We start from the raw sequence: 72,089 nt of genomic DNA, 5'->3' as shown, positions 1-72,089 counted from the left end.
TAGCAGCTTGACTTTGTAGGTGATTATAAGCATGTAAGTTATAATTAGTACATGAGTTTAATCTGTCTTATTTGCTTAACTTTTAAAGTATTTATTGAAGTATTTACTGAAGTATTATTAGTTCAAACTAATTGAAAAGCTTAAGATCTGTTGTGTACAGTGTTATTTATTTTGTTGAGTTTTTAAATTTAGGTTATATTTTCCAAGCCATAAAAAATATATGAAAAACCAGACTATTCCTATATACTACTACTACTACTAATAATAATAATAATCAACAACAGGTTTATTAATCATAAAAACTTTAGAAAAAATTTTAAACTGCAATTATTTTAGAATCAATAACATTTTAAACACTATTAGTCTAAGTATATAACTTAAAAAAAATATTTGCCCTACAACTACTACTTACTCCTGGGAGTGAGAGTGCAAAGGAGTATGGGCAGGAAGGAGTGGTCATTGTCACTATCATTGTTGGTACTCTATTAAGTTGATACTGGGAAATATTTTAATACCTGGAGCTTTCATGAGTGGAAGTCAGTCTCCTGCTATCACTTCACACTGGATGTGATAAAGCAAAAACCAAACAAACCAAAAAACAAACTACTCTATTTACCAAACAGTATGGTGCATTTTGAAATATTATAGGAAATTGTACCAAGAAAAAAAAAGAACCATACACATGAAACACAAGAATAAGTAAAAAAAAAAAAAAAAAAAATCTATGGTATACAGTAAAGAAAATCTAAGACTGAGTTACAAATAATAAAGGAGCTTTTTACAATTTTAATTAAAGACTTTTTTTGATAAAAGATTTTTATTTAAGTTTTCCCACATGATAGGGCCTTGCTTTGCTTGTTGATCAAATATACTAGTTCACTCAATAGCGTTGAAATAACTACCTATATTAAGGCAGGATCTGGGATGTTAAAATGTAAGGTACTCAAAGAAGTGAGAAATAAAATGAAACAAATTTAAACAAACAAACAAAAAGGTTGACTCTGATACATTATTTGTCTTACCACAAATATTTCTAATTCTTGTTTCTAGCTCTTGAAACTGGATTTTAGAAATTTGGCTTGACATTTATACATATTTTTTTTGTTTTTTTGTCTTAAAAAATGTTAGACATTGCATATGCCTCAGCAGGGCCCTACTGGATGAGTTAGATCTCTCAAAGCTAAGTAACAAGGGGACATTTATTAGCAACGTTTCATGCAGAAGCAGAGCATAAGCTGTCATAACTAAGTAGCATCAAGCCTCAATGCATCAACAGACTATGTAAGATGTAAAATTGCTCTCATTCAACAAAGGAATATCAGTGCATTGATTTTACTTCCATTTTCTTTTTATAGAAGTTTCTGACAAAAAAAGTTTGAAGGAACATTGGGGAAATGAATTTGAACCTCAGATGGGTGAAGAGTTTATAAGAAATGCCCCCCAGCAACTTTAAATTAGTTCCATTCTCTAGAATCAGGCAAGGACTGTTCAGGGCACTGAGACATTTCACCTGAGAGATCACAAGCAGGGGCTCTGCATGAGCTGTGGCAAACAGGAGAGGGTCTGGTAGTTGGCTGCTCTGATCCTCTGAAGGGGAAAGCAGGTGCATTATGTAAACTGCATGTCTGTGACCTTGACATCAATTCCCCAAATGTTTCTAAATCCAATTATTAAGCAGATGATTTGTAAGCACCTAGGAGAGGAAGGCCTACTCATTAAGACCTAGTATGGGCAACCGAAGTGCAATTCGTGTCAACTAACCTCATTTCTTTTTTGGGGCAGGCTTACTAGAACAGCAGATCAGAGAAAACAGATATAGCATAGCAATAAAATGCAAATACATGAGGGCGAAGGCTGTGACAGATCTGATGGCCTGGGGGCTCACGGTTCCTTTTGAGAGTTTAACAGGGATCTGGCTCAGGACCTTTGAGTTAACTCCTGGATAGAATTGTCTGATGACAGCCCTGAGCTTCAGAGGCTCCCCTTTCTAATAAAATCACCTCCTCGGCCACTAGAGTGCTGCTATTGTTACATAGAGGCATAAGTGGTCTTCTAACTTCCATATAAATATGCGGGCCGTGGGGATTTGCTACTGGAATGTTGATTACAGTGTAAACCCTCCAGCAAGGCTTAGTCTAATCTATGGGATAATGAGTGCTCTGGAATTTTGTGCACACTGTGACTTGACTACTTGTTAGTTTTCTTTCAAAAAATCCTAATATATACTCACCCCAAGGCCAGGGCTGTGTGACCATAACCCCTTTGTACAGACCAGCATTTCTGAGAGTTTAGATAAAATCCATATGTTAAGTGTCTATTACATGTGTAGCCAGTCTTAGCTATTTTATGTTTTTATTTCTTCTAGTGACTGTTCCTTTCTCCGACTGGATGCCTGGATCTTTCATAACACTTTGTTCTTCTGGTTCTGTAATTACCTTGTCACTTTGGTTTATTAGGAGGGTATAATTTCAGTATTTAATTCTCAGGCTTGTATTTCTTTTTTTTTTTTTTAAGATTTTATTTATTTATTTGAGAGAGAGAATGAGATAGAGAGAGCATGAGAGGGGGGAGGGTCAGAGGGAGAAGCAGACTCCCTGCCGAACAGGGAGCCCGATGCGGGACTCGATCCTGGGACTCCAGATCATGACCTGAGCCGAAGGCAGTCGCTTAACCAACTGAGCCACCCAGGCGCCCTCAGGCTTGTATTTCAAAATTGGTCTTACATTCAGTTAAAAACCAATCTTACCTCTTTACAAGAGCTAGTTATTGAAGTGTTTATGGCTGTTCGGAGTAGAGGAAAGTGCATGTGGTCAGACTCCAAGGTCCTGGCTTCTCATCTGTTTTCTAGGCATGATTATCTTTGAATTTGAGGGTAGAGATACCAGATGAGAGATGCCTCCTTATGCATGGTAAAAAGAAGTCCGGGGTCTTCCTCAGGTTCATTCAGTATCTGTGTAATGTTGGTGGCTCTGATTATACTGTAGTCTCTGAGTTGGTGTGCTTGTGTTCCTTGGATAAATGTTGAATTTTTGTCATTGCTCTTTCTAGCCCAAGAACTCCTCTTCACAAAGAGTTATCTCATGTGTCCCTTTGTCTTTCTCTGTTATGTATATACCTCATCCTTTCTCTAAGGTGGGCATAATAATCGCCTGGCTTTGTAGCTGCCTGTGTAGACACATCGCTTCTGCCCACCACCACTCGCTGGGCTAGGAGAGAGACACAAAAATGGCAAGCCCTCTTTGCATATCACCTGAGGCAGGGAAAAATAGGAATGAAGTAGGTTTTTGTTTTTATTTTTTTTTAAGAAGATTAGTATGATGAGCTCTGGGTGTTATATTCAATTAATGAATCATTGAACATTATATCAAAAACTAATGATTTTTATCTTGGCTAATTGAATAAATTAAGCATAATTTACCTTGGCTAATTGAATAAATTAAGAAAAAATAAAACCAATAAAAAATAAAGAGGATTAGTGTGTACCACTTAAGACATGCCACCTGCCTTCAGAGATCTCTAGAAGGCTGTTTCAGACTGTTTATTTGTGCCCCCAAATTCAGAGACCTTTTGTTAAGCATGCCACCACTCTTCTTTACTAACACAACCCACTATTCTCTGAGGCTCTCAAAATGTTCTCCTATGAACTCACTACACTTCATTCTTATAGTGGCATTAGGGTAGATCTATAAGTTCTGTGTATCAGTACCATCCATCAGGAAAATGAGATACCACTTTATCCCTCTAAAGGAAGGATTTTCTTGGAATCCCTCACTCAGTTGATTTGAAGGGGAAAGTACCTTTATTGCCTCCCCCTTGAAGAAGGGAGAGAATTCTCACAATGTTGCACATTTTACCCACAAGGCTGACAACCATCCCACTTCTCAACCCTCTTTACTGCCTGGAGAAGGGTGGAATATGGGCAGATTGGTGAGTTCTGGCATCTACAGGACATTGACTAGCTCCAAATGGTAGCAGTGAATCTCTCTGAAGTTCAGGTACCTGACTTTAGACACAATTCCCAGAAAATAAATAAAATTTTTATCAATGTCCTATTATATAAAAAGATAAATACTATTGTCAAAAATATCACTCTGGCTTCAGGATGAAAAATTGTGTGTAAGGGAGCAAGACTAGATTCTACCTTGCAATAATATTTTTATTAATTGCTTGAGTGAAGGCATAGATAACATTAATACTAATAGATATTAGAAATAATATACCAAATGAACAGATAAGTTTCTGCCAGCCTGGATCAATAAATGGATCAAACTCAACTATATGGAAAATTATTAACTCAAGTTATAGGTAGCTCTTGTATTTTTTTTCCTAAAAGTGATAAATAAACCAGTTTGATGAGATGATATCTTAGTAACATTCATGAAAAAGATGGGATTTTAGACTTCTAGTGATTTCCTCAGCAGAGTTTCTAGGCAGCTCATTTACCAGACTTGGTTCCTTCAAGAAGAACATTGGCTTCCACTCCTACTTCTTGGCATATCGTCGATCACAAAGTTAGTTGTTGAAAATTTGTCAAAGTAACAGTTTATTGAATAGGAAATGGAATCAATGGTGTGCTATAGCTCCCAAGGGTCTAATTTATCTTAAGCTGCACAAATAAAAAAAGGAAGGAGTATCCAGAACATTTAACTAAGTAGTTAGTTATTTGATATTTCATAGTGAAACATTTTTGTTTTGCTCTAGGCACACATTCTAATGGGGTGTTCACAGGTGGACTAAGGTCAAGAAAGATGGGATAATGATGACACTCAGAAGTCTATGCAAAATGGATAGAACAAATGGTGGAGGCAGAGATTAAATAATTGCTTGACAGGATTATTGTGGGAAAGATTCAGTCATGATTGAGTAGTTATGATAGATGACCTTATGGACCCTTCTTTCCTGACTTGGACATTTTATAGGTGGTAAGCCAATAGGACTTTACACACAAAAGGATAATAATCCCTAACATTTATTGTGCAATTATGTGTCAGACACTATCCTAAGTGGTTATAGCATTAACTCATTTAACTATTAGAACAACCCCGTGAGGTCAGTGTTACTAATTCCATCTCCATTTCATAGATGTGGTAGCTGAGGCTTAGAATGTTTAGGTAAATTGTCCCAAATCACATAGCTAGGAATTGGCAAAGCCAGGATTCAAACCAAGTGGCCCAACACCAGATCATTATTGTTATTTATTTAGAAGGAAGCCATAATGTAGAAACCTCTCTCCCCATTTCTCTTTCTCTCTCTCTTTCTCATCAACTCGTTGTGCTTTTCCTCACCTCTCACCAATACAAATAGCATGTAGAGCTTTCCCCAAAATGCTCAAGGCACATTTGGTTAACTCTTACTTCCCATTGTTAGTTCCTCTGGCACCCAGCATTGCAGATTAAATTTACCAAGTTACTGAGAATTTGTGCTGTTCAGTAACACATCAGTATTTTAGAAAGGATTTGGAGAATACCCATTCTGTATTTAAAATGAAACTATGGGCAGAAGAGACAGAGGGGGAAAAAATGAATCCAACACTTGAAGAAAAGAATGAAAGTTCTTAGGGGTCAAAGCCATTCTTACTAAGGTAACATAATAATAAAGAACTATTTTATATAAATCCATTTCCTTTCTAAAACAGTTGGGGGGGGAGGAGTGTTAACATTAGGAATTCTTTAAAATTAATGTGATCCAAAGGAAGGATGTTGTTATTTGTTTTTTTTTGTTTTTTTTTAAGATTTTATTTATTTATCTGATAGAGAGAGAGAGCACTGGCAAGCAGAGGGAGAGGGAGAAGCAGGCTCCCTGCAGAGCAGGGGGAGTCCGATGTGGGATTCAATCCCAGGACCCCGGGATAATGACCTGAGCTGAGGGCAGTTGCTTAAACAGCTGAGCCACCCAGGCGCCCAAGGATGTTGTTATTTGAAGCCAGTTGCCAAATATTGTTTTTATTAGGGCTTCAAGCAGAAGGCTGTGATTTTTGAAAATATCACATACCATTTATTAGTATCAATACAGGTATTCTGGACATTCTATGGATATTATTACATAACTGCTCAGATGAATGATAGGCCATTGGAATCAGGAAAAGCAGGTCATTGTATAAGAAATAATTGTGATTGGTCTTATACTGAAAATCTTTTAATGGAGTTTATAAATAAATTTCCTGAAATGCCTTTACTAAGGTAAATAATATGATGAATCAAGTTAGCTTGGGTTTGTTTTTTTAGGTAGGGTGGTTTCTGATTTGCATTTATGAAAACAAAAAGCTGACTATCTGAAGAATCACGTATAGATGTATTTTCTGAGGGTAATTATATATGGAAGAGTCAAAACTAATTAAAACCGTGGTATAAACTTATGGTTCACACAGCAGCAAGTAGAGGGTACAGAGGTGCTTACACTAGGCACAGCCCGTTGGGCATATTGGAAGTTGACAAGCACCATCTTTCAATTTCGATGAGACCTGAACCTTTCTTCCAACATCAGAGGTTGGCAGGCATGGTTAAAAATATTTGGTTAAATGAAGTATGAAAAACAACACTTTGTATAAATGTGAAAATTTTAGGCATCAAAGTTTAATATATGAAAGTATAGGTTATATGAAAGTCAAGTGTTTGAAAGTCAGGAACATTTCCCTTAAGGTATCAACTGTAATTTTAAATAACAGTAAGAGGTTTTGCTTTCAAAATGTATTACTTTTGGGTTTAATGTGTTAAAATGTCTTCTAGTCATATTTATTCCTAAATGGTACCATTCAGACACTTTATTTAAACACATTTTTCCAGTTTTCTAATATTTCTTGAGTCTATCATTTTAAGTCATTTCCATTAGTCTTTGGTTCTTAATCATCCTTTGCTTTACTTTCTCCCATGGGTTGATCATTCTCCAGACAGAACAATGCAATAAATAGATTTAAGAACAAGTTGAGATGGTTAAAAGTAATCACTATTCTTAACTTTATGTAATCAATCATGGTAACCCTGGACTTCTCCACTTTTTCCTACTTGCATGAATAGAAGCACTTCAATATAAACACTACCCTCTATTTCTCAGCATGTAGTTAAATATGTGCTTCTGTAGACATGTTAAAGGTCATATCTTCCATAGTATTAAAGAAAACCATCTTTCACAGGTGTTTTGTCTCCACATCTGACTAAAGAGACCCTCCAGTATGTTACTGTGTGTTTGCTACCTTTGGGAACTTTTATTATTTAGCTGTCATCATTAAAAATTCAAAGCACTAGATCAGACAGTGTGTATGTTTTTTGACCATTTATGGCTGGAAAAATGGGACTCTTTGCCCTTAGGAGTAATCAATTTCAGTTTCTTCAACAGCTGTACATTTGGATCAAAGGCTTATTATTATTATTATTATTATTATTTTTTACTATAGCTTTTATTCAGGGAAATGGGGTTAGTAAGAAAAATAAAAGGAAGCAACTTTGCAAGACATATGGAAACACATAGAGAAACACAGGAACTAATGGATGAATTTTACACTTTGATTAATGCCTTACTACAAATTTACTGCAGGCATAGAATGAACAAAGCTGAGTTCAGGTATTGCCTCATTTGCCTGGTTAATTAATACACTTAGGAGTTCTGATATATTAAAAATTGCCCTATCCTTAGTGACAAAGGATTTCCATTATGGAAATCTTACAGACTGGGTGTGATATGGGAGAGCAAACTGCTTCTAAGGCTCATATACTAATTACTGATCTGTGGACTCATCCTCATGCCCTATACAGTTGACCCTTGAACAACTTAGGTATGAACTGCATGGGTTCACTTATATGTATATATTTTTTTACAGTGTTGTAAAGGTATTTTCTCTCCTTTATGATTTTCTTAATAACATTTTCTTTTCTCTAGCTTACTTTATTGTAAGAATACAGTATATAATATATAAAATGTGTGTTAATTGACAGTTTATGTTATCAGTAAGGCTTTGGTCAACAGTAAGTTATTAGTAAAGTTTTTGGGGAATCAAAAGTTATACATCGATTTTTAACTATATGGGGGGATTGGAGCCCCTAACCCTTGCATTGTTCAAGGGTCAACTGTAATCAGTTCAGAAGGTGCAAACGTTCAGAAAGAATAAGAAGAGTCAAAGACCAGATGCTAAATATTATTCTTCCACTAAAATTGTTTACTAGCCCTCTGCCTTAACTTGTAAGAACCAGAACCTGCATAGAAATGTTACATACACACAATTAAATAAAAATATGCACATTTATGTATTCTTCTCATTGCTTCCCAAATTAGAAAAAAAAATGTCATGGATCAAGATTTCCTGAAAACCCCAAGTTTTGAATGAACAAGCAGAATTGCTTTAGTTTCTCATGAAAAATTTATGCTATTCTTGTATGATGGTTCTAGAGGCACTGAATGGTGATGGTTTCATGAAAACAACAAACTTTGTTTTGCTTATAGCTGACATTTCAAGTCATAGGCTAAAAAAATATTTCTTTAACTACAGATAAAGAGGTCAGCAGTGACAGTGTTTGGTTAAAAAAAAAATCTCAGAAAGTTATAATCAATTCTTAACTATTCAAATTGCTGTAGGAGACCTATGACATAAATTATTATAAACTTGAGATAATTCGTTCTGCATATCAAGCAATGGTTCATTGAATTCCATAACATTTCCATTTAAATGCTGGATAATGTAGAAATCAACCTATGGATAATGTACTGCAATACTAAATACTGCATAAAATACTGCAAATGCAATATTAACTATAGCAGCTACCATGTCATAACATAAAAAATGGATAATGTGCACTCAGTATAATTAACACCAAATTATCCAATTAAAAATGAAGTATTATTTATAGAAAAAGATAAATTTTCATGTGAGGAAATATTTTTATCAATAGACTTCACAAAGAACCATAAAAAAGCTTCAGTCTTCATTTATTCTCTCTTAACTTTGAATATTCCAATATAAGTTCTTCCTACAAATTTCATTTGTGATTGGAAGCCTCCCACTGAACTTGGGGCAGGGAAAATTAAAATATAATTTGTTTACTTATGTTAATATTTGTCTAGAGAAATTGGTATAAACTGAAAAATTGTGACTTCATTCAATCTTAATTTACTGGTGACACAAAATAGAAATGAATGGAGAAAGAAAACACATGGAGATTTGGGAGAAACAGTGAATTCAAAATTAAAAGACAGAAGATGTTCATGATTGTTATGCCCCAGCAAATACTTGCTGGTCCTACCATTTTTCCTGAAGCATTTCCTCCATCTCCCTACTGTATATACTCCTTATCCTGTGAGATTCCCTGAGCCATCATTATCATTCCTCTACAATTATCCTTGACTCCCTTGCCTGTTTCTCTTTCATTCATTCTATCTTAGCAAAACTCTAACCTTGGTAAAACTATAATGCCTTCCCCAAAACCTTGTCTGAGCCACTGGTCTCACTTTAGCAATCTGATCCTCAATCTCAAATGAGCATTGAACACAGCCTTTTAATCTTTTTTTTTTTTTTTAAAGATTTTATTTATTTATATGAGAGAGAGACAGACAGCGAGAGAGGGAACACAAGCAGGGGGAGTGGGAGAGGGAGAAGCAGGCTTCCCGCGGAGCAGGGAGCCCGATGCGGGCCTCATCCCAGGACTCTGGGATCACGACCTGAGCCGAAGGCAGACGCTTAACGACTGAGCCACCCAGGCGCCCAGCCTTTTAATCTTATTACTGTTCAGAGTGCAACTGTTTTCCTGCTTTCCTGGGTGAGATTCTTTAACTCTTCTTTCCCCCTTTATCCTTTGGTCCATTATGGAAGTGAGGTGAAGGCTGTGATGCAACCCCATATCCTCACCTTCAGGACTGAGACAATTATTCCCTCCACTGCTGGGACTGTTTATTGCCTGCTGATCATGTTCAGCTGAATCTCTCCCCACCCATTTCCCTGAGGGGAGGAAACTCTTACCCAAGGAAGGTTATGTCCCTTCTTAAAGGTAATCCAATTTCAGTGACTGTCAACGTGAAGATGCAAAGACTCAGCCCTTAACCTCAATTTAGGACAAATCTGAATGGTCATCTTAGCTCCAGGGCTCCACATAGAACCAGAGGAAGCCCCTGTTGCAAATGAATCATAGTTGCCTCATCTCTCCCTTTTGTAATCCTTCTTACAGTCCCTCACAGGTGCTGCTCCTATGCACACTTCCCAACACACTTCAGGAAAACTGATGTCTGCCTCAGAGTCTGTTTCCCAGGGAAGCCAACTTGACAGGGTTCGTACCAGCAAGGAATGGTCAATAGGAGCCAACTCTATAATAGAATTTTGGAACTGGTAACTGGGGCCATCTGGTCATAAGGACCCCATCATTGGTGGTAGGCAGAATTTGGATAGCTTCTGCAATCTTTAAAATTTTCATTATTGGTAAACTAGGATGGAATACTGGTGGAAGGAAATACACTGCTATGTGCCATATCTCAAGTATTTAGGAAGTTATTGAGAAGTAGGAATTATGAAGACATGTAATTGGATGGCTTTTGCTGAGAATCACTAGATGTATTTGAGAAATAAAATACAATGAAAGCCAGAGTTGATTAAGCACTAATTTAAAGCAAATATGAAAGAGGTGACCTTTTTGCTAATATTTACAAAGACATATCTTCTAAAACTGAAGGGTAGAAAAGCTGGGAATGAGGTCCCAAGACTTAATTTTAAGAGTAGGAAAGCTCCAGAAATGATTTTTAAATCTTCAGTGTATTGGATCAAGGAGACACTAGATCATAGGAGCAAGACATAAGTTGGATAAGTAAATTGTTTTTTCAGGTTTTAAAACTTTTTATTTGCATATTAAAAAATTGTGCAGTCCGATAACTAAAATTATTTGAACAAAAAAATGGCACTCTGATTTAAACTGTATTTTACAGCTTGCAGGACACCTTGGGCCAGCTTGGTTTTTACTCTAGATTTCACCCAGCTTCGTCCTTCACCAACATGCAAGTTATTTTCCTTCCCTGCCAGCCAAGGGGGCAGGTGGAAGAGGGAAGTGTGGCCTTCGCTGTTAGTAGTTCTCGATTCTTTGATGTGAAAAAGGACAGCACAGTCATTTAAACCTGATCCAACCTTTTTGCATCTTACAAAGTAAAAAAGCTAAAAGAAGTAAAATAAGAAGGGAATGCTTGTGTAATGTACAGTGCTTAAGGGCAGGGCACACCTCATTATGATTCGCCTGATTTCTTCTCCTCTTCAATCGTTTCTTTTGAAGGCAGTGGATTTTTCTCTTGTATTTCTCTCTTCTTTGATTTCAACTTATCAAATTTCTCCATCTCAGCCCTATTGGGTTTAGACCTGGATGCAGAGAGAGTGGAGCAAGGCATGCACCCAAGAGAGTGAAGTCTGGTCTGCACAGTGGCTGCTACAAAGCAGATCTTTTTCTTTCCTTCTTTTTTTTTTTTTTTAATTGAGATGTAATTGACATAAAACATTGTGGAAGTTTGAGGTATAAAATGTGTTAATTTGATACATATGCCGTAGGTATCCATCCATGTTATTGCAAATGGCAGGATTTGTTTCTCATGGCTGAATAATTTTATTATATATATGATATATATATAATTATATCATATATATATTATATATCATATCTTTTTTTCCCATTCATCCATTAATGGATATTTAGGTTGTTTCCATATCTTGGCTATTGTAAATAATGTTGCAGTGAACATAGAAATGCAGATATCTCTTTGATATCCTGCTTTCATTTCCTTTGGATATATACCCAAAGTTGGGATTGATGGATCATATGGTAGTTGTATTTTTAATTTTTTGAAGAACCTCCACACTGTATTCCATAATGGCTGTACCAATTTACATCCCACCAATGTTGTATAAATGTTCCCTTTTTCCCACATCCTTGCCAAGACATATTTCTTATCTCCTTGGATAAACATTCTAATGGATGTGAGATGATATCTCATTGTGGTTTTGATTTGTATTTCTTGATGATTAGTGATGTTAAACATCTTTTAATGTAACTGTTGGCCATTTATATATCTTCTTTGGAAAAATGTCTATTTAGTTTTTTTTGCCCATTTTTTAACCAGATTTTTTGTTGTTGTTGAGTTGTATAAGTTCTTTATACATTTTGGATATTAACCCCTTATTTGATATATGGTTTGCAAATGTTTTCTCCCATTCTGAAGGTTGCCTTTTCATTTTGTTAACTGTTCCTTTGCTGTGTAGAAGCTTTTTAGTTTAATTTGGTCCTACTTGTTGATTTTCACTTTGTTGCTTGTGCTCTGGTGTCCTATCCAAAAAAATTATTGTCAAGACCAATGTCAAGGAGATTCTCCCATAGGTTTTCTTTTAGCAGTTTTATGTTTTCAGGTCTTGTGTTTGTCTTTAATCTATTTTGAATTAACTTTAATGAATGGTGTATGATAGAGGTCCAATTTTATTTTTCCTTGGTTATCAAGGTTAGCCAACAGCATTTGTTAAAGAAACCATCTTTTCCCGATTGTGTGTTCTTGGCTCCCTTGTCAAGTATTAGTTGATATGCAGGGGTTTATATATGACTATGTATTCTGTTTAATTGTTCTTTGTGTCTATTTTTATGCCAGTATTGTACTGTTTTAATTACTATAGCTTTGTAATATAGTTTGAAATCAGGAAGTGTGATGCCTCCAGATTTGTTCTTTCTCAGAATTACTTTGGCTATTTGGGATCTTTATGGTCTTATACAAATTTTAGTATTGTCTTTTCTATTTATATAAAAAATAACATTGGGATTTTGATGGGAATTACATTGAATCTATAGATGTTTTTGGGTAATGTGGACATTTTAACGATTTTAATTTTTATATTTTAATTTTTCCAGTTCATGAACACAGCATATCTTTCCATTTGTTGGTCCTCTTTGATTTATTTTATCAAAGTCTATTTGTTTTCATTGTACAAATCTTTCAGCTTCTGGATTAAATTGATTTCTAAGTATTTTGTTTGTTTCTGATGCTCTTGTGAATGGGAAGTTTTCTTCTTTTTCAGATATTTTATTGTTAGTGTATAGAAATGCCACTAATTTCTGTATGTTGATTTTTTTCCCTGCTGCTTTACTGAACTAATGACAATTTTCTTTCTTTCCAATTTGAATGCCTCTTATTTCTATTGCTTTAGGTAAGACTTCTAGCATTATGTTGAATAAGACTAGTGAAAATAGGTACCCTTGCATTCTTCCTTATCTTAGAGGAAAAGTTTTCAATCATTCACTGTTGAGAATGATGTTAGCTGTGTGTTTTCATATACAGCCTTTAATATCTTGAGGTATATTCTTTGTGTATCCAATTTCTTGGGGGTTTTTATTATGGAAATATGTTGTATTTTGTCAAATGCTTTTTCTGCACTTATTAAGATGATTGTATGTATAAGGAACTTTTTTACTCAAACACTTTCCTATGACAAAGGGTTTAGCATCATGGCCCAGACTCTAAGAGACATTGTTTCTTAAAGGTTTGGAGAATATGATCATCTTCACTAAGTAAAGTAGACATATAAAACTGCTGTAGCAAGATAGTAGATTTGGGCCCAAACATATCACTAATACGTTAAATATTTTTAATTATTGGAAAAGATTATCAGACAGGATATCAAAGGATGACCCAACTATATGCTGTATAGAAGAAACACATTTAAATATCAATAAACTTGTAGGTTGAAAGTAAAAGAACAGAAAAGTTAAACCATATATATACCAATTCTAAGAAACTAGAAAGGTTATATTAATACCAGTCAAAATAGCATTAAAATTATCAAATATTAACAAAAATAAAGTGAGGCATTTTCTAGAGATAAAGAAGTCAGTCTGCAAAAAGGCATAAGAATTATAAACGAATACATGATAACAAAGCTTCAAAACAAATGAAGCAAAAATTGATAGAACTAAAATAAGAAATTGATAAATCCACAATTATTTTTGAAGATTTTAACAATCTTTTTCATCTATTGATTGAATCAGTAAATAGAAAGCCAGTAAAAAGAACAGAAGACTTGAGTATCACTATGGAACAATTTGATGTAATTAATTATATAAGCGAGAAAACCGAACAACAGAATACACATATTTTCAAAGTACACATAAACAACCACGAAATAGTCTCTAAGAAGGCTTAATATTTAGGTGAATGCTATGATACATATCTTTGCTAAGTCTACCTTACTATTTTGATACAAGATATCTTATTACCTGGCAGGCTTCCACTCTTGTTGAATAGAACTTAAAACTTAACAGAAGTAGCAACCCAGCAAAAAATACTTTGGCAAGAAATAAATCACTGGGTGGTCCCTATTCACTAGTATTGAGTTTAGTATAATCTAAAAAACAAAACAAAACAGTATCCCTCACAATAGCAATATTTAGAAATAGGGCAAAATATGTATAAAACTTGTACATAGAAAACTATAAAACACTGTTGAGAGAAATGAAAGAAGGCCTACATAATGGAGACTAATACTGTGTTCATGGATTGGTGGACTCAATATTGTCAATATAGCAAGTGTTGCCTATTGCCTAGGTTGAATGCAATCTAATCAAAATGCAAGTAGTCTTTTTTTTTTTCTTTGTAGAAATTGACAATCACCATTTGATTTTGGGATCTATTACAAAGCTATAGTAATCAATACAGTGTAGTATTGGTGTAAAGATACACAAAAAGTTCAATAGAACAGAATGGAGAGTTCAGAAATAGCCACACATATATTTAATCAATTGATTTTTTTGTAACATTCAAAAGCAATTATGTAGAAAAGAATAATCATTTCAAAAAAGTTGCTAGAAGAATTGGATACAAATTTTCAAAAGAAAAAAAATACTTTTACCCATTTGTTACACTAATCCAAAAAGTAACTCAAAATGTATATCAGGCCTAAATATATAAAACACAAAATTAAAAAAAAAAGTAAAAATTGGGAGAAAATCTCTGGGTTAGGCAAATAATTCTTAGACATAGTACCAAAGCACAATCCATAAAAGAGAGTTGATAAACTAGGATACATCAAAATTAAGAATTTCTGCTTTTTGAAAAAGAATGTGAGACATAAACTGGAAAAAAAAATTACAAGTCACTTAAGGGATAAAGAACTTATATTCAGAATATATAAAGAACTCTTAATACTTGATTACAGTAATTCAACAACCCAGTTAAAGTGAGCCAAGATCTTAACAGACATCAAAGAACAATACAAATAGCCAAAAATCAAGTGAAAAGTTGTTCACTATCACCCTAATCATTAGATAGATGTAAACTTAAACTACAATGAGATACCACTATACAGGTAGTAGAAAAACTATAAAAATTCTGAACATACAATGCATTGGCAAGGATGTGGAAGAATTGGAAATTTTATTCATTACTAGTGGAAATATAAAATGGTACAGCCCTTTAAAAAAAAAGACACCAAAATGGCCAAGAGGTACATGAAAAGATGTTAAACATCATTAATCATCAGGGAAATGCAAGTCAAAACCAAGTGAGATATCACCTCGCACCAGTCAGGATGGCTATTAAAAAAACAGTGTTGATGAGTGTGTAGAGACTTCAGAACCCTGTTGGAATGTGAAATGGTACAGCTGCTGTGGAAAGAGTATGGAGTTTATTCAAAAAATTAAAACCTAGAACTACCATATGATCTAACAATGGTATATATCCAAAATAATTAAAATCAACATCTTGACGAGATAACTGCACTCCCATACTCATTGCAGCATTATTCACAATAGCCAACATATGAAAACAACTCAGATGTCCACTGATGGATGAATGAAAAAAGAAAATGTTTCATACACACAGAATATCACTCAGCCTTAAAAAAGAAGGAAATACTACTATTTGCAACAATATTTTCCAGGATGGACATAGAAGACATTGTCCTAAATAAATCAGTCACAGCAGGACAAATTTGCATGATTATTCTTATATGAGGCATCTAAAATAGTCAAAGGTATAGAAGTAGACAAAAAATTGTGATTACCAGGGAATAAAAGAAGGGAGGTTGGGAAGTTGTTTAATGGGTATGAAGTTAGTTTCACAAGATGGGTAAGTGCCAGAGATCTGCTGTACAACATAGTGTCTATAGTTGATAATAATATATTGTGTACTTAAAATTCTGTTAAGAGGGTAAAGCTCATGTTGTGTTCTTACCACAAATACCCCTCCCCCAAAAAAAGGGAGACAAGGAAACTTTTGGAGATATATATTTATTACTTGTATTGTGGTAATAAACAATGGTAACGTGTGTACACATATATTTAAACTCACCAAATAGTATACATTCTGTGCAGTTTTTGTGTACCAATTATACCTGAATAAAGCTAGAAAAATATAAAACAAAATAGCATAATCACCTTGAAAAGTAATTTGGAAGTTTCTTACAAAAAAAAAAAAATTAAACCGTCCACTTACCATATGATCTAGCCAATCTACTAGACATACCCAAAAGAGATGAAAGCATATTTTTCATACAAATATTCATAGAGGCTTTAATTATAATAGCTAAAAGTGGTGACAACCTAGTCTGCCAACTAATATCCATCAAAAGATGCATCAGTAAATAAATTTTGTTATGACCATACAATGGAATATTATTCAGCAATGAGGTGTAATGAACTGTTGATGCATGTAACAAGGTGGATAGCCCTCAGAATAATTAGGCTAGATGAAAGAAACTACACCAAAAAAAAAAAAAAAAAGGTATGGATGTGATTCCATTTATATAATATCCTGGAAATCAAAACTATTTTATATTAACAGTAAGTCAATGAAGAGGATGATGCAGAAAGGGAAATCAGGGAGAAATAACAAAGGCTCAAGGAAACTTTTGGTGTGATGTATTGTGGTGATGGTTTCCTAGGTATATGCATATGTTATAACTTATAAAAGTGTACACTCTTTGTTCATTTTATTGGATTTCAGTTATACCTCTGTATGAGGTTTTTGTCACCACATAACACATTACCACAAACTTAACAGCTTAAAATAACACACATTTATTATCTTGGTTTTTGTGGATCAGGATTTCCAGTATAGCGGCAAAGAAGGTGTTAGCCAGCCTGTATCCTCATCTTGAGGCTTGACCAGATCAGAATCAACTTCCAAGTTCATTTAAATTGGTAAAACTCACATCCCTGCAATATGACTGAGGATCCCTGCTTTTTGCAGGTTGCCATACTCCAATCCTAGAGAAGGATACTTGCAGTTCCTCAAAGCTGCCCAAATTTCTTTACCACGTTGACTTCAGCGTGGCTGCTTGCTTCATCAAACATGCAGTGAGTGTCTCTAGCTCCTGTCTGCTAAAATGGAGTCTCACATAACATGATATAATCACAGGAAGGACAGACATACTGTCACTTTTGCAATTGTCTATTGGTTAGGAACAAATGACAGGTCCTGCCCTCACTCAAGGGGACAGGATGTACAAAAGTGTGAATGCCAACAGGAAAGAATTATTGGTGGTCACCTTAGCATTTTTCCACCACAACCTTAATATGGCTGTTAAAAAAAAAAAAAGCCTGCTGGGTCCCACCTGAAACATGGAGAAAAATTTGTTATTTCAGACTTTATTTTGGCCTATCAATTTTCCTTCATGGAAAAAGAAAACATTAAATAATTTTTTTTTCAAAAGAATAAAAACCAGACCTTGACTTAAGGTCTGAAAAATTAACTACCCAAGGAAAATTATGGGTGGCTCTTCTCTATCTTCATGCCACTCCATTTCACATTTTATAAGAGGCTCCAAAAGTCATGACATTCCCATACCCTCTGGTTCAGCAATTATCAGGGATGCTAATAATGTCATAAACCCCATAGAATTCTTCATGTAACAGTTTCATGTGACTCATGAATGTTAGTGGTTCAAAGCCAAGCTGCTAGAGATAAAGGTGACATGCACTATTTAGAGGAAAAAACAATTGTACTTACAGCAATACAGTACTTTCTTGGGACTTTAATGTACCAAAATAATCCAGGAAACAAATGTAAAAATGAGGAAATTTCAGGTTTCCTCATTTCCTGAATTTGCTAACGTGCCCAGTATCTGGTACTACAGATTCTTTGAATTAGAGATATTATCTGTATTCTGGGTTTAATTTGGGAATTCTGGGCTCCTGGCTTATAAATGAACTATAAACTCATAATTTTTATCTTCATAGTCTATTTTGTAGTATCTAAATATGTGATCTCCACAGTCCAAATGTCATTATGCAGCTGCTAGTCCCAGTAAATGATCCAAAATTTGTCATTAGACTAAGAGGATAAAAGTAAGATCTGAATAGAGGTTGACTCAACTGACAAACAACTTGATATATGACAACATCACAAATATTAGTATGGATCTGGGCTGACTTATAGATTAGGTCCCCAGAGGGGAATGATCTAAGCTCCCACTTGGGCTGAAAAAAGACTTCAAGTTGCCTGAGAACTAAGACCATTCTTATCAAAAGTATTTTGCTATTTAGTCTAGGTAATTCTCAGCTAGGAAAATAAAGATATTAAAACAGCAACTTAGGAAATTTCTTAAGCCAATTTATTTGGAATAATGTCACTTATCTGACAATATCATTTTATAAGGTGAAACAACTTGTTAACTCATCAATTTTCATTTGAAGACTTTTCCCCTGTCTTAGGTTTTTACTTTGAGTGATAGAGGGTTTTGAATGGCAGAATGACATCTTACTTTGAGTGATAGAGGGTTTTGAATGGCAGAATGACATGAACTAATTTTAAAAATGGTAACACTGGCTGGGGTGCCTGGGTGGCTCAGTTGGTTAAGCATCTGACTCTTGGTTTCAGCTCAGGTCATGATCTCAGGGCCATGGGATCAAGTTTGTACCAGGCTCTGTGCTGGGTAGGGAGCCTGTTTAAATTCTCTGTCTCCCTGCCAGAGACCTCTCTCCCTCAACACCCCCCTCCAAAAAAAAGAGGGAAAGAAAGATCCCTGGTCCCTTCTACTATGTGAGGACACAGTGAAAAAATTCCAAGTATGAACTGGGAAGAGAGCTCTCATCTGACCCTGATCATGTGTATCTAACCTCCAGAATTGTGAAAAATTCACAATTATCTAATCTTTCAGCAATGTCTTCAGTTGGCTGAATCTAGCTAGAATCAGTTGGAATAAAGCCCTGAGAGTCATGGTGGGAGATGTCATGTCCCTCTGATGTAGAATAGAGCAAATGAAAGTCTATTAGATGGCAAACTCCCTATTGTTTCTGTACACCTGCTCTAATCCCTAACTCCCTTCATCATTTGACCTAAGGTGTACAGCACAAAGAACTGCACTCCTCTTGCTTTCAAATGGAAATATATTTGGCTAAACTAAGATGAGGCTCTTGGATTGTAGAGAGGAGGGAGGAAAATTTTACCTTGGCACAGAAGGCTTTAAAAGAGGCTTATGGGTGTGTTTAATGCATGCCCTGATTTTTAAAACTATCTGTGGCTCATCCACTTGTCCCCAGGTTAATCCTATGAACCGAGCAAGGTTAATCTTATCAGGCCCCTTCCACTTCGGGCCTGTGCTCTTATGTTCACCCTCCAGCCTCATGTTCTCTAGAGGAAAGGGAAGAAGAATATTCTTTTCCCTTTATAGACATATCTTAAACCCACCTTCAGGAATAAGAAGATACAAAATGGTGGGAAAGTCTCCCTGTGAGTATGAATGAATATACTTCAGCTTCCACGAGAAGGGAGAAATGCCTTAGTATCATCTCTTTCTCATGGAATAAAGCGTCAAAAGTGCTAGGCTGAGTAGAAGCAGCCAGTATTATTCTAGGACTTTCATCACTGAGGAAAGGGGCCCAGTAACCCCCAGAGATGCACAAAAAGAACTAACACAACCTTGAGTCAAGGGCATTTTGACAGTACCTACTTTTAAGAGCTTGGGGCCCAAAGCCAAGCTATGTGAGTCTGAATTTATGTTCTAGTACTTTTCTGCAAGTTACTTAAAGTACCCCAAGCTTCAGGTTTCTTATCTTTTTTTTTCCCCCCATCTCTTTAGCTTTATTTCTAATTGAAAGTTTTCAAAAAGCCACAAAAATGTTATCTTTGAGAGCATTTTGCTTCAACAAGAAATCCTCTGAATACTTTTCTCCAACCAAACAATACTCACCCATTAGAGTAGGATGACTATTGAGTACAGTGGCTGGTGAGAGAATTCAGCATTTAATTCCTAGCATGAAAGAATGGTAAATGCAAGCAAGCCTGCTGTGTTTGAAATCATCTCCACTGACTTGCTGGCCCCTCACTTCCAGTCCAGCAGTCACCAACTTTGCCACTATCATCACCACCATCATTTTCTTCTTACTGCACTCTCCTTCCTATGAAACCTGCAAGAGCAGAAGCCCTGGAGCCATCAACTGGTGAAAACACCCTGGGACACCTTGCTGGATCAGTTGGTAGAGCATGCGACTCTTGATCTTAGAGTCAAGCCCCACCTTGGGCATAAAGCTTACAGATCAATACACGCTAATTGATTATAAAAGGATGTAACTCAGGCAGGAACAGTTAGGTAGAAGAGTTACATAGGGTAAGGTATGGAGAAAAGGCATGCAGCTTCCCTGCCCTCTCCAGACCACCGCTCTTCCTGCATCTCCACCTGTTCACCAACATGGCAACTCTGCTTCCTTATCTTAAAATTAGAATGATAGGGAAGAGAGCATAGGTTGATTTGAAGATCAAATCAGATTACTAAATAAGATAATAAACATATCGCATTCTCCTGCTCTTACTATTATCACTATTACTTTTATGCCAGTATGTAAGAATGTGTGTGTGTGTGTGTGTGTGTGTGTATGCTGACCAAGATACCCTTAACATTGTCCTTGACTAAACTTTATATAGGCTTCTTCCTTACTTTAGGCCCTGATCTCCTTTTTCTTAGAGCATTTAACTTAAAAAACTTTTAAGTTCTTTCTCTGTCCCTTTGAGATGTAAATTTTCTGAAGTCTCTAGCCGGTTTTACAATCGAGGATTGTCTTTTTCAATGACCTAAGAGCCCTCCCTTGGAAATTAAACCATCAAGGCAGATAGTGCTCCCAGGGTCTGTGGTTGCTAAGAGCCTAACTTTTGTGGGCTCCTTGCTTCAAGTGGAAAACTGCCTCCTGTCATGAAGATAAGAGTTAGTTTATTATTTCTTTGGATAAGGACATTTAGAGAACACAGAGGACTTAAGATTCTTCCTACTCCCTTTTAAAAACTCGCCTGCCCTTTGTTTTGGCAAAATTAAGCTCAGATAGTCTGGCTGTTCGCGCTTATTGCAGTCGCCTTGATGGAAGTCTCCCTTGCCTGTTTAACTTTGTCTGGTGACTGGTTTGACAGTGCTATGAGTTGAACACGAAATTTTTTACAGGTATTTTTCTAAATCTTATAGTCTAGAAGGCTTAGCACGTCAGATAACAAAATTCTATTTGCATATAGACAGTTTTGTGCTAATGCATAGCTACAGATATTGAAGAGTAATACAATCATCTTTTTTCCTATTTCACATCAGAACACAGTCTAAAACTTGCACCTTGGTGTATTTTTTATGCTCTAAATACTTTAGTCATTTCTATCCAAGCAAATGAGCCAACTTATGAAACACCAATTTAAAAGTAAATGTTTTTCAAGTTTCTTTTCCCTAAATGAATCCATAGGCCTTTATCTCCACACTAACGTGTTCAAACTTCATCCTTTATACTCTGCTCAGAGGATTTCATTATAAAATTATGTACCAACTTAAAGAACTATACTGTTCTTTTTTTATATTTAGGTTTCATATGATTTCTTTGTTTTCAAAGGTAATTGTTTTGATTTAAAAGGTTATCTACCAAATTGATGAATACTCTAATTTGCCAACTATGGAGAATAAGTATGTATAAGCGTTAATTTTTTTCAATAGATTGATCTATAATCATTAATCAGCTTAAATATTACTAAGTCAAAAGCAAAGTTTCATCATATATCATGAACATAATTAATTTCCTTAGAGAATAATACCCTATTAAACAGTTATAATTTAATTTGATAACTAAAGTAAGAAGAATATTTTGTTTTATAGAGAAATTTGCCAGAAAAAAAAAAAAAAAAGGCCTAACATATAATCCTAACTGTTTTGCCTTCGCTTTTAAAACTAGGTGGACCTCTAGAGCCAATTTTCCAAAATATTAGGGAGAGAATATTTTACCGCCCTTCTAGATAAAACCTGTGTCTGTATTTTGCTTTAACTTTCATTTTTCAAGAGTCTATCTTAAGCACTACCAGCATCCCTCTATTACTTCCCCATGTCCTCACATCACCTAAACCAGGAAGAATTGGATGCCATTGTTTTTAGCACTTAACAAAATTGCCTCTGAATCTTCTCTTCTCTTGCCTCACTATTATAGTCTATTTTAACAAAGAAAAAGAAAATATATGAAATGGGAGGGTAACCGTCGTCTTACTATAAGACTAATGTTAATATACACAGAAATATTCTTTTCTTGGTAAGGACCAAAATTGCCTCATCATATTCAAGACAACATAATAAACACCATTTAATTTTTTCTTGAATATAATGTCATTTCAGAGAACATGTAAATTCAAATATTCTATGGAGTATAATAGTAATGGTATTATTTTAGTTCAGAAGCATCTCAAAAATGGATTATTGTTTTTTCTCTATCTTTCTACTATTACGAAAAACATTTATTCTAATGATATTTAGAGAATTTTGGGGATATGTTTTTGAAACTATGCTTTTCCTTTCCTTTTTCATAAATTGTATTTCACAGTCATTTTTTAATATTAAAAGTATCTAGTATTTTCTTTAAGAATATTTTTGGTTAAACACATTACTAAAAGTTTATGGATGTTTACCTAAAAATGTACTTGATAATAATTAAGGACTACCTATATAATTAACATTATCAGTTACAAAGCAATAAAAAATAATAAAAGAAGAAAGAAAATTTACATCATATTCAAATAAATCTAACCATTGAGTACTTTCTAACACCCATCAAGATATATATTACTGGAAGAAAATGGATTCTGTATTTTATATAGAACTATGGGCAAATTATTATTCAGTGACTATTATACAGATTAACTTAGCCTAATACTAGGTTTGCTGGTTTAAATATTCCTTGGCAATATAATATTTTAAATAACAAGTACCTGATATTAAAAACTTTATAGCCACAAATTTTTAATGTTATCATTTAGCAAAAACAAAACAAAACAGAAAACATGCAACAAATGAAAAATAGTTATATTTTTGTGAAAAATCCTTGCTGTTGAAGTTTAATCAGAAAAACCAGAAAATTTAAAGCCTCAGAAGGAACTCCAACTCTAAGTCATACAAGTTTTAAAATTACTTTTGTTACTAAGTTTGCAGTGCTTATGTATTTCCATAAAATGCCTTAATGCTTAATGACCAAATGAGATGCCTTAAGAAAAAACAAGACGGAATTGTTATAGAAGGTGGGTTGTTGGCTATAAACAAGAATATGTAAGGGATGGGGAAATAAACAGAGGGAGAGAAAGCTGACACAGAAGCAGAGGTAGGCTAAATGCTAGTGAGGGACTGTGGTCTACAGGAAGAAATCATTATTCATGTGCACTCTTGAGATGCCTTTATTCTGAAAATATTTTTAGACATAATCATGCATAGTTCTGAAAGTAATTGAACAATTCATTAAGTGCAAATTTTGGAAGTGTTTAGTATTTTACCCTAATCCATCACCCTAAAGTTAAGGAATTATGCATATTTTATTAAAAATGAAGAATTCACAGGGTTACTAAAAATAATTATTATTTGACATAAGTTTCAATTTCAAAATTAATAAAAAATTCATTTAAAAAAAAGGTTAAATTTAAGTGGACTGATAATTTTAAATTCTTTTTTTTCTTTTTTTTTTAAGATTTATTTACTTTAGAGAGAGAAAGCACCAGTGGGAGGGGTAGAGGGAGAAGGAGAGAGAATCTCAAGCAGACTCCCACTGAGTGTGGAGCCTGACTTGGGGCTCAATCTCATGACCCTGAGATCACAACCTGAGCTGAAATCAAAAGGCAGACCCTTAACAGACTGCATGACCCAAGAACCCCATTTTAATTTTTTTTATATAATAGTATATAACATTTCTCTTTTCATATTAAAATATATTTTTAAGACTCTAAATAAGCTTTATCATTGAATTTTAGAGCCAGAAGTAACTGCCATTTTCATTTACTTTACTGATTTTGTGTAAACATGATGTTAGAAATATCACTCAAGTTAATACAATGTACTAGTAGCAAATGTAGAACTAAAATCAAGATCTCTTTTTAGCCTTTAAAGGTTGGTGGTTTTTTAATGTTCCATAACATCTGGAAGTCCTGGAGATATTTTTCAGGACTGGAGGCAAATTATGGTCAAGAAAACCAAAACTAAAAGAGTATTTTAATTTCACTATAGCACAGCCCAGCCTCCTTTTGTTTGGGATTAGTGAAATAGTTTACTAACTGGTTCCTTTGCTTCTATTCATGCTCCCATGCCACACTTTACCAGAAAAAGTGATTTTTCTCAAAAATATAAATCAATTCACGTCTGTTACTTGCTTGAATTTATTTAGTGTTACCATCACATTTGGAATAAAACTCAAACTTTTTACATGACCTACAAGGTGAGATGTAATCCCGTCCTAACTGACTCTTTGACCTCATCTACCACAAGTGCCACAGAGGAAGACCTTCCTTCAACTCCTAGTCTCTTCTGAGGACTTTTGATATATTAGTTAATATTCAATACTTACAGTGATTTTAGGAGACAGGTGTGCTATTAGTCCCATCTGACAGATTAAATAACCAAGTGTGTAGGGACTAAATAAATTGCCTAGTGTTATGAAATAGTGGAGTAAGATTCCATTGAGGCCTTCTGACTGTAGGCTTTGTGCTCAATGTCATGTTTGGTTTAGCTGTTTTCCTTCTACTTCCGCAACCCAGACTTGCTGTTCTTTGCTTTCTTCAGTATTCTAGATTACTCTCTTATCTGAGCCTTTTGAATGCCTTTCCCTCTGTCTAGAATGCTATTGTCCGGACTCATTGCATGGCTTGGTTTCATACATTTTTCAAGTGTTAAGTTCAAGTATTATTATTATTACCATAGGCTTTATTTATCATCTAAATAGTCTATTTCTCTCCCCACCTCCATGTACAACTGCCAACCTAGCTCTTGATCATTCATTAATTCTGGACATATTATTTTCTTAGCCCTTAACATTTCCTGAAATTATATTATGTTTCCTCATTTACATATGTAATGTCTATAGCTTTTACTAGAATGTATTCTAAGGATAGCAAGGGGTTTTTTTGTTTTGTTTTATTTTTTATTTACTGTTCTAATTCCTCTGTCTAAACTGTAAGAATAGATACCAAATAAATATTTCTTAATTTTCTTATATTCAGAATAACTTCTGGAAAAATATCTTATATGCTTTAGAAACTGGCAAAAATAATGTTGGATTATTATTTTGGGATCCTATACATGTTTTATTATAATTATATCTTCCCCTTCACTCAGATTCAGCTAATTTATTGAATTATCATAAAATTAATTTACTATCTTGATTTTAACAATCAATTCTATATTCCTTCAGACTATGTTGTGTTCCTGTTTCATTCATAGATACTCTACAAAAATAGCAGCATGGAGATCAAAGTTGTCCCTGTTATTAATACAAGGATTTTTGTCTAAGTTTGATATTCTTTTAAAAGGGATAGCATATATATTCATAAAAAATTTTCATAGATATAAATACTGTTAAAATGTTATAATTACAACATTTGACTATAGGTATGGAGGTGGCTACATAAAGAAAGAAAAACATAAAACAAGCAGTGTTTTTGTTTTACTACTCTGTCTTAAATCTAGAAACCCAATAAATCTAATGAAACTTTCTATCAACCTCATAACACATTATTCTAGAGCCCTAGGACTACAGAAGAAAAAATGTAAAGGAGGTATCTCTGTTGGAAAATGTCATCTGTGAGTTGAAATTGGATTTTGGTACCATGGCTTAAAGATGTTATTATTTCAGTATATTTATGAATTCAGTATCTGTAATCCAACATAGTGAGGATGAGTAATAAGTAAGCTTAAATTGAGACTCTAAAACAGAACAGTAAATATAATTTTATTGTTATCACTGTAACTTTGTGAAATGGAAATCAAGATTGGAAAATGGCAATGTGCTATGGGTATTCCATATTCAAAAGAAATGTACTTCTTGAGAAGAGAGGCAGGAAAAAAAATTTAGTGCTTGAAAGCATATACCTTCATGGAAATATATAAATGTGAGGGTAGAAACTTGCTGATAACCAAAGGAGAATAAGACTGAAATTATATGAATAAGGGAATGTGCTATGTGCTTTTATAGAGATGGAGAAAAGATAGTTTTTGAGAGAAGACAAAATTTTCATGGAAGTACTTCAAATAGCCAGCTCTACTGAGAATGTGTTTGCTTAAAATATAGTGTCTGAGAATTTCTTGAATTATTTTGTGCATAAATTGTTCTCTCAGAAATCAGAATAACAAGTTAGGGCAACTTCTCCATTTTAATTCTGACTTAGCAAAAAAGAAAAAAAAATACATATATATATATTCAGTACAATGGTAGAGATGGTTCCATAGAAGAGTGCAATATTTTTGTCTTTTAATTCTTGACAATCACAAAAGAAAATCCATAGACATAGTAACATATAAATCCTGAATAACACTAAGCAAAAGTTCAAATTAAAAAAGTGATGAATTCAAAAATTTCAGAGAAAAGTATAGACTGATGCTAAACATTGCCCAAAGTGGATCCTATGTACACTACTCATACATAATGCTTATAGAAAAAGATCTGAGAAAATAATTTCAGAAGGCAGTGTGTACTTTATTCCTCTTAAGAAGTTCATCGTATCGGGGCGCCCTGGTGGCTCAGTCGTTAAGCGTCTGCCTTCGGCTCAGGTCATGATCCCAGAGTCCTGGGATCGAGCCCTGCATTGGGCTCCCTGCTCTGAGGGAAGCCTGCTTCTCCCTCTCCCACTCCCCCTGCTTGTGTTCCCTCTCTCGCTGTGTATCTCTCTGTCAAATAAATAAATAAAAATCTTAAAAAAAAAAAAGTTCATCGTATCATTAGCTAATGGAAGGACATTCTAGTATTTATTGCTGAAAAAACACTCAAAGTCAATGTTTAAATCTATGATGAATTAATTTTGTTTGTCTGCAACTTAAGAAAGGGACAGCTCACTGGACATCAACTGGATCTGGGCAAAAGTTGGGAGCTGGAACCATCTTTACTTTACTTGATGTTATCTCTCATAGTTTATGTGGTTGTCAGTGGGATCCTCATTTGAAGCTGTTGCTGGGACACCAACATATGGATTTCCCATGTGGCTGTTTGGCTTTTGCATAGTATGGTGGCCATAATTCAAAGATGACCATCCAAAGAATAAAGAAAGTGTCAGTGAAATCTACATGTCCTAGCAGTTTTTATGACCTAGCAGATATCATGCATCATCATTTCCACCTCATACTATTGGTTTAAATTGAGTTGTTTAGGCCAGCTCATATTTAAAGGAGGATGGTTAGATTCCTTCTTTCCATGCAAAGCTGATCAAAGAATATGCAGATGTGTTTTAAATCCAACACAGATGCTTTGAATTTTTTAAAACCATGAAATCTGTTTAACCTAGTATTGTCTGATTTTCTTGCTCTTCTTGCTCATGGGTTTCTCTGAGATGACACTAATTAACATCTTGAAGATACTATTCTAAAAAAAAAAAATCCTCTTGAGGGAGCTCTTCCTTCAAGTACATGGTATGACTGAGTTTATTTGAGCAGCAGGAGCTTAATGAATGGGATTAGAGTGAACTGCAATGTATTTCTAAGAAAAACTTAGTCATACAAAAGTCTAAAACTATGCTCACATTTTGCCCATTCTGTAAAGAAATAATGTTACCTTTTTCTTTTACCCTTCTTCCTTAATTTGGTGCTCATCCATCTTTTTGCCATTAGTAAACATTTAATATGTTTGAGCAAAGTGGACACAGACACATACACCACTAACAATGTGGTCTTTAAATAGAAAATAAGATCTATTGAGTAAAACTTACAGCAGAGAAGCTTTAAATCATTCACACGTCTTCCAATCTCTCATTATTTTGTAAATAGATATGTTTAGGCCAGATACACTGGCTTGGATACACTAACACAGAGGACTACAGAAGAGAGACCACACCTTGGGTAATATTTTACATCTTTATATGAAAAGGAAGAAAAGGCACCTAGAACCTAGACTTGACTGTTTCACAAGTTACTATTTTAAAATATGATAGTTAGCCTGGGACATTTACCCACTAAGCATTTTTTTTTAAAGATTTTATTTATTTATTTGACAGAGAGAGACACAGTGAGAGAGGGAACACAAGCAGGGGGAGTGGGAGGAGGGGAAGCAGGCTTCCCACTGAGCAGGGAGCCCAATGTGGGTCTCGATCCCAGGATCCTGGGATCATGACCTGAGCCGAAGGCAGATGCTTAATGACTGAGCCACCCAGGCGCCCCTCATGAAGCATTTTTTAACTCTCCCAGGAAGAGGTACCTTCCTCCTTTGTGTTCCCATAATATTTTGAATAGTTTCCTATCTCTTCAAAGCCCTTTTCCTCATCTACTCTTATTCCCATCTTTATCTTCACATCTATACTGGCTCTTTTTTTTTTTTCCCAACATAAATCTATCTCTGCCATATTTAAATGAAAATGAAATATCTAGAATATGCATTTTCTGCTTACCATTAAACTCTTCTGCTTACAAAGCAACGTATATTTTGCAGATTGTTATGTTGAATTCATTACAATAATAAATTTTCTTTACCATTCCATTGAAACTCCTCCTCCCAGGTCACTGAAAGTGTCCTACTTAGGAAATGTAGAGGCTACTTTCAACCTCGTTATCATCTGTCTTTTCTCTTGCATTTGACATGGTTGACCACACATTTCTTCTCTTCTGCTTTCTATTAATGTTTAGCTATCTCCAATCTCCCAAAGTGAATATATAGTATTTCCAAAATCTGTGCTGTTTTTGAAATTATATATGTCAGGAAATTATGTTTTCATGCTTTTGGTTTTTCCAAGAATAGCTCCTAAAAACTTGGAGTCTTTCTTGATACCTCCTTTCTCTCACCTACCATTTCCATCAAGAATAATCAATCCTTTATCTATACTGTGTCTTAAGTTCTTTTTTTTTCTTAATACTTTCCCTTTATTAAGTCAGGGCATCACTATTTTTTTTTCCCTCTGGATTATTAATAAAGACTGCTTCTAATATCTCACTTCCTTCTGTCAAGCACTCTTTAAACTATTCACCCAATTGTTACTAGAGGGAAAATCTTTACTTGCTGAAAATCACTCACTGTCTACAGCCATGTTGACAAACCTGCCATTTCCAGAACTCCATAATCTCTTTTTCTTCTCTGTTTTACATGATGCCCCATCTACTGCGATTGCTTTTCTTCGCCTCCTTTACCTGATAAACTCCCTGCCCTTGATGACTCGGCTTAAAAATCACGTGCTCTGAGAATTCTCCCTTATATCACTCACTTCTATTTTATTAAGATGCATTGATAATATGGCTCTATATTATCTTCTTGAGATGTTTCAAGTATTTATTTCATGGATTCCTTGTAAATGGATTCCATGTTTCTTATTTTCCTAACCATAGAGCCCAAAATGTATTTGCTTAGTGAAGGAATATGGTAAAACAGTGAACTGTCATATTCTAATGTAACTATTTGTTCATAAGTCCTCCTCACTTAATCAAATTTAATGTACAAGAACCATATTTTGTTTATTTATAATCCCAGTACACAGAGCATAATGTGCAGTTTTTAAAATATATTGAATAAATGACAAGTGGAGAGGTGGCAACTTGGAGAATAAACAACTCTGAAATGAATGCCATTAATAATATTTTCTTTTATATTTAAATTTGGATAGGTAAGATCAAGAGGATGCTAGCATAGCATTCATCCTGTAAAAATGCAAAAAAGTCTTTATTTCTTTTTTTCAAATTTTAATTGCAGTATAGTTAACATACAGTGTTATGTTAGTTTTAGGTGTACATATAGTGATTCAACAATTCCATACATCACCCAGTGCTCAACATGACAAGGGCATTCCTTAATCCCCATCACCTATTTCACCCATACCATATGGTATTTGTCTTTCTCTGACTGACTTATAACTTAGCATAATACTCTTTAGTTCCATCCATGTTATTGAAAATGGCAAAATTTCATTCTTTTTTATGGCTGAATGATATTCCATTGCATTTATATACCACATCTTCTTTATTAACCTGTTGATGGACACATGGGCTGCTTTCATAATTTGACTATTGTAAATAATTCCACTATAAACATAGGGGTGCATGTATTCCTTTGAATTAGAGTTTTTGTATTTTGGGGGTAAATACCCAATAGTGTGATTATTGGATCATAGGGTAGTTCCATTTTTAACTTTTTGGGGAACCTCCATACTGTTTTCTAGTGGCTGCAGCAATTTGCTTTCCCATCAAAAGTGCAGGAGTGTTCCTTTTCCTCTACATCCTCACCAACACTTGTTGTTTCTTGTGTTTTTGATTTTAGCCATTCTGACAGGTGTGAGGTGATATCTCATGTGGTTTTGATTTGCATTTCCCTGATGATGAGTGATGTTGAGCATATTTTCATGTGCCTGTTGGCCAATTGGATATCTTCTTTAGAGAAATATCTGTTCATGTCTTCTGCCATTTTTAATTGGATTATTTGTTTTTGGATGTTGAGTTTTATAAGCTCTTTCTATATTTTGGACACTAAACCTTTATTGGATATGTTATTTGCAAGAATCTTCTCCCATTCTGTAGGCTGCCTTTTAATTTTGTTGATTGTTTCTTTTGCTGTGCAAAGCTTTTTATTTTGATGTAGTCCCAATAGTTTATTTTTGCTTCTTATCCCCCTTGTCTCATAAGACCTATTTAGAAAAATGTTGCTATGGTCAATGTCAGAGATCTTACTGCCTGTGCTCTTTTCTAGGATTTTTATGATTTCTGGTCTCACATTTAGGTCTTTAATCAATTTTGAGATTTTTTTTGTGTATGGTATAAGAAAGTAGTCCAGTTTCATTCTTTTACGTGTTGCTGTCCAGTTTTCCCAACACCATTTGTTGAAGAGACTTTCTTTGTCTCATTGGGTATTATTTCCTGCTGTATCCAAGATTAATTGACCATATAATTGTGGGTTTATTTCTGAATTTTCTATTCTGTTCTATCGATCTATGCATTTGTTTTTGTGCCAGAAGCATACTGTTTTAATTACTACAGCCTTGTAATTTAACTTGAAATTTGGAATTGTGATACCTCCAGCTTTACTATTCTTTCTTCTTTTAATATCTTGAGGAAATATTATTAATTTCATTCCTATGCATACCTATTTAATTGGTTCACTTTTTCTATATTACGTTTGCAATTTCACAGTGGATTTTCCAAGAAATCATAGGAAATCTGTCTTTGGGTTTAGCTCACGTAACAAAGTTCTTCATTATGATATCTCAAAAAGAATGAAAGAATAAACAAATCAGTGTAAGTCTGAATAAAATGGTAATACAGTAACTTTTTCTAATCAAACACTTGCCCCTGAAAAAGCATACTAAATGTTTAATGTGAAATTTGCTAGGTTATTTTAGGTACTATAATGTAAGACTCACTAAAATTCAAAATGGGAGGTGCCTGGGTGGCTCAGTCATTAAGCATCTGCCTTCGGCTCAGGTTATGATACCAGGGTCCTGGGATCGAGACCCACATTGGGCTCCCTGCTCAGTGGGAAGCCTGCTTCTCCCTCTCCCACTCCCCCCTGCTTATGTTCCCTCTCTCGCTGTGTCTCTCTCTGTCAAATAAATAAATAAAATCTTAAAAGAAAAATAAAAAATAAAACTCAAAATGGGTCTATCCCTAAAACTATTTTACTTTGTTAAAAATGATATTAAAATGCTGTTATTTAAAAATGCTATTAATGACGTCCCATTTTATTTAAAATGTTATTTATTGGGCGCCTGGGTGGCTCAGTTGGTTAAGCGACTGCCTTCAGCTCAGGTCATGATCCTGGAGTCCCGGGATTGAGTCCCGCATGGGGCTCCCTGCTCGGCAGGGAGTCTGCTTCTCCCTCTGCCCCTCCCCACTCTCATGTGCTCTCTCTCATTCTCTCTCTCTGAAATAAATAAATAAAATCTTTAAAAAAATGTTATTTATTATTGCTACTGATATAAAAAAATAGAAAACACAGAAATAGAACTCTTATGTTCATGGAAGCTGTCTTTTTTCCTTTTCTTTCTCCCTCCCTCCCTCCCACCACCCTTCCTCCCTCTTTCCCTTTCTTCCTCTTTTTTTTTTTTTTAGTAGGTTCCACGCCCAGAGTGGAGCCCAATGTGGGGCTTGAACTCATGTCCCGAGATCAAGACCTGAGCTAAGATCAAGAGTCAGAACTAACTGGTGCCTGGGTGGCTCAGTTGGTTAAGAGACTGCCTTCGGCTCAGGTCATGATCCTGGAGTCCCGGGATCGAGTCCCACATCAGGCTCCCTGCTCAGCAGGGAGTCTGCTTCTCCCCCTGACCCTCCTCCCTCTCATGTTCTCTGTCTCTCATTCTCTCTCTCGCAAATAAATAAAATCTTAAAAAAAAAAAAAAAAAATTTTAAAAAAAAGAGTCAGAACTAACTGAGCCACACAGGTACCCCCATGGTAGCTTTCTTAATTCCTTATCTCTATGCCCAAAGTTGGCTCTTGGTAAATTTTCAGAATAGTTACTACTTTACAGAAGAAATTATCATTCCACTTAAAATCTGATATAGATCTAGAAGTACAAAACAGAGAATTCATTCTGAGAGGGCAGAACTTTTCCTGTGTTTTGTTTCTTAATATGCCCAAAGAAACTGGCACAGTGCAGGACACTTAATAGCCACATAATACATATTTGTTGAATCAAAAAATCTGGTTTGAATAGATAGTAATATTTCCATTGATATCTATTCACATTCTCTCACAAGAGACTGTTAAATGACCAGCCTATAAATTTAATACATTTTCAATCTATCACAAAAAAATCTATTAAGATTTAATAGAATTTTTTTTTTAAAAATTAATAACCAAAAACACTTTTGTCACCACCCTAAACACTTTTAATAACCACAAATACTTTCATGATATCTAAGGACATGATAGCTTTTTTTCATTCACAAAACATGTGATACAATGAGTGTTTTGGAGGAAGGAGGCTTAATTAGGTAACTACTAGTACATTGTCTCACATCACTAAAGGTTTGCCCTGCCTCCAAGGTATGTAAAACTGATTTTGGCAAAGATTAAGGGGACCCATGAATAATCCTTCATTGTGTAGAAAAAATGCTATTATCGTGCCTGTATTTTTTTCTTTCATACCCTTAGAGGGTAATCTGCATTCCTAAAACAAGAAAATCAGACTCAATTACTTTTCCAACTACACTAAACTCCTGTGCAACCACTGTTCATGCACCTACTACAGGCCCTTTGCTCTAGCTCTTCCCTTTAGAATGTCATTTTCCTTCACTGTTTGTTCAGCTCACTCAGCTCATTTAGATCTATGGTCAAGTGTCAGATCCTTGAATAGGTCTTCCCCAGTCAATGCATCTTCCTCACCCCTGCTTTATTTTTTTCATAGCACTTACTGCTACCTGCTATTGCTACAGAAATGTATATGTATTCATTTGTTTATTTTACTTTCTAACATTAGAATGTAAGCTCCATGGGGGCAGAAGCTTTTTCAGTTATTTTTAGTGCTATATCCTGAATAGTTATTAGCATGCAGTAAGCACTCTAGCCATAGTTTTTAAGTAAAATAAGAAATAAATAGTAAACAAAAGGGTAGATTTAGTTGGGAAAATTGGTAGGACATCTTTTATTTAAGGCAGAGTGGGTAAGTCTTCACCAAATTAGCAGGGACTTTTAAGAAATAGTCTTATAAGATTCCATCCCAGCAAGAAGTAGCCAAATGCTGATTCCCTGTATATCTTTTTTGTTTTTTTTGTTTTTTTTCTGTAGACACTTAAGTATTCAGTTTATTTGGATAGTATACTTGAACATATTAAAAGTTACAAAGCCTAAAATAAGCAAGCAGCAAGTCAATAAAATCACAACTCAGAATTCTAACATTTTCACATGGTATCACTGACTATGAAATGCAAAAAGACTATAAATGTTTTAAGTGGAGTGATCTCTAACCTAATAAATTACACTAGTATGACCAAAACAAATGATCACATACTGTAGAATACAATAGAACATGAGCTGTTCTCCAGGACTGCTTTTTCAAAGCTTGAAAAATTAACTGACCCATCATTTTAGGGGGGAAAAAGAGAAGTATGGACTACGAGGCTCTACATGTAGATTTTAAAAATTCTAATTAAAATATCTTAGACTATATTAGATGTTTACTTGACATTGGAAATGTAGTCGACTATCAAAGTATTTCTCTTCATCACAAAAATTCCATATATTAAGGATTTACACAATCCAGGAAAAAAACAAAAAACAAAACCTAGAAACATTTTTGTTGCCTGAGCAAGTAATTTTCTAAAAAGGCTCTCCAAAATCTTGACTAGAGGTGTCCTACTCTGCAATGAAATGCTTGAGTTCTTCAACACACCTCTCACCTATTTCATGTAAATTATTTCTCAATGCGAACTGTATAGACTTTTCTAATGAAGGATCTTTTTCAATCAGCATTTTCACAACCATCCCAAAAGTTTCACAGTCTTGTCGGTAAACCTGTTCAATCTCTTTCGTTTTTGATGCTATTGCTTTAGAGAGACTGCTTAGTTGACTGTCTTCAAATAATTCTATGCCATCTGTTGCATTTGACTCAGGTTCCTCTCCCTGCTCAATAAACAATGATGCTGTGGATCCTGTCTCATATTCAATTTCAGGTAAGTTACACTCATCTGCCTTCTCTAGCTTTTCAGCAGCCCACTTGCTTGCAACCTCAGCACGTTCCTTTTTAGTTAGCCTACTGGGTTTGTCTAACATCTTTGATGGAGGAACTGCTGGAGAACATGAGGGTGAGGTGTCTCTTGATGTTTTCAAAGACTGAACAGGTCTCTCTTTACCTCTTTCTGGATTTCCTTCATTCTGCCGTTTGTAGGAGGCACCAGCACAGATGGACTTTCTATGTTGAGCTTGATGGAAAGAGTACGTTTTGCTTCTTTCTGGAGAGTAGCTTCTACTACTGACACTGGAGCCAGACCTGCTGTGTGGAGAATCCTTTCGACCTACAGGTGATTATCTGAAAAAAAGGAGTATCTCTTTTATGAGGAGACCGGTCTCTCGTGTAATGGGAAGAATAGAAACTTGTTCTTCTAAAGCCATCTCTCATGTCCCTGTACTCAGGCTGTCGACTTGCAGAATGATCATCTCTTGTCCACCTATAGCCAGATTCATCTCCTCTGTGAGGTGGACCACTTCTTCGATCATGAGAAAAACTGCGGCACTCGTCATATTCTTGGTAATCAACATGACTGTAATATCTATTGTAGCTTCCTTCACCAGGTCTGTCTAGCAGTGATGGTTTCTTTGGCACAATATTAACTACTCTATGGTAGCCATCACTGGGGTGATTTTGAGGAGGTACTCATTCTCTTGGAAGTCTTTCATAGTCGTATCATCCTTCAGACCACATTTCATCCCTTCTGTAAGCCATTGAGTCCTTTCAGGAATCAAATTTAAAGTTTTCAACAATCTCCGACTCTGGGCTGCCGGGAGACCCCATAAATGATTCCCTGTATATCTTTACGGAGACCAAGTGGAGTGCCATTTCTTAAAAGAGCCCTTTCTAAATAAGGAAGGGAGAAGAATTTATCCTAAAGCTCCCTGCTAAAACCCGCCTTCCATTGGTCAATGTCCCCATGGACATAATGCACCTACATATTATATATCAAAACTTCTCCAGCCTGTCACTAGGCAAGCCAAGTCCTCTGTGGGCCCATTCTGGCTGGTGCCCTGATGCAATGGACTTGCCTTGTCAATCAGTGCTGCCAATATGGGGTTCTTCAACTGGTAGCAGCTGCAGCAGCAGCAGTGACCTGGCTTCTTGGTTATTTTGAGCTTGTTTAGGACCATAACAGAAAATATTTAGGTTCTTATTAGGTCCAGGCTGAAATACTATAAATTTTCTCATTCAGCTTCTCCTCATGCTCAATTTCAAACCAAAGTTTGACTAAGATATTCCAAAGATGTGAATGGTATGACCTCATCCAAATGATAAGCAGATATTTAAGTTTCATAACTATGATATGCAGTCCAAGAGTTCTTGACAGGCAAAACATTCACTAGTCTAAATTTCTAAGACAATTTGGCTTCTACAAGTGTTAAGTTGTATTAGTTGATCAATTTCATAGCCGTAGTCACTAAATGTTCATTTTGTGGATTCATCTTAAGGAATTATTTACCTACTGAGGGAATATCCTTTCTAACCCAAGATTGGCTCTTCATAGAAGAAGCAATACAAAGTAAATTGCTAAATATTCTGGAAAGTATTAGGCAAGTGTAATTACAATTGTTTGAAACAGGGTTTGCTAATTATCTTTAATTACTGACATAACTTAAGTGGTAAGTATTGAGGAGGCAGCCACCATGTACCCAAACTAACATACTTTCATAACTTGTTTAGCTGTTGAATCCAATGAAGTATAAGCTCCATTAAGACAGAGAATGGCTCTATTTTATTCACCCGTTATATAGTAGGTCCCTAAAACATATTTATTGTGGCTAGAATCACTAGCTACTTAGAGGTGGTCTAAATAAACACCTCTTTCCTGTTCATTTTACCAGTTTAAGTCATGTTGCCTATTGTCAGTTTTGTGTTCTGCTTTCTTGTGCAAATGCGTGTGTTTTTTTTTAAAGATTTTATTCTTATTTACTTTAGAGAGAGAGAGTATGCACAAATGTGGGGAGGAGCAGGGGGAGAGGGAGAGGCAGAGGATCCCAAGCAGACTCCTTGCTAACCATGGAGCCCCACATGGGGCTTGATCTCACAACCCATGAGATCATGACCTGAGCCAAAATCAGGAGTCAGTCACTCAACTGAATGAGCTACCCAGGTGCCCCTGAATCTTTTATATATATATGTGTGTCTTCTTTCTCTCTCCCTCTACTCTCCTTCTATGTAAATATGCATATATACATATAATGTCTATATCTGTTCTATAATATACATTGATACATGTCATATATATGCAAATATATATTAAGTTCAACCAATTAGAATATATACAAACTATCATTTAATACCTACATTGTGGAGTCATTCATATTGATATTTGTCTTATCACCCAAAGAATCTTCTTAAATTTACCCATTTCAATCTTGGATAATATTTTTTTTCAGTGCAAACACATTACATTCTTTAAAGATAAACAAATGCCTGGGTGAAAATTTGTTACTGGCATGACAGGAGTTACATTAAAACTAAAAATTGACTCTCATAACCCAGATCTATAAGTGAATGTAAGCAGATTAAGCAGGGTCTTTAACTTCTCTCTTTATTGCCAATCATAAATAAATACTGACTAGAAAAATGTCCTTGGAAAAGCTTGGTCTCTGGACTCTGAGAGACTTGAATTTGAAACGTGATCCACCATTTTCTTGCAATGAAACTTTAACAAATCAATCCTTAGTTTCCTCATCCAATAAATGGAGGTATTTATTGGACCACATTTTCAAGGATAGTGTGGAGTCAGATAGAACAAATTATGTGGTATATAGTAGGCATGCTACATTTAGATATTTGTACAAGAGGCATAGAACCATTGAAGTATTTATATGTAATCTATTTTGGAATTTAATTCTTTTGACATTTTCTCTTTGTGAAATGCTAGGCCATTCTCTTCTCTTGACTTGACTTTTCCTCTTCCGTAGAAGAACAATATAAGGATTATGTTGAATCTCCATGGCTGGGAAAAGATAGTCTGTATATGCAAATACGTTAAATGAGAATTTTTCTGTTGTTACAAGTTTGGGCAGAGATCCCAGTGGATTCCTGTGGAAAGGTAAAATGAGAACTACATCCCCTAAATCATACTGGATAAAATATTTTGAAACTGGTTTGTGACCCTTAGTTTATTATCCAACTCAGAACATAAATGATATTTGTTTGAAAGTTGTAGAGACTGCAGAGCATGGATTTATTGCAGAGGAATTGTCTGCCTATTGTGCTTTTGGAGATAAACCTATATAACTTTAAGCTATGTGAAGGAAATTTCAAGATAAGTATTCGTGGACTTTAGCATGTGTGCATTGGAGATGGAATAGTTCAGGGAATGATTTCTGACTCACTTTTGAAATCATCTGTTTTGGGACTAAAGATCAAGAAAAGATGCTTAAGGATTTAGGGAACCAGACATAGACCCTGCAAAATAGGATCAACTATGAGCTATTTTGAAAAGAACCCCACACAAGAGATCCTTGTTCCCAGGGGCAGGTTGATATCAGCAGAACAATGTTGACATGTATATTTAGATAAGAAACCAAGGTATAGGTTGTAAACGTCAATTAGAAGTGTCATTTTTTACAACAAATGGCAGTTCAGCCATCCCAGATTACTACAGGAGATATAGAGAAGAAAGGGATCATGTGCCTTGATACCTACAGGCTTCCCGGGGGAAGGAAGACCAATTTAAGGAAGAGGGATATTTGAAACTGAGAGTGTAGGGTTTTTTGTTTTTGTTTCTCTTTTTTTGTTTTTTACTTTACACAGGACTGGATGTTTTAATGCCTAAAAATCATGTATTTCCTGAGAGTATATGAAAATGTAAAAGTTGATGAGGATGTGGTCCATGGACATGGGTAAAGATATTTATCTTTTTGTACTGTAATACATACTGTGTATATATATATATATGTATATATATATATGGTATGTATATATATATATTTCAGATAAATTATGAAATTTATTTATATTTCACCATTTAAAAGCCAGAACATAACAAATTTTACTTTCTGGAAAGTCATCTTATTAGAAATACAATGAAGTGCCCTTAATACAAGGAAATCAGTTTCTTGGTACCACCAGTGAAATGGACATACTCTCATCCATTCCCTCAGATGAAGACTTTGTCAAATTTCCCTCCAAACTTAGACCTCTCAATTCAGGGAGGTCAGAGTGAACTTTTTCCAGAAATTACACTGAAGACACAGACCTTAACATTTAGGCCCTCCCAAGCAACATCACATTAGAAAAAATTATTTTGCCCACAAAGGACCCTGTCTTTGCTGGTTACTAGGCATTCTTTTAACAAATACAATTCGGGCGTCTGGGTGGCTCAGTTGGTTAAGCGACTGCTTTCGGCTCAGGTCATGATCCTGGAGTCCCTGGATCGAGTCCCGCATCGGGCTTCCTGCTTGGCAGGGAGTCTGCTTCTCCCTCTGACCCTCCCCCCTCTCATGTGCTCTCTCTCTCTCTCATTCTGTCTCAAATAAATAAATAAAATCTTAAAAAAAAAAACAAAAAAAAACAAATACAATTCTTTTAACAAATATTTCCATGAACTGAACATGGAGCTTAACTCCTTGTAATAGTGGAGTTGAACAAATGGATTCAGTTAAGCTTGGTGGGATTTTTTTGTTTTTGGAAATTGATTTGAACACTCATCAGGTGATCTCGGAATCCATGAGCATGATGTTGGGAAGGTATCATAGAACAGATATTATCATCTGTGGTAGGCACAGAGATGCACCACCCAGAGCTCTCTTTAAGGAAGGACTTGTTGCCTGGTAGTAAGAAGTACATTCAGTGGACACCTCCTTTGGAGATTTCCTCAATAAAGAACCACTTTGTCCAAAGTTACACCCTTCCCAGAAAAGTCTATATCTTATGTTTGAGCTAGGCACAGCCCCTTCTACCTATTATGGAACAATCTGTGTGGCAGTAATTGTTCTAGAACTCTCTACCAGGTTGACCAAAGTTTTTTTCAGGTCTACATTATACTTTAGCTTCCTTCTTTTATTTCGCCTTCTTTCCACAGGTACTGATCCTTATCACCATGCACTGAAATCTGTCTCAGCACTTGCTTCTAGACAACCCACCAGCAATAACATGGTTAAGATGAGGTTTTAGAACTGGATTATTCATTGCCTGGCTGCAGTGAAGACTATCAATGATGCAGGTGAAGCATAGATAGACCCCAATACAAAGTGACAGTTGTAAAAACATTCACCAGCATGACTTTTGATTACTATGAGCTCAAGCAAATAGTAGCCCCAATTGCACCTGTGATACCAGTTGCAGTATTTTCTTCCTGTAGCAGTCTTGTATAACACAGGTAGGTTATAAGAGCCAGTGATTTGGTGGATAAATTATTTTCTATCCCAATTAGCAAAGAGGATAAGAAATACTTCAAATTTACATGGAAAGGAAAAAAATAAATAGATAAACATCTACAGTTATTGTCCCAGTCTATATTAACTCTCCCACCTTCTAACATAATAGAGACTAAGAAAATATGGGGTATCTAGACATCCTGCAAAGTATTACACTAATCCATTACATTAATGACATTATACTGACAGTCTGGATGAACAAGAGGTAGCCAGCAACTTGAAGCATTAGTAAGACACATGTGCTGCAGAGGTGAAAGATAAACTCTATAGGTCTAGACACATGCATAAATTTTAGGAGTCCAGGAATCCAGTGCCCAGGGCAATATTAGATATGCCCTCTAAAGTTAAAGGTAATTATTATACTTTGAATCTCCTAGCATGAAAAGGATGAACATTACATGTAGAATCTCTTTGGGTTCTTTTTTTTTTTAAATTTAATTTAACTTTATTATGTTATGTTAGTCACCATTCATTACATCATTAGTTTTTGATGTGTGTTCCATGATTCATTCTTTGTGTATAACACCCAGTGCTCCATTCAATATGTGCCCTCTTTAATACCCATCACCAGGCTAACCCATCCCCCCACCCCCCTCCCCTCCAAAACCCTCAGTTTGTTTCTCAGAGTCCATAGTCTCTCATGGTTTGTCTACCCATCCGATTTCCCCCCCTTCATTTTTCCCTTCCTACTATCTTTTTTTTTTTTTTAACATATAATGTATTATTTGTTTCAGAGGTACAGGTCTGTGATTCAACAGTCTTACACAATTCATAGCGCTCACCATAGCACATACCCTCCCCAATGTCTATCACCCAGCCACCCCATCCCTCCCACCCCCACCACTCCAGCAACCCTCAGTTTGTTTCCTGAGATTAAGAATACCTCATATCAGTAAGGTCATATGATACATGTCTTTCTCTGATTGACTTATTTTGCTTAACATGATACTGTCTAGTTCCATCCACGTCATTGCAAATGGCAAGATTTCGTTTTTTTTGATGGCTGCATAATATTCCATTGTATATATATACCACTATTCTTTATCCATTCATCTGTTAATGGACATCTAGGCTCTTTCCATAGTTTGGCTATTGTCCTAAATTCAGCATATTCCACATGTAGGAACATTCCCTGGTCCTCTGTGACTGAGTGGTATGAAAGGCTACCCACTTTGAGTGGAGCACAGAGCAGGGAAGGACTGTGCAGGAGGCACAGCCTGTGTCATAAGAAACACTGCTAAATGGGCTATATGAATGAACAGACTCTTACCATGTAGGAAGTGGTAAAAGAGATTGATTCTGGAAAGAGAAAAAAACTGAGTCTCTACTCACTATCTAAAACCTTAACCATTCAAAGGAATATTGGATAGCTTTCTTTTGATAGTCAAGATCTTCATATCAGGCTTTACAAGATTCATGGAAAGTGGGGAGAATCTTAAATGCTATGGTTCCCAAATCGACTGGGATCATATATAATATCAGTTAGTCCATAGAATTTCTCACTGGAGGTAGTGAGATTGGATAGATGGTAATTCAAAACAGAGTAACCCAAGATATGACATTAGCCTCTTGAAGTAGTACATGTGCCATTTTAAAAGACTATTATTGTTATATTCCTACAGACTCTTCTAATTTTTAATTTTGGCAGATTTGGGAAAAAATGAAGAAATTGTGATATTAGGTGATTTGGCTAATGCCATATGACTTGTTCTGAGAGTTCTTCATACTGGGGATAAAATCTCTTCTCCAGGTTTAGACCTGACACTCTTGGCCCTTGACTTAGAAATCAGGTCACAAAGAGTAGCCAGTATCCTTCTGTTAATATTTTAATCTGCAGTGTTCAAATGTGTCATCTCCAGAGGTTTTGAATCCATGAGATGATGTGACAAATAATAATATCTCCCAAAAGGAAGAGAAAACCTTGACATATATGCAATTTTTAAATGTAAAAAAAAAAAAAAGTGCACACAATAACATGTGTGCACTTTATTTATGAAATTTATGTCTAAATTTCATAGACATAATGTTGAACAAAAAAAGTCAGACAAAGTAGTATTCTTTATAAGTTCATATTTATAAAAATATTCAAAAACAGGCAAAACCAACAAAGTGAGTGATAGAAGTCAAAATTGTAGTCACCTCAGAATAAGGAAAAGTTGAGGGTTCAAGGTGAAGGGGAATGAAGGAAACTTCTGGAAATAGTCTACATCTTGATCTTGGTGATAAATACATGGGTGTGTTCACATGTAAAAATGTATAGATGTGTACACTTAAAATTTGTGCATTTTATGTATGTCTCAAAAGTATTAAAGACAAAAAAGTACAAACAACAACAACAACCTTAGGAGGAAACCAGGGGATGGTAGACACAATGAAATATTGAAAGATACTGGGAATTTGTACTTTATCAGGTCCTACTTACGAGTGATTCTGCATTCTAGTCCCAGCCTTAATTCCTAATGTCTTCCATTCCCAGGCAAACCATTTATAAGGTTTTTTGAGTTATTATTTTTTTTTTGAGCTAGTGCTATACTTATGATAAAACCATCATTCTGGCCCCAAAGTTATCATACATAAACACTCTTCAATATAAATATTTTTAATATTTCTCCTAATAATTATGTCTACTATAAAATAAGTCAGTTATAATTTCATCTTTTTGAAAACACTGAATTTTCCCTTATGAAATACTTATTTATCTGCTTAATGATTGACTGTTAATTATAAATATTAGATTTCCATGTTAAAGATAATAATTTTATACTCAAAGCAGGGATCTACCTCACATAGTGACTTTTATGTGAAGATTAAGACTTAGGATGTTCATGCGCATAGCTGAATTATAACTGGGAATTAAAAGTCACTAATGAAATTTCTGGTTCACATCATTAGGAACTGAAACAAATTTGTTAGTTATGTAACAATATGTCACTCTTGGCGCTTGTGCCTCACATATTGATTTTTCTCGATCTATGTGATAAAATTTTATGACTCTCTTAAAACTCCAAACTAAGATTTAAACTAATGTAGAAATAAATTTGGGGTTCTTAATTCTGGAATTTAAAAAATGCTAATATAATCACCTGAATTGGAGACAAGGAATGGAAAAATGAATAATTTTAAATAATAAGAAATGTTAATTGTGCAATTTTGTTTTTTTGTGGGTTTTTTTTTGGTATATTTACAATCTGAGAATGAGTGCTTAATCATTCCATTTTTCAAATACATTGACTATCACAGACAATTAATACAATTTGGAGTTTTATTGGGTTTAAAGGAATTTTAACTAGGTATTGTACCACGATATATCCAAAGACAGCCATTAGGTATTTAAATCTTATTAAAATATACATTGCCATATGGGTATTTGTGAATAATTGAACAACTCTTTACCCATAGTGGAATACCGAGAAACTTTTTAATCACCTTGCTATTTTAGCACCTTTGTAACAATGTTCTTCTAACCTGCATTTTTAATTTTCATTTTCTTGATTTGCATCTATTAAACTTTCTAATTTAAATTCATAGTTTTTCATTAAAAAGGCGTAAGCAATGATGCAGGAAAGGTACTCTTGGGGAATTTGTTTTTAACCAATTTTTGTCATCTATGAATTTCATCCCCTACTAAGTCTTGAGTAGAAGTACCTTCTTAGCAATATATTTCTATAAGTGCAAAATATATTCCATGTAAAAAGAACACCAGATGTTTTAAAATTTATTTCTCTCCTAAATTAGCGCTGTGATCACTTTTAGAGTAACACTAGAAATTACATACGTAAATACTGTGAAGGGGGATCTGTTGTAGGCTTAAAGACATTTTTTTAATATGTCCTCCATCTGCATTGAACACCAAAAATTGTATGCACTTCACATCTACTGATTTTTCATCTATGTCTTTATCTGTATGCTCTTTTGAGCTACTTATTTCTTATTTTATACATACATTCCTACATGCTGATTTTTTTGATATATATACACACATACATATATATACACATTTTTTTAAATTAACAGAGTACAATATTAGTTTCAGGTGTACAATATGGTGATTCAACACTTACACTGACTTTATATAGTTATCCACAAATATATGTAGATTTTTTCACAGATCTATAAAAGTTTGTTTTTAATTTATATGTCAGTAAAGATAATGACATTGACCTTGACAAGGAGGTAATAAAAGTGAAGTTAAAATTTTTTAAATCATAATATCTATTACTTATCTAAATTTAGAATACTAAATTTGCTATTGAGTGCCTTCTATATGCAAATCATTGTGCTTATGTCTAGGTGTGATTAAAAAAAAAATGGCAGCTTTGTCCACAAAGAAGTATAATCACAAGGAACTTATCCAGTTGAAGAGGAAATTTCTATTTCCTTTTTGTGTACGTTTTGAATTCATTATAACCCACCGCTCTGCTTTTGTAGCTTCAAGTTTGGAAAGCTGGTAATAATTTTTATACGATGTAGTCCAATCCTTTAGCAGGATTTGATGAATACCGAATCTAGGTGCTCTAGCAAGATTCCTTAGTGATAATTTGAAATTGGAATTATGAGATTTTATGTTTGTTTTTTCTAGTACCTTAACAGAACAAATATAAATTTAAGACCCATGATATAGCCATGCTCTCTATACAGTGAATATGAAGAAGCAGGGAAATATGATTTGAGAAATCAGAGAAATTTTCACTGAGCTTTCACACTAAAAGAAGGAAAGAACTTTTATCATATAATCACAAAATTATTCATTATTAAAACTTGAAAGTTCTTATTAAATATAGAAAGAGAGAGAAGTATGTTGGATATGTTAATGTGCCAGGTAGAGTGTACTATAGGTTTTCAGTTTGTTCATCTGTGAAATGGATGGGTTGGATCACCTGACCTCTATACCTTTCTGCTAAAATTTTCTTCATAGCCTTTTATAGCCCAGTCCTTAGGTTGTGTGATAAAATGTAGTTTTATTACATATAAATAATAATATGCACAAAAAATAAGTTGGATACTATTATACTTTTTGGCCTGCTTTTATTTTAATACAAATTGATCTATTTTGACTTAAGTAATATATACTATTTGGAAATCTAGGTGTAAGTAGAGGATAAGAAGTTGATAAAGATGTCATGATTTACTAACTGAAAATTACTTTTTGTTGAGGTTTTGTGAAATAAAAAATAGTTCCTCAGCAATATTTGGAATATCTAATAAACCAAAAAAAAGGAAAGCACTTTAAAAATTTCAACCCATTCTTTGCTTATTTCCTGGATTAGAATCCTACACTGCACCTAAATTGAAGTGCACTCCCAAGCCTGAAATCAGGTTTTGCTCCTGCTTTCTCAATAGAATCACAGTCCCTTGAGAGCATTTTCCTCTCACTGAGCTACATCTCAATCAGCAGACAATTCGCCACTGAGACGCAGTTTGAATTCTTGCTTCATCCAGTCACACTCAGTTGAACATACAGGCCTGTGATCATTAAAGGCTGCTGCTTTCTCCTGACAGCTTCATGGAAGCGATCCAGAGCTACTCAGTATCCGAATTTCATATTCCCTTGAAACTGGAGCTGCACACCGTGCAGGGCTGTGACCTTTTCGTTTAGGTTCTTCTTCTTCTTCTTCTTCTTTTTTTCCCTTTGCGGTTTGAAAGGTATAGGCACATCAGAAAAATATTACTAAGGACAATCACATAATAAAAAAGTTATAGGAAAGGTCATAACATACAGTAGAGATTAATTTAGTCCAGGTAGGCAGCTCTACTCTATATATTATTAAATGTTTGGGATTGAGTGATTGTGGGTACTGCTTTTATTTGTAGTTATTTAAATGGAAATATTTGAATATTAGAACTGTTTGTTTTTATTCAGGAAAATGTAAGATCCAGTTTTCGGTTGATTTGTTGGTGTTTTAATTGACAGTCCAGAGAATCAGTGTAATCTATAAGTATTTAACTGTTCTTAATTGATTTTAAGCTGTGACTCAACCTATTTCAAATTACATATTTCTTACCCATTCTTTTATGAATAATGTCTTAACTGTATTTTAAACAAGTTAGATTTTTTCTATTCCTAAGTTATGACCTAGTGACCCAATTAGCTATTAGTGGTACACCTTTAATTAATTCTTGTGTAAACAAAGGCAACAACTTACTAAATACACAAAAGTCCCTTCTTACACAGATTTGTGTCCTAAATACCACATAGCCTATGTATTTGTAGTAGTCATTTTGGGCACCACTGAAGAATAAAGCTGCGGAAAAGATGGAGATGGTGTGTGTGTCCCTGGAAGGATATTTAAGAAAAATTAGACGCTTAAAGACCTAATCTTCCCTAACTCAGTTAAGAATATCCCATTTATATCATCATTTCCTTTCTAGATGGGAGAATGTGGATACATGTATTTGCAAATGAGTTTCCTGGGCTCATGGAAAAGAAAAGTAAAGAAAGAAAAGGAAGAAAAAGAGGCACAGGTCTATTAGCTCCAACACCTGCATCCCCAAACAGGGATACTCACTGTAGGCAAAATCGTTAAGAGAAGTGGTGGGTTAGGATTTTGTGTGAGCTTTTCCTGAAAATCACTTTTGAGCCAGGTTTCTCCATTGTAAGATGAGACTGGCAATAATGACTGCCCCTGAGAAGGACTGCAAGATCTAATACTGGAAACTTTACAATGGGCTTATTCCTCCCTGAGTCGGTGTTATGTAAAACGCGTAAGTTCTGTGCAAAACACTAAAGGATTAAATAAAGGATATATTCCTTGACCTTTTCTCCCAAATCATTGATGAGGTCATTTGTATGTATCTTCTAACACTGAATGAAAGCCAATTCCATATGAACACAACAGAATATAGTAAACACTGAGCACATTGTCCATGGTGTAGCTGAGGAAACTCTAGCAAAACATAAAATATATGTTGAAAAAAAATTATTTCTTGAAAAGAAAATACTTTCTCAAAATTCAACTTTCATTTACTGTAACACAAAGGAAACATTTAGTAAATAAGAGCTTTACACACGACGGGTCTAAGATAAAAAGGGTTTTGAAGAGAGAAAATTTGGAGGGGGGAAGCAGTTGTAATGATGCTTTTCGAGTCAGGTCCCTTAGGGAGACAAAGTACTTCAGCAAATTTCATAAAGTAGTATAGGAATTGCATGAAGAGAACTAGGTCTCATAACTGACCTAAATCCATAAATTGAGTTGTAAATAAAATTTAGGTCTATTTTTATGACTCTACTAAGACCAGAGTCTACGGTGACTATAATGGGACTCTGTTTCCTGGCTCATCTATTGGCTGCATTGGAGTCATCTGGGGAAGATCAATAATATAGATTCCTGGTCCCTATCCTGAACCCACTCCACCAGAATCTCCAGAAGGGGAATGCAACAATCTGTATATTTAACAATTTCAGCAGTTTTCTCAGGATAAAACCAGCATAAGGACACTGTGAGAGGACAGGACAAAGAGAGCAGAGCATAGCTAAAGGTAATGATATGCAAACATTGCTTCTACCCTGCAGGCAAAAAGCAGGCCTAGAGTCTCTGATGTACCATTGCTCTATGATGCCCTTCAAAACATTGTTCTTAACATGGATAAAGTCAGTTCTTGAGCCACACTCTTTCTTCTGTGTGACTTAATCCTTTTTATGGTGTTTAAAAAACATACACTAACAGCATCCCTGAAGGTGCTCTCTAGACTGAGAGATAAATGTGGTGCTTTATTGATTTATAGGAAAAATAGCTGCATTGGAAGAAAGGCAAGGGATGGGTGAATAGAAATAATATCTGGTCCTTGTGTAACATTTTTTCAACTTACAAACCAGTTTTTCCAGTATAATGTGCAGTCATGCTGACAACAACCTTAGGAGTTTGAAGAACCACCTTATAGTTCACTCTGTGGGCTGTTGAACTGGGACTTAAATTCTGTGGCTTGATACTGCAGAAATATGATTGGTGTCCCTAAACCATCTGTCACAAACATAGAAAATTATTTTGAATTATTAGAAACATAAATGAATAAAGGAGTCTCTTAAGAAAGAAAAAAATATGTACCTCCATGTTTACTCAGTAAACTAACTTTAAAAAAAATATGGTATTACTGAATTCTGCAGCTTCAGCAAATACTTCAGTCCTTTAGGAATAAGTACAGGTTAAAGTGAAAAGATATATCCAGTTCTAGCACTGAGGTTTAGTCCAAATGGAAAATAAAATTATGTATATATGCTGTTAAAGACTGAAAATAAATAACAAGTCCACAGGGGATAGAAACAAATAAAATGATAAAGTAGTTAGCTTGGTTTAAAGGTGGACAGTAGGTATGGGTGATTAGTTTTAATTTTGGTACTGTTGAAAAAACAAAATGCAACCAAATAAATTTGAAGATCTAACTGGCTTTATTAAATGATTCATGAATTGGGACAGAATCCTATCTTGTTAACTCCAAGGAGTTGCACAAAATGGAAGGTTTTTATAGAGAGGAGGGTGGGACAAGAAGTTATTAGCAAAAGGAAAGACAGGATAGTTTCAGGAAGGTCAGCTTCCCCTAAGGAGAAGGGCAGGAAGTTATGCAGATTACTTTATCTTGCTTAGGGGGATGGAGGGGGCCCATGTGACAGATTACCTCATTGGTGCTTATCAGAAAATTCCTGACTGACCAGTTAAGACCTCGTTTCTGGGGGAGCTATGAAGTGCAATTAGGTTAGGTATTAAGCCCCAAATCAATAACTCGGCCTAAGTGACCCCAATTTAGGCCAGTGATTTTCTTTTTAGCTGCACCATCATGGTGAACATCCTGTTTATGGCAGTCTCTCATCCTGATGCAGTTAGCATGAAAAAAGACTCGAGTCTAAATGATTTTTCTGTATTTTTTTAAATTTAAAAATAAATAAATAATTGAAATATATTTGACATACATTGTATAAATTTAAGGTTTAACAACATTGTGATTGATACATTTATATATTGTAATATTGCCATTGCAGTGATAATTAGCACCTCTATGGTGTCACATAATTATCATTTCTCTTTAGTGCTTAAAATAATTAAGATGTGTGCTCTAAGCATGTTTGTTAGCAGATAGTCCTGTTCCCTGGCCCGAGTTCTTGAGTTCCACCGAGAAAGAATTAGGGACCAAACTCTGAAGCAAGCAGGAATTTAATAGTGGACAAAGCGAAAGTATACTCTCAGAGTAGGAGAGCGGGCAGCGGTGGCAACTTCACCGGGGGTCAGGGTTGTATGGTTATTGATCATTGCAAGGATTATGGGTCTCTGACCGAGGCTGCCTCCAATCTTCTGAGGGACTCTGCCTACCGGTTGGGAGGAGGAGATGCTAGCCCTATGTGGTCGGTGTTGGAACTGTCATGGCAGCCATCCTCCCAAAGGAGGTCAAAACTGCGAAGTAAATGTATTATAATGAAGCTAGAGGTTACTTTAGGACAGCGGTTATAGGGAAGAATACTAGCATATTCCTTGGGGGGTGGGATGGGGTTCCCAGCTGCTTGCATTCTGGAGGTGGTTGGTGGTTTCTGTCTTTTTCAACAATGGAACAGTCCCATTCCACGCTCATATCTAGCTAACTGCCTACTCTATCATGTTTGAGGATGCTACTACAGTATTTTAATCTGTATTAATGATACTGCGCCTTAGTTCTCTGGAGCTTATTTACTATTCATTTTAAGTCCTTAAAAACAACAACAACAACAACAAAAAACTGTCCTAACCTCTCACCCCCATCCTTTGGTAACTACCATTTTACTTTTTGTTTTTACTAGCTTGCTTTTTTTTAGGATTTCACATATAAGTGATATCATTACAGTATTTGTGTCTCTCTGTCTGACTTGTCTCATTTAGCATTATATCCTCAAGGTCTAACCATGGTATCACAAATGGCAGGATGTCCTTCTTGATTGTGGGTGAATAATATTCCATTGTATATGTGTGTGCATATGTGTATTTATATCACATATGTAATATATATATGCATATGTATATTACATATTTTTATGCATTTTTTGGAAGACACTTAGGTTGTTTCTGTATCTTGGCTATTGTGAATAATGGTACAGATGTATTTTTGATATCCTGTTTCCATTTCCTTTGGCTACATCCAAGTGGAATTGCTGGATCATATGGTAGACCTATTTTTACTTTTCGGAGGAAACTCCTTATTGTTTTCTGTAGTGGCTGAACCTATTTACATTCCTACCAACAGTGTACAAGTGTTCCTTTTTCTCCATATCTTTGCCAGCACTTGTTATATCTTCTTGATGATAGGCATTCTAACAGGTATGAGGTAGTACCTCATTTTGGTTTTGATTTGCATTTCTCTGATGATTAGTGATGTTAAGCATTTTTTTGTGTGTACCTGTTGGTCATTTAGATGTCTTTTTTGGAGAAATATTTACTTAGTTTCTCTGCCCATTTTAAAAATTTGATTGTTTTTGTTGCTGATATTGAGTTGTATGAGTTACATATTTTGGATATTAATCCCTCATCCAGTATGGTTTGCAAAAATGTTCTCTCATTCTGTAAGTTTTTTTTTTTTTTTCATCTTATTGTTTCTTTTGTTATGCAGAAGCTTTTAAATACGATCTAGTCTCACTTACTGATTTTTGTTTTTGTTGTTTGAGCTTTTGGTGTCATATCCAATGCCAAAATCAATGCCAAAGACTTTCTTCTCTGTATTTTCTTCTAGGAGTTTTATGTTTTCAGGTCTTATGTTTAAGTTTTTGATCCACTTCTGGTTAATTTTTGTGAGTGATGTAAGACAAATGTCCAATTTCATTTTGCTATATGTTTATCCAGTTTTCCCAACACCGTTTATTGAAGAAAATGTCTTTTTCCCATTGGGTGTTTTGGTTCTCTTGTTGAATACTAGGTGACCATAAATGCAGGAATTTGATTCTGGGCTCTCTGTTTTGTTCTGTTGGTCTATGTGTCTATTTTAATGCCAGTACCATACTGTTTTAGTTACTATAGCTTTGTAGTATAGTTTAAAATCAGGAAGTGTGCTGTCTCCAGCTTTGTTTATCTTTCTCAGGATTGTTTTGGCTATTTGGAATCTCTTGTGGTTCCATACAACTTTTAGGATTGCTTTTTATTCTGTTTCTGTGGAGAGTGCCATTGGGATTTTGATAGGGATTACATTAAATCTGTAAATGGCTTTAGGAAGTATAAACATTTTAATAATATTCTTCTGATTCATGAAGAGAGGATGTCTTTCCATTTGTTCATGGCTTCCATTTCTTTCATCAAAGTTTTACAGATTTTATTATACAGATCTTTTACTTCCTTAGTTAAATATATTCCTATTTATTTTATTGTTTTTGATGCTATTATGAATGGGATAGTTTTTATTTCTTTTTGAGATGTTTTGTTATTAGAGTATAGAAATGCAACTATTTCCATATGTTGATTTTATATCATTCAACTTTACTGAATTCATTAGTTCCAATAGCATTTTGGGGACTCTTTGGGATTTTCTGGATAAGATCATTATCACCTACAAATAACAGCAATTTTACTTCTTCCTTTCAGATTTAGATGCCTTTTTATTTCTTTGTCTTGCCTAATTGCTCTGGCTAGGACTTTGAGTGCTATATTGAATAAGAGTGGTGAGAGTGGCCACCCTTGTCTTTTTTCTGATCTTAAAGGAATATTCTTTTCAATTTTTACTGTTGAATATAACATTACCTGTGAGTGTGTCACATGTGGCTTTTATTATGTTGAGGTATGTTCCTTTTATACCAAATCTGTTGAAGGTTTTTGTCATGAAAAGATGTATTTTATCAAGTGATTTTCTACATCTGTTGCAAAAATCATGTGATTTTTATCTTTCATTCTTTTAATGTGTCATATGCATTTATTACTTTTCATATGTTGAACCACCCTTGTATCACAGGGGTAAATCCCATTTGGTCATGGTGTATAATTCTTTAAATGAGTTCTTGAAATTCAGTTTGCTAATATTTTGTTGAAAATTTTTACATCTATGTTCATCAAGGTCATTGGTCCAAAGTTTCCTTTTCTGATAGTATCCTTATCTGGCTTGGATAGCAGGGCCATGTTATTCTCATAGAATAAGTTTGGAAATGTTCCCTCCTTTTCAATTTTTTTAGAAGAGTTTGAGAAGGGTTGTTGCTAATTCTTTACATGTTTGGTAGAATTCACCAGTAAAGCCATCTGGTTCTAGGGTTTCTGTGTGAGGTGGGTTCTGATTACTTATTTAATCTCTTTACTCATTATTGGTCTGTTTAGATTTTCTATTAAGCCCTGATTCATTCTTTCTGAATGCTTTTTCACTGCTTTTCTTGGAACTCAATGTCACCAAGACTATGACTTCCTGCTAACTTGCAGGGCAGGTGGTGTAATTAAATAAGCAATAGGCTAGGAACAAGGCAGATCAGGTTCTAGTTATGCTTTTTCCATTGTTGGCTGGAATACATTATTTAATCTCATGAAAACTTAGCTTTATAACTTATAAAATGATAGACTTGAGCAAAATTATCTTGACATGCTCTTATGAATATTAATACATTTTGAGGGGCACTTGGGTGACTCAGTCGGTTAAGCCTCTGCTTTTGGCTCAGGTCATGATCCCAGGATCCTGGGATTGAGCCCCAGATCAGGCTCCCTACTCAGCAGGGAGTCTGCTTCTCTTTCTCCCTCTGCCCCTCCCCCTGCTCACACACGTGTGCGCTCTCTCTCTTTTTCTCTCTCAAATAAATATCTTAAAAAATCAATATTAATACATTTTGAAACTATAGATCCTAGTAGACTGAGGTGACCAACTGATCAATATTCATATATCTGTCTGTTCTGTTTACATGCAAACTGTTGCATCAAGACATTGTAAGCATTCTAGTTTTCATCAAGGGGTGTGATAGGCCAAATGATGGGCCACAGTGATATCCACTTTCTAATTCCTGTTACTTTACATGGTAATGGGGTTGTAGAGATGTGATTAAGTTAAAGATATTGAGATGGAGAGATTATCCTGGGTTATCTAGTGTGCCTAATGTAATCACAAGGGTCCTTATAAAAAGGAGATAGGAGGATTAGAGTCCAAAAAAAACATGTGATACAGGTGATACATGGATACAGAGGTCAGGGTGATATGGCCAGGAGCCAAGGAATGTGGGCAGCTTCTAGAGGCTAGAGAAAGCAAGAAACAAATTCTCCTCTTAGAGCTTCTGGAAGGAAAGCATTCTTTGATTAAGGCCACATAAGACCCCATTTCAAACTTCTGACCTCCAGAACAGTAATGTAATAAATCTGTGTTTTTGTAAGTCACTGTGTTTGTGGTAATCTGTTAACAACAGTTATAGGAAACTAACACAAGGGAGCTAAGAGGTAACCCATTAGCAAGGAAACCTGGCAGTTTTAAACATATCTAAAAAAAATCTTGATTTTCCTCCCATTGAAACAGGAGTCTATGTCATCTTCTCTTACATCTGTGGTGAAAGTCATGACTTATTCTTACCTGCAAAATGCAGTAGAAGGGAAACTACATTAAGTCTGAGTCTAGGTTTTTAAGGCAATTAGCTGGACCTCTGCTTTGTGTTGGTACAATCACACTTGAAATCTTCAGCTATTTGTAAGAATTCCAACTACCCTGAGGCCATAATCCTGTGAAGAAGACATTACATCGAGATGAGAAGGCACTCTGGTCAACTCTACGGTTGAGCTCCAGCCAGCAACCATGTGAGTGAGCCATTCTCAACATCGACACAGTCAGACCTTCAGATAACCAGAGTGCCAGCCAACAGATGATTGAAACTGCATGAGAGACCCTAAGCAAGAGCTGCTCATATGAGCTTTCCCCAAATCCCTGATCCACAAAATCTTTAAACATATTAAATGTTTAAGTGACTGTGCTTTAACACAACTGGGGAATTAATAATATCAATAACGGAAAGATTGGCCAATAAACTGCCAAGAACATCTAGGTTGCTAAATGATAGTTGTGCATCAACAGCTCTATATTTCAGTTTTAAAGGATACATTACTAACCTCAGTGGATTTTATTACCAATAGCCAAATATTATGACTACTAAATCAGTAGCTCAAGCTTCTATTTTCTGCTTCAGCCTTTCATATCTAACAGGCCTCACCTCAAAGTAAGCCTGTTAAAAATTTTAATTCTTCTCATTTTCTTCCCTTTTCCAGAGACTCTACTCCATTCCATTTTTTTGTTAAGGGTACCTTTACTAAACCAATTGCTAAAACATGAAATCTAGGCACCGTCTCAACTCCTTTGTCTTTCCTAACATAATCAGTCACTAACCCAAGCTATTCTTCATGTTAACAATTCTCATTTGAGTCTCATTTCCTCTATTATTATTAACATGGCCTTTATTATGGACCTTAACATATCCTACTAATTCCGCTCTGACTTGATTTACTTTTTGGTTCAAAATTTACCAAATTTTATGGAGATGCAAAGAAAGAAATGGCTATGCAGCTGGTATCTGCACTGAGGAATAAGTAGTTCTGCAAATTGCCTATGTTCTCCAGTGTTACTGTGTGCTTGAAGTATCTGTGGTCAGCTGGGATGCTTAACAATAATGATGGTAGCCTGCATTAGAAGATCATAGAAAATGACACTAGCTTTTGAAGCACAGCCATTCCATCTTTAAAAAGTAACATCTTTGGGGTGCTTGGGTGGACCAGTTGGTTAAGGCTTGGACTCTTGATTTTGGCTCAGGTCATGATCTCAGGGTGGTGAGATTGAGCCCCATGTTGGGCTCTGTGCTTGGCATGGATCCTGCTTGATTCTCTCTCTCTGCCTCCCTCTGCCCCTCCCTCACTCATACTTGCTCCCTTTCTCTCTCTCTCTCTCTCTCTCTCTCAAAAAAAAAAATAAATAAGTAATAAAATAAAATTTAAAAAAAAAAGTAATATCTTTGACAAATCTGCTTTTTGGATTTCTACCAGGATATGATAGAGGGTGAATTATGACTCTTAGGTGACATTTGATCATGTGACCAGAGCTGCCCAGAATGAATCAAGTGGCTTCAGATACATCTAGCCACAGAGTCCTAAATAACAGGGACTATTTGATTAACTAGAATTGACATATCTGATGTCTAGCTTGAATAGTTACTTCAGACACAAGTAAATTTCAGGATAGAAATTTCTTGATTGGCCCTGTGGTTCAACTATGGACCCAGTGCAGTACCTGTCTCGACATGTACATATATGTCTGCAAAAACTTTAGGCCATCAGTAAAAAAAAGCCTCTTTTACAGAAAGTTCTGGTTGATAAGTGGCATATATTGAAAATGGTCTATTACCATACTATTCCATTTGGGATGATTATAAGGGACATTAACAAAGTAAATCTTCAAAGTGAAAAGATATTGGAAGATCTTGTTTTCTACTTTTCATGGAAATAGAGATGGTTGGATGCAAGGAACCAACAGTTATTCAGATAACCAAGGACTTGAAAGGACAGATAAGAAGATTAATAATAAAAATATAAAAAAACACAATGAATTGACCTTTCAGAATAGGTCCAGTTAATATGTGTGTCCCATAGGAATGCTTACCAAAGGGGCCTTACTTCAGAGAAGGCTGTTTATTATCCATAACTTTTCTGTATATTTCAGTCAACCTACTTTTCCTTGGCTCCTCATTGCATGATCATTTGTTCTCTCAAACTAAGTGACTACAGATAAGGACAAAAAACATACATGGACTCCATAATAAGGTCTTTGCTTCACCAAGGTTGACTTGGGCACTGCCAAATGCCCAGTTTGTCTCAGCTTCCAGTATGGCCATACTTTAGTGGAACTAGCCAGGTGCCTAATGATAAGTAAACTATACTAGATTCCTGCCAGAAAGCAAAAGGTAGTAATTTGTCCTCAATTAAGTTAACACATTCTGAACTTATATTTTATTCCTATGCCAATCAGGTCTCTTCCAGATGTGTATGTTCGACTTACTGTACATTATTATAGTATTACATGCAGCAATGCTTCTGAATAAGGAAATCACATCACAGTGATAAATGTTAGGCAATGGGAATAATAAGTATGATATTCTCCAGCCTTAATATGAACCTTAACATACAGAAATATATGACCTTGTAGAACAAAGTAATGGCTTATTTAGATACAGGTTGGTGGGCGCCTGGGTGGCTCAGTTGGTTAAGCGACTGCCTTCGGCTCAGGTCATGATCCTGGAGTCCCTGGATCAAGTCCCGCATCGGGCTCCCTGCTCAGCAGGGAGTCTGCTTCTCCCTCTGACCCTCCCCCCTCTCATGTGCTCTCTCTCATTCTTTCTCTCTCAAATAAATAAATAAAATCTTAAGAAAAATAATAATAATAAATAAATAAATAAATAAATAAATAAATAAATAAATAAATACAGGTTGGCACCATCTAGGAGACAATACTTTGTGAATTCAGGGTGTTGTCCCAGTATATTTTCTGGAAATCTAGAACCCACAGATCTGGAATCAAAGAGCCAGGCCAATGGGATGTTAAACTTTAACTTTTAAATTTATCTTAATAAGAAGGAAACAGAGTATAAAATTCCATTTCATTTAATCAGAATTTGAATGTCATTGTATAAAACTTCTTAGATGACATATAATCTTTATATCATCTACTTATTTTATGTCTTTTCTAAACTTCAAATCTGTACTCCAGCATTTTTTGTTTGTTTGGGTTTGGGTTTTTGGCTTTTTTTTAAAGATTTTATTTATTTATTTATTTATTTGAGAGAGAGCGAGAAAACACAAGCAGCAGGGAGGGCCAGAGAGAGAGGGAGAAGAGGCTCCCCACTGAGTAGGGAGCCCGAAGTGGGGATCAATCCAAGGACCCTGAGATCATGACCTGAGCTGAAGGCAGATGCTAAACTGACTGAGCCACCCAGGAGCTCCGGTTTTTGGCTTTCTATAGAAGGATGTATAAAGGTGCCGAGGTAATCAAGGGTGGACTCTTGGATATCACTGATTGATACTCAATACCATCCCCACTCTTCTAAGCTATCCCTTGTATTTCAAGGAGGTGAAGTCTAGAAACTATAATATCAGGACCCTTTTGATATTGAGCTTGAGTTACATTATATTTGTGGAGGCAATTGGGCAAAATTTGGGGGACATAAAAGAAAGGCAATGTTACTATGCTGCTGTTAGAATAGGATATATGGGCTTTGAGAGATAGCAAATACAAATTTTCACCTGTGGCTTGAAGCATTCTCCTGAGGATTCTCCACTTCAGAGCTGTAAGTGACTAATATTATTAGTGATGGTTACCTTGTCATCACTATAATTTGGAATTTCCTGAAAACTGCCTTAAACTTTGTTCTCCCATGTTACCAGTGGTTTGAAAGCCTATATAATTTCCAGTATTAAATACCTTCCCACCCAGAATACCTAGAGTGGCTTCTATTTTCATTGTTAAGTCCTACTAATAAAATGCGAAATAAAGTCAGTTAAGTTAAAGGATACATGACTGAGCGAATAGACACGTATCTACTTAAGAATTTCCTAACAGAATAACTGCATAATCATCTTAAAAAGATATCATCAGGATTCTACTAGACAATAACAAATTTTTGCCAAGCTCACTTTCCCTTGGCATAAGGTCACTAACTTCAAGACTAAATACACAAGTGTTTATTGTTTGGGTGCGTGGAATACTGCAGTGACTCTCTGGCTCTGCTCCAGGATAAACAGGTGCTCCTCAGTTTAGACTGAGATATTTTGAAAATATCTAAACTAAGTCCTCTGAACCACCAGGCAAATGAGATTGGAAACACATATTCCTTCAATAAAGTCATCTGATGGGACCACAGCCCTAATTGATGTTTTCATTGCACACTTCAAGATACAGTAGTCTCTCCTTATCTGTGGGAGATACATCCCATGACCCTCAGTGGATGCCTGAAACAGCAGATAGTACCAAATCCTGTGTATACTATGTTCTTACTATACATACATGCATACCTGTGATAAAGTTTAATTTATAAATTAGGTACAGTAAGAGTTTAACAACAGTAACTAATAACAAAATAGAGAAATTGCAACAATATACTATAATGAAAGTTATGTGAATGTGGGGTCTCTCTCTCTCTCAAAATGTCTTACACAGTATTTATCTTTCTTACGATGATGTGAAATGATAAAATGCCTATGTAATGAAATGAAATGAGGTAAATCATGTAGGCATTGTGGTGTAGTGTTAGGCTACTATTGACCTTCTGACAGTGGTCCAAAGGAGGATCATTTGCTTCTAGACCCTGGGTAACTGAAACCTTGGAAAGTAAAACTGCAGATAAGGGAAGACTACTGTACCTTGACACAGAGCTACCAGCTAAGTCACATCTGGGTTCCCAACACATAAAAACTATGAGAAAATAATCATTTTGTTGTTGTTGTTTGCTTATTTTAATTGGCTAGGGTGTGGGGTGTTTTTTTAATGAAGCAATACATAACTAATATAAAGTACTGGCAGGTTGAGTGGTACCATAACAAATACCTAAAATGTGGTAGTGGCTTTGGAATTGAACATGGAAGGAGTTTGGAAGAATTTTGAGGACTATGTTGGAAGAAGTCTAAGCTGCCTTCAACAGACTGTTCATAGAATTCTAGTCATTTAGGATAGTGTCCTTGAGGCCACAAAAGGAGGTAAGGAATATGTTATTGGAAACTGTAAGAAGAGAAATCTATCTGATATAATCAAAACGATTAGCAACACTACCGTGTGCACTAAAATATGAAGTAAAAATGTGCCCAATTACCTGGGTAATCTAGCAAAGGTGATTTCTAAGGAAAGTGTTAAATAGGACACTTGATTTCTTTGTGCTTTTTATAGTAAAATATGAAAATAAAAAACTTTTCCAAATGAAAAATATTGCCAGAATTAAGAATTGGCTTTGGAGCAAATGTTCAATATAGACCATTTCCAGGAACACATGGTCTAGAGATTAAGCTTAAGATGTAATTGTAAAGCTTTTGTTAAGATGTCAGAAAGGCCAAAGGTGGTGCCAAACCAAAGGTTCTTTCAGGAGATCAAGGGTGTGTATAACAGATCCTCTGAATTTAAAAAACAAAACAAAACAAAAAACATCTAAGAAGCAATGTTATACCACAGCAGTCTCAACAGGAGCCCAAAGTAGAGAAGAGCCTATCACGAAGAGACTTGTGGTTGTGTCTTTTGGCATCTAAATGAATAATCTTCAAAAAGTTATAGAAGGGCCACAATGATATTGAGAGAATTTTATTCACGATTTAAGAATAATATCTTTATATTATCTTTAAACAATAATACCTTTAACTGGAAGGAATAGAAACAGTACAAAATGAAAAGAGGTCTTCAGATCAATAAAATTCTACTAAAAGGAAGTATGCTCATAAAACTACTTATTTGAAAACCCATGCTAGTTTTTATGGAGGAGTGGGTAGTAAAGGGATGATTCAGAGCAAAAACCAGAGTCCGGTAGCATAGCCTGGGGCCAGGGAAAGCTATTTCCATTCTTGAAACCTAATCAAGCAATTTCCAGCATGTGCCACCCAGCTAGACTTCAGAATTACTATGAAGTGACTTTTTTTTTTTCTTTTTTGAGAGAGGGAGAAAAGGAAGAGGGAGGGGGAGGGACAGAGGGAGAGGAAGAGAGAGAATCCCAAGCAGGCTCCACACCCAGTGTGGAGCCCAACTCGGGGCTCGACCTCACAACCTTGAGATCATGACCTGAGCTGAAATCAGGAGTCAGACCCTTAACCAACTGAGCCACCCAAGTTCCCCATGAAGTGACTCCTTTATGCCTCCCATCTCCCCTCTCTTGTACAGGATTATCTACAAGTATCCTATACCTGTTTCTAGAGTGCAGTTCTCACTCTTTAGATCTAGGAAACTAAATAGACACATTCTTTGCCCCCACCCCCCCCACACACATGTAATGTTGGAACAGGTATAGGATACTTGTAGACAATCCTGTTCAAGAGAGGGGAGATGGGAGCCATAAAGGAGTCACTTCATACATTTTCTCATACTAGTATCTGATTACCAAATAGATTTTTTAAAGTAACTATGTATGGACTTATTAAATATAACTTTATTTTGTTAAATAATTAGCATGTTTTGTCACTCAGTGAGTGTATGTTTCTAAGCGAGAGATTAAGTCTGAATCAGATAAATTTTTATGTGAATAATTTTATGTGAACCATTCATTCAATGCTTTTTAAACAAAGCTATCTGCTTGCTGAGTTCTAAACTGTTTTATTCCTTATTTTATAAAACTTAATAAGGAGGTTATTTATATATGTAATATAACATATAATACAGTAGTAAATATAACATACATATATATTTGACCAAAGCTAAAACTTTGTTTCTATGACAAATTCCTTTATATTACACAGGCCATTCTAACACTACCAATCATCCTCATCCAAATATGTGTTTTCTCTCCTGTTCTGACATAATGTGGCCCACAGATCTAGACTCAAAAGAACTTCTTTGGGAATTTTATTTCTCCTTTCCATTGTAAATTAATCTCTGAAAATATAATTCAGAAGAAAGAAATAGAAACAAAAGAAAATATGTTAAATATTTGTCAAAGGTGTGCATTTCATGTGTTTGCAAGAGTGCTTGCAAACCAGCAGAAATCGATCACCTTCTGTAAAATCCCATCTGCCACCATTGTCCCATATACCAATATATTCATTTTTGTTATATGCGTCTTTATTTCAGTTTTGCCTTTTCCTTCTTACTGGGATCATAGATTGGTCACAATATGTGAATGTATAGATAGGAATGAAGCTCAAAATTTTGACTTGTTGGATAAAACCTTATAATCTACTCAGGTAGACACTGGGTGTTTTAGAAATTAGATGCTGAGAAATGTTCCATGAACTACTGTGGCAGTTCACACCTATTTCTTTCATTGCTTCTTGAGAAATCTCATTTCAGCATTACTTAATATCATTTCTATTAGTAGAATCTATCAGTTTGGCAATTCTTTATTGATACCTGCACCATCAGGAATAATTTTTGGTTATGAGGGATAGAGCAATGAACAAAAAAGAAAAAAAAATGTATGGGGAGAATTATTTATTAAATTTCACTGAAAAATTTAAAAAAATAAATTGTAATGAATGAGCGTGGTTATAGTTGAGCATGCGCATATAAAACATATACATATAGACATGCATGCATATATATGCATACATACATATTTTACTATGTTTGTTCAAATTTTAGTTTATGAAAAGGAGATAAAACTTTAAAGATTTCTAATCATCTCCTCAACATAAATGCTATGGTTGTATTTTTATTTCCTTTGTTCCTAATTACTGACTGAGCACTTGGGAGTACTCCTTGTTTGGCATTTTACCCTTTTCTGTGTGTAAGTGATGGAGAATTTTATTTTGACATCTTTATGATGTTTTCACATTAATGGACTTTTTTAAAAAGCTAATTCATCCTTGATTATGATGCATACTCACCCTGGAAGATGCCAGGGATTTTGTTAAATCTAACGACTGGCTAGATGAAGTATGCAAAGTTCATTTTTCTTTGTAGCAATTTCTGTACATTTATGGAAAAATCATTTGCTTCTCCTTATCAACATCTCTCTCTTCTCTCCATTGTGAAAGGCACAACGCTTTATCTCTGTCCTCTAGTTTCCGAGCCCATCCTGCAATGTGTATGTAATAAATGTTTTAGAGATAACTTCATTAAATTAAGATAAGGGCTGTCTAAAATATCGCCTTAGTTAGGAACATATTGGTTAAAAGTGATAGAATCTGAACTCAAACCAGCTTAAGTAAAAGGTGGAATTCATTTCCTGAGGGAATCTAAGCAACTGTGGAACAAACCACAGGAAATGCAGGACCTGGAACCAGAGACTTGAACCCCACCGGGGCTTCTCTTTTCTCTGCTTTACACTTTCCTGTCAGTTTCATTCTCTTTCTGAGGCAGAATAGCTCTTTTTTCTTCTCTCTCTTTTTTTAAACAAAGTTAGTTGTTTTTTGTTTTTTGTTGTTTTTTAATGTAGGACTTTGCAGATCTTTTCCCCTACATTTTATTATGAGTATTTTCAATCACAGAGAAAAGTTGAATTACAGAGTTAACATGCACATACCTACCACCTAGAGTCTATAATTCACAGTTGCTGGGTTTGCTTTATCACATTTCTATCTGTCCATCACTTTATTCATCAAATATTCCATCTTAAATATTTACACATTTCAAAATGTTACGAATATCAGTAAGTTGGATGGTTAGACATTCTTAGCTTGTTCACTATCCTGGAGGGAAAACATTCAATATTTTATCATTAAATATGTCATATATGACATTCATAAAATTGAGAAATTTTAATTTGTTTAGTTTAAAATTTTTTTTAATTTTTATTTTATTTTCAGTTTTTATTTTAATTCTAGTTAGTTAAGATACAGTGTTATATTAGTTTTAGTTTAGTATTAGTATTTAGTTTATATTAGTTTTACAGTGTTATATTAGTTTTGTGCAATAGAGCGATTCAACAATTACGTGCATCACCCAGTGCTCATCAAAACAGGTGCACTCCTTAATCCTCATCACCTATTTAACCCATCTTGCCACCAACCTCCCCTCCCCAGTTTGTTCTCTATAATTGTCTGTTTATTGATTTATCTCCTTTTTTTTCCCTTTGCTTATTTGTTTCTTAATTTCCACATATAAGTTAAATCATATGGTATTTGTCTTTCTCTGACTTATTTCACTTAGCATTATGCCCTCTAACTCCATCTGTGTCATTGCAAATGGAAAGATTTCATTCTTTTATATGGCTGGATGGTATTCCATTCCACTTATATACCACCTCTTCTTTATCCATTCATCTGTTGATGGACACTTTCTTCCATATCTTGGTTATTGTAAATAATGCTACTATAAATATAGGGGTGCATGTAACCTTTTACATTAGTGTTCTTGTATTATTTGGGTAAATACCCAGTAGTTCAATTGCTGGATCATAAGGTAGTTCTATTTTGAACTTTTTGAGGAACCTCTGTGCTGTTTTCCACAGTGGATGCTCTAATTTGCATTCCCACCAACAGTGCACAAGTGTTCCTTATTCTCCACATGCTCTCCAACACCTGTTGTTTCTTGTGTTGTTGACTTTAGGCATTCTGACCATGTAGTTTTGATTTGCATTTCCCTAATGATAAGTGATGATGAGCATCTTTGCATGTGTCTGTTGGCCATCTGGGTGTCTTCTTTGGAGAAATGTCTGTTCATGTTTTCTACCCATTTTTCAACAAGATTGTTTTTTGGCTGTTGAGTTTTATAATTTCTTTATATATTTTGGATACTAACCCCTTATCAGATATGTCATTTGTAAATATCTTCTTCCATTCCGTAGGTTGCCTTTTAGTATTGTTGATCATTTCCTTCACTGTGCAAAACCTTTTTATTTTGATGAAGTCCTAATAGTTCATTTTTGCTTGGGTTTCCCCTCACCTCAGGAGACATATCTAGAAAAATGTTGCTATGGCTGATGTCAAAGTAGTTACTGCCTATGTTCTCTTCTAGGATTTTTATGATTTCAGGTCTCACATTTAGGTTTTTAATCCATTTTGAGTTTATTTTTGTGTATGGTATAAGAAAATAGTCGAATTTCATTTTTTTGCATGTTGCTGTCCAGTTTTCCCAACACCATTTGTTGAAGATACACTTTTCCCATTGGATATTCTTTCCTGCTTTGTCAAAGATTAATTGGCTATATAATTGTGATTTATTTCTGGATTTTCTATTCTGCTCTATTGATCCATGTGTCTGTTTTTGTGCCAGTACCATACTCTTCTGATCACTAAAGTTTTGTAATATACTTACGTCTGGAGTTGTGATGCCTCTGGCTTTGCTTTTCTTTTTCAGGATTGTTTTGGCTATCCGGGGTCTTTTGTGGTTCCATAAAAATTTTAGGATTGTTTGTTCTAGTTGGTATTTTGATAGGGATTGCATTAAATGTGTAGATCCCTTTGGGTAGTACAGACATTTTAACAATGTTTGTTCTTCCAACCCATGAGCATGGGATGTCTTTCCATTTCTTTGTGTTGTCTTGAATTTCTTTCATCAGTGTTTTATAGTTTTTAGAGTACAGTCTTTCACCTCCTTGGTTAAGTTTATTCCTAGGTATTTTATTATTTTTGGTGCAATTATAACTGGGATTGTTTTATTAATTTCTCTTTCTGCTCTTTCATTATTAGTATGTAGAAATGTAACAGATTTCTGTACATTGATTTTGTATCCTGAGACTTTACTGAATTCATTTATCAGTTCTAGGAGTTTTTTGGTGGAGTCTTTTGGGTTTTCTATATATAGTATCATGTCATCTGCAGATAGTGAAAATTTTACTTCTTCCTTACTGATTTGGATGCCTTTTATTTCTTTTTCTTTTCTGATTGCTGAAGCTAAGACTTCCAGTACTATGTTAAATAACAGAGGTGAAAGAGGACATCCTTGTCTCGTTACAGACCATAGAAGAAAAGTTCTCAGTTTTTCTCCATTGAGGATTTTTTTTCATAGGTGGCCTTTATTATGTTGAGGTATGTTCCCTCTTACCTACCTTGTTGAGGGTTTTTATCTTGAATGGATGTTGTACTTTGTCAAACGCTTTTTCTGCATCTATTGAGATGTTCATATGTTTCTTATCCTTTCTTTTATTGATGTGATGTATCACATTGATTGATTTGTGATTATTGAACCACCCTAGAATTTTTGCATCCATGCTTATCAAGGAATTTGGCCTGTGGTTCTCCTATTTAGTGGTCCCTTTATCTGCTTTTGGTATCAGCATGATGCTGGCCTCATAGAATGAATTTGGAAGTTTTCCTTCCTTTTCTCTTCTTTGGAATAGTTTGAGAAGACTAAGTATTAACTCTTCTTTAAATATTAGGTAGAATTTGCCTGTAAAGCCAGTCTGGACTTTTGTTTGCTGGGAGTTTATTGATTACTGACTCAATTTCTTTGCTGGTTATGGGTCTGTTCAAATTTTCTATTTCTTCCTGTTTCAGTTTTGGTAGTTTGTGTGTTTCTAGGAATTTATCCATTTCTTCTAGGTTGTCCAATTAGTTGGCATATAGTTTTTAATAATATTCTCTTATAATTGTCTGTATTCCTGTGATGTTGTTCTCCTCTCTCATTTGTAATTTTATTTATTTGAGTCCCTTCTCTCTCTTTTTTTTTAAATAAGTCTTGCTGAAGGTTTATCAATTTTATTGATTTTTTTCTCAAAGAATCGGCTCCTGGTTTCATTGATCTGTTCTATTGTTTTTGGTTTTTTGGGAGGGAGTTTGTTCTGATTTTTAATTTCTATTATTTATTTCTGTTCTAATCTTTAGTATTCCCTTCTTTCTGCTAGTTTTAGATTTTGTTTGTTCTTTTTCTATCTCCTTTAGTTGCAAGGTTAAACTGTTTGAAATTTTTCTTCTTGAGGTAGGCCTATATTGCTACAAACTTCCCTTTTAGAACTGCTTTTGTTGCATCCCAGAGGTTTTGAACCATTGTGTTTTCATTTTCATTTTATTTCATGTACTTTTTTATTTTTCTAGTTCCTGGTTGACCATTCATTGTTTAGTAGCATGTTATTTAACCTCTATGTATTTGTGTTATTTCCAGATTTTTTTCCTGTGTTTGACTTATAGTTTCATAGCATTGTGTTCAGAAAAGATGCATGATTTTGATATTTTGAATTTGTTGAGACTTACTTTGTGGACTAATATGTGATGTATTCTGGTGCATGCTCTATGTACACTTGAAAAGAATGTGTATGCTGCTGTTTTAGGATGGAATATTCTGGATATATCTGTTAAATCCATCCGGTCTAGTGTGTCATTTAAAGTCATTCTTTCCTTACTGATTTTCTGTTTAGATGATCTGTCCATTGATGTAAGTGGGGTGTTAAATTCCCCTACTATTTTTGTACTATTACCAATTAATTCATTTTTATTTGTTATTAAATGTTTTATGTATTTGGGTGCTTCTATATTGTATGAATAAATATTTACAATTGTTATATCTTCTTGTTGGATTGTCCCCTTTATTATTATGTAGTGTCCTTCTTTGTTTCTTGTTACAGCCTTTGTTTTAAAGTCCATTTTGTCTGATATATCTACTGCTACTCTGGTTTTCTTTTGACATCCATTGGCATGACAGATATTTCTCCATCCCCTCACTTTCAATTTGCAGGTGTCTTTAGGTCTAAAATGAGTGTCTTGTAGGAAGCATATAGATGGTTCTTGCCTGTTTGTGGTTTTTCATTTTTTTTTTTTTTTTTTTAATCTATTCTATCACACTAACGTCTTTTGATTGGAGTACTTGGTCCATTTATGCCCAAAGTAATTATTGATAATTATGTATTATTGCCTTTTTATTACTTGTTTTGTGGTTGTTTCTGAAGATTTTCTCTGATCCTTACTTGTCCTCTTTTTAATGTTTTGCTGATTTTCCTTAATTACATATTTGGATTGCTTTCTTTTTATTATTTGCATATTTATTAGTGGTTTTTGATATATGGTTACCATTAGCTTTGTATATAACCTCTTCTGCATATATTGTATATTATGTTAATATCTCTATATTAAGTTGATGGTTGTTTAAGTTTGAACCCATTGTTGTCTCCTCTTCTCCCCACATTTAGGTACATGTTATTATATTTTATATCCTTCTTTTTTGTGAGTTCCTTGACTGTTTTTTACAGAAATATTCATTTTTACTGTTTTTCTGTTTCCTACCTCTATACTGTCACTTTTGGTCTCTCCTTTCCACTTAGAGTCCCTTTTGATGTCTCTTGCAGAGCTGGTTTAGTGGTCATGAACTCCTTAATTTTTGTCTGGAAAACTCTTTTTCTCTCCTATTCTGAATGATAGCCTTGCTGAATAGAGTATTCTTGGCTTTTCCCATTCAGCACTTTGAATATATCATGCCATTCCCTTCTGGCTTGCATAGATTCTGTTGAAAAATCTCTTGCTAGCCTTATAGGTTTTCCCTTGTAAGTTAATGACTTCTTTGATCTTGCTGCTTTTAAATTTTTTTTTTCCTTATCACTATATTTTGCCAATTTAACTACAATATGTCTTGGTGTGGGTCTGCTTTTATTGATTTTGTTGGGGGTTCTCAGTGTCTTCTAGATCTGGATATCTGTTTTCTCCCCCAATTTAGGGAAGTTTTCAGCCGTTATTATTTCAGATAAATTTTCTGCCTCCTTTTCTTTCTGTTCCTCTTCTGAGACTCCTATAATACAAATGTTAGTACATTTGATGGAGTCACTGAGTTCCCTAAGTCTGTTCTAGTTTTGCATGATTCTTTTCTCTCTCTTTTGTTCAACTTGATTTCTTTCCACTACTGTCTTCTAAGTCATTAATTCATTTTCTGCTTCTTCCATCCTGCTGTTCATTCCATCAAATATGTTTCTCATTTTGTTTACTGTGTCCTTTATCTCTGCTATGCTGTTCCTTATCTCTGTATTAATGGACTCACTGAGGTCCTCTCCTCTCTTCTCAAGTTCAGAGAGTATCCTTATGATCATTGCTTTAAGTTCTCCATCAGGCATATTACTTACATCTGTTTCACATAGATCTCTGGTTGTGGCCTTGTCCTCTTCTTTCATTTGGGATAAATTTCTCTGTCTCTTCATTTTTGTCTGCTTCTCTCTGTTTCTCTGTGTTAAGAAAGTCAACTGTGTCTTCTCTTGAAAGTAGTGATTTTATGAAAAAGAGGTCCTGGAGTGCCTTGCAGTACAGTGCCCCCTGTTCACCAGAACCTGATACTTCTGGAGAATATCCTATGTGTGTTGCTTATATCCTTATTTTGTGTCTGAGTTATGTTTCCTTTCAGTGCAGTTGTCTGCACTGACTCTCTGCTTGTTGTGGGCTGTGCTTGTTCTCTATGGTATTAGTGGGATCCAGGCAGGCTAGCTCCAGAGGGGGCATGCTGACAAAGGAACTTGGGAGCAGAGCAATAGTGTTAGCAAAATTTGCATTGGGTGACTAGTCCTAAGCCAGAGCCCCTGAGTTTCACACCCTGAAACAGGTGTGGTGGCTGGTGGCTGTGTGCCAGGATGGCCAGGGGCACAAGGCTGGGCACCATGTGGTAGTTGAGCCCAGCATTGTAACTAGGCATGATGCATGGTAGCAGCTGAGCACCTGGAACCTGGGCAGGGCACAGGCTTGGCTTTAACAAAATTTGCCCTGAACCCAGGGCAGAGGTTAGCAGGCTTGGAATGGTGAGTCCTCAGGAAGACTCATGGGTGTGGTACACTATTAACGGGTTAGCTAACAGCTCCCCAACGCAATCTAAAATCATCATAAACAGATCTGTATCCAGTTAGCCCCTTGTGTTGTGTAAACTGCCCTTTTTATGTTGCCTATCTGCGTAGGCTGCTGTCTCTTCAAGGGCAGTGACCCAGCTATCACTCACCCCTTAGCTCACCCAGCACTGAGTCAGATGACTTTTAAAACTCCAAATTCTGGGTGCCTGGGTGGCTCAGTTGTTTAAGCGACTGCCTTTGGCTCAGGTCATGATCCTGGAGTCCCGGGATCGAGTCCCGCATCGGGCTCCCTGCTCAGCAGGGAGTCTGCTTCTCCCTCTGACTCTCCCCCGCCTCATGCTTTCTCTCTATCATTATCTCTCTCAATAAATAAATAAAAATCTTTAAAAAAAACCCAAAAAACTCCAAGTCCCACTAGTTTTACAAACTAATGGAATTCAGCTCCTCTGGTTTTTAAAGCCAAAAGTTACAGGGGTTAGTCTGCCTCCTTTGAGCTCCCTGGTACAAGGGCCCATTTCTCTGCCTTCTCCATGCCAGCAGCTCCCTCCCTCCTGGGCGGCCTCCCTCACCTTTCTGACCCTTCTAACCTTTCCATGCAACTTCGTCTCTAGATTTAGTTGTGGAATTTTTTTCTGCCAGTCTTTGGATTACTTTCCACTTTATTGACTTGGATATGGATGATAACTAGTTGAAAACATAGGACTGGGTGCTCAGGGTTCTCCTACTCTGCCATTTTCCCAAGCTCCTTATTTCTTTTTTGTTTGTTTGTTTGTTTGTTTTTTCCTTAACTGAATCTGTCATTGAATGACTCATGGCCATCAATACTCCCTAAGTTGTCCAAGTTATAACTTTAGCTCTAAAGTGAGATTGAATAACTTTCTCAGGTCTAGTTTCAAAATATAAAATCTAAGGGCTATACTCTGTTGTGGCATAGGCCTTGCATATCCTGGAGCCAACAATTATCTACAGCAAGTGGACAGAGTAATATTATGATAACAGAGAGATGTTTGGTAACCACACAATTATGGGAAAATAATTGGCCGTGAGATAAAGGTGTGTACATTTGCATGCATACACTGGGGGGGCGGATGTCAGGTGAAATTATTTTCTAAGCAATTCCATAGATATCACCATAATAACTAACTCCAGCTTGACTTTGTGCTTTAATATTCAAATAATGGATTTTCAGCTTATCCTGAGATAAATTCTGTATCTATTATAATTTTAGCATTTGTTACTTTTCTTTTGATATGTAGTATTTAAAATCCATGAATTGCAAATTACAATATTTTCATGGTTAAATGCCTACATAGTTCCCATAGAAGCTGAGGATTTGTGTAGTGAGCAAACAGCCCTAGGTTTGATGCCAGCTTCCCATCTTATTGTGTGAGCTTGGGCAAATTACCTAGGCTCACCCTTTAAAATGGGGAAAATAAAAATAGTATCTACTTTTGGTTATTATGAGGATCAAACGAGACATAGCAAGTAAAATGAGGTTATTGTCAGGTTTAAACAAGATTAGTTCATATGCTTTATGCATTTTGACTTTTTAAAAATAGGCAAAAAAGAAATAATTTAATTGTTCTTCAAGGAGCTGCATTCTGTTTTCTGACATTGAGCCAGTCATTCACATTATTTAGAAATAGTTAAACAGATTCTCCAAATAACTTTGGTTAGATACTTGGCTATTAGATTTATAGAAGAACAATCTATAATCCCAAGGACAAGTTCAAATTTTTCAGCCCTAAATTACATATTATTCTAACCAAAATTTGAGCAAAAATGTTGATTTCTTCAATAATGCTAGCAGTAAACTGTTGCCATTCTTCATCCTAAATCTAAAAGTTGTTTTAGAAATAATTTCTGAAATAATATTTTTTCTATTACAACTACCAGTGTGTTGATTTAAATATATGTTTCCAAGGATCTTATCTTCCTCTCAACCACAGTTTTGCACTGTTGAGAATGACAGTGTTCATTTCCATGGTCATTGTTTTTCCGACTTCCATTGATTTTCTGCTTTCAATATAATTTCTGGAGAAAGATGACTGTATCTTTAACTATGTTTACACATTTCTGAAATAAAGCTTATCTTCCCCTAACAGCATTCTTTCACTCCCCTTTGTTTATATTTCAAATGATTAATTACCGAGTTCTTTCAGATTTACTCTGGGAAACACCTAGGCCTGTCTTTGACTCCAAAATGCAGTGACTTAATAATAAGTCATTTTTAGCTTGTAGATCTATGAGTTGGCTACGACTGCTGGGCTCTCGTTTCTCCTCTCCCATGTGTTTTTCCTTTCTAGGACCTAGGCTAAAGAAATAATTATTACTGGGGACATGCTATTCTCATTTTAGAAGGCAACAAAACAAAACAAAACAAAACAAAAAAACAATAGGACAAGGGAAAACACACAATTACATTTAAAGCTTCTGCTTGAACATGACATAATTCAAGTCTAATTATGTTTCACTGGTCAAGGTCTGTCACATGACCAAGCACAAAGACAGATATAGAAGTATTACCTATCTAGAGAGAGATACTTTGCTTCTTATGGCAAAGAGTATAGATGTATAATTCTTTTACAGGGAAGGGACTGAATTTTAGGGAACAATATTAAAATCCCCCCCTTTTTTTTTTTTTTGCAGTTTTATACCTTTATTTGACAATCAGCGATTAGTTCTCATCTACATTAACTGTCTGTAGATTTTTTAAAGTGGTGACAGGTACATAGGTAACCAGTGCGTAGAGTTTGTTTGGTGAATCTTCATCCTCCTTATGTTTTCTGGACAACCGCACACAGATACGGTATGGAATGTTCCTTATTCCTTTGGCCCAGACAGCTTTGCCTCGTGTCAATGCGCACATCTGGAATTCCCATCTTCTTCATGGCAAATTTCCGGATCTCTTTGAGTGCCTGAGGGGCACGCTTCTTGAAATCCACTCAATGGATGCGCTTGTGAATGTTGACGGTGTATTCTTTGGTCACTACCTCATTGATGGCAAAACGGCCGTTCTTCTCACCACCCTTCTTCGCGGGAGCCATTCTGCCCGGCCCTGGTGGGAAAGGAAGAGCACGAGGTATTGTGGAGAGGGAAAGCAGCGTCACAAATACCTCCCCCATGTTTTTTGTTTGTTAGCTTTGGCTCCACAAGGTTTACAGACAAATTCAAGCTTCTTAATGCAAAATGTAAGATCTTGAAAAAAATCTGTTCCCTAACACTCTCATAGTCTCCTACTTGGCCCTGTATTCTTGTTTTTCAAGAAGCATGGTATCCTAGAAGTCAAGTGAAGAAAGAGTATTAAAGGACAAATACGTTGAGCCAAATGCTGCTAATAAGTCAAGTGTGATGAGATTGGTTAAATTGTCTTTGATTTAGGGATATACATGTGACTGGAACTCTGAAGAAAA

General features: G+C 35.3%; 2 pseudogenes; both read right to left on the bottom strand.

Annotated features, from left to right (window-relative positions):
- Positions 1-34,625: 34,625 nt before the first annotated feature.
- On the bottom strand, positions 34,626-35,748 carry LOC110588587 (annotated as a pseudogene).
- Positions 35,749-71,353: 35,605 nt separating this feature from the next.
- On the bottom strand, positions 71,354-71,753 carry LOC110588565 (annotated as a pseudogene).
- Between the last annotated feature and the right edge of the window lie 336 nt (positions 71,754-72,089).

The sequence above is a fragment of the Neomonachus schauinslandi genome, chromosome 2 (genome assembly GCF_002201575.2).
Source record: "Neomonachus schauinslandi chromosome 2, ASM220157v2, whole genome shotgun sequence".
In the NCBI taxonomy this organism is placed as follows: domain Eukaryota; kingdom Metazoa; phylum Chordata; class Mammalia; order Carnivora; family Phocidae; genus Neomonachus; species Neomonachus schauinslandi.
This window is presented reverse-complemented; position numbering and strand designations above follow the sequence as displayed.